This window comes from Triticum dicoccoides, chromosome 3B (assembly GCF_002162155.2).
Source record: "Triticum dicoccoides isolate Atlit2015 ecotype Zavitan chromosome 3B, WEW_v2.0, whole genome shotgun sequence".
NCBI classification, from domain to species: Eukaryota; Viridiplantae; Streptophyta; class Magnoliopsida; order Poales; family Poaceae; genus Triticum; species Triticum dicoccoides.
This window is the reverse complement of record NC_041385.1, coordinates 701,522,720-701,594,808: the sequence shown is the minus strand read 5'-3', so window position 1 is coordinate 701,594,808 and position 72,089 is coordinate 701,522,720. Positions and strand designations below refer to the sequence as shown.

The 72,089-nt window shown below is 43.6% G+C and overlaps 1 protein-coding gene across 3 annotated transcripts; it reads right to left on the bottom strand.

Annotated features, from left to right (window-relative positions):
- Positions 1 to 20,243: 20,243 nt before the first annotated feature.
- Positions 20,244 to 24,974, bottom strand: LOC119281894 (ubiquitin carboxyl-terminal hydrolase 21-like). 3 transcript variants are annotated; one of them, XM_037562299.1, is made up of 13 exons: positions 24,672 to 24,974; positions 24,204 to 24,350; positions 24,002 to 24,073; positions 23,730 to 23,810; positions 23,522 to 23,645; positions 23,316 to 23,420; positions 22,334 to 22,494; positions 21,922 to 22,242; positions 21,726 to 21,845; positions 21,321 to 21,663; positions 21,006 to 21,095; positions 20,728 to 20,764; positions 20,244 to 20,634 (listed from the first exon to the last, which is right to left on the bottom strand). In XM_037562299.1, exons 1-13 carry the CDS (start codon positions 24,930 to 24,932, stop codon positions 20,628 to 20,630), a joined length of 1,869 nt encoding a protein of 622 aa, XP_037418196.1. In that variant the 5' UTR covers positions 24,933 to 24,974; the 3' UTR covers positions 20,244 to 20,627. The 3 variants fall into 3 exon arrangements, with proteins under 3 accessions (XP_037418196.1, XP_037418197.1, XP_037418198.1); XM_037562300.1 differs by lacking the exon at positions 20,728 to 20,764; XM_037562301.1 differs by lacking the exon at positions 20,728 to 20,764 and having other exon boundaries at positions 20,579 to 20,691.
- Between the last annotated feature and the right edge of the window lie 47,115 nt (positions 24,975 to 72,089).

Genomic DNA, 72,089 nt, shown 5'->3' with positions numbered 1-72,089 from the left:
GAGGCTCTTGTAGACTTGTGCTACAACGAGGTTCGCATGCCCACCCATCCAGGTTTCTTCTACTACCCATCTCTGCACGAGAATGGGCGTATCCGCTTTCCTTTGATTAGTCTGGCGTGCGATCGTCCCACTAGTCACCTTTCTTGTTACATCACCGCCAGTTATCTCCTTAACTACGAGTTAGCTCGGGAGCTTTCATGCGCCCGCGCAACTCTCGCGGTTGCTCGTATAAGGAACCCTCTTCCTACTGTCATCTATACTTCTTCAGTTCCTCTAGTCCCCGTTCCACTGGTGACCTCGCAAGGTACAGTTAACCCTCTGATGGTGACCCCTTGCAGTGCTCCTACTGCATGGTCTTCCCTTGTCGCTACTCCTGCCGCTCCTATGCTTAGATCCCATCCCCCGCCTGCCCCTGAGGGAGAGCCCTCGAGGCAGCGCTAGCACGTCTCTCTTAACCCGGAGGTCTCTACCATCAGTTTAGGATCTGGGTCCGCCTCAGGAGACGAGCCTGCAGCAGCACCATCCGAGCAGTAGACCGTTAGAGTATCGTTGTAGTCATGAGTATGATGTATGGGTGTTATCGCACTTGTCATGATGCGTAGTTTCATGTATGAGGGTAGTACACCCGTTGTGATATTTACTTTCATGTTGAGACTATGTATAATTATGTTGGAACCTTTTATTCGCTTTGGTTTTTAGTCGTTGTTTTCTTCCGGGATTTGTCATTGGCTTTCCCCCCATTTTGGAATTTTCTCATCATGGTTGCTATGTATTGGGAAAACGAATAATAGGATGACGCGTGGAGGCAGCAGCAGTCAAGCTGGTGAGGATGTTCCTATCCATCGCTTCGCAAGATAGGCACGACATTACCCTGAGCCATACCAGCCACCTCCGTCTCCACCGCTACAGCTGCCTTCCATTGAACAAATCCTGCGAATGTTTGAAGAAAGAAGGAGCAACGACCTACTGGAAATATTGAAAAGTGTGCAAGTTATGGTTGGGCAGAGTGGAAACCAGAATGGCCACCACTCCAAGCTGTTAGATTTTCAGCGAACCAAGACTCCCAGTTTCAGCCAAGCTATTGATCCATTGGACGTTGACGACTGGCTAAGGACTAACGAGAGGAAACTGGAGATTGCTCACACTGAAGAAGCAGACAAGGCTCCCTTTGCAATGCATTATCTCGAAGGAGCTGTCGCCATATGGTGGGATAATACCAAGGCAACATGGCCTGCGGACGAGGAAATTACTTGGATAAAATTCAAGGACCATTTCCGCAAGTATCATATTCCCACCGGGATTATGAAAATCAAGCAGCGCGAATTCCTTGCCCTCACTCAAGGTAGCATGACAGTCAACGAGTATCTTAATAAATTCAACCATTTGGCTCGTTATTCTCTCCACTATGTGGCCATAGAAGAACGGAAGATCGACAGGTTTCTTGGAGGACTGAATCAGCATCTCAGGTGCACTCTCAGCATGTTTGATTTTCCAGACTTCCCGACTCTGGTGAACAAGGCCCTCATCGCAGAAAGGGAACACAAGCTCCTCCACGACAACAAGCCAGCCGTTAACGACCAAAAGCGCAAATTCGAGCCAAAGAAGGATATGCAACCAGTACAAAAGGCTCATACTTGGCAACAAACTCAAGTTGAGTACAAACCCAACTGGCAGCAGAATGTCAACAAGACTACCACTCAAGTCAAGAATGTCGTGACCAGTCCGGTGCGCGAGGATTGTCAGTGCAACAATTCATGCATCAGCTATGGTCAAATAGGACACTACGCTAGGCAGTGTCCCAAGAACAACAAACAAGCAGCTCCATTCCATCCGCAAGTCAACTACATGGAGCCGTATTCCGCCCCAGATATGGTCCAGGGGCAAATTAATCATATCTCCGCAAACAAAGCCCAAGAGGACCCGGAAGTCGTCATTGGTATGTTTCTTGTTAATGACATACCTGCCATAATTTTATTTGATTCTGGGGCTTCCCACTCTTTTATTTTGTGGAGTTTTGCTTCCCAAAACAATTTTCATTGTTTGATTTTTGGAAAGCACATGCTGGTACAATCCCCGGGATCCCTACTCAAAAGCAATCTCATCTGCCGTAATTTGGAAATTGACATCAAGGGCGTCAAGTTTCCAACCTCCCTGATAATCATCGACTCCAACAAACTGGATGTTATTCTGGGCATGAATTGGTTAACCCAATACCAAGTATGCATCAACTGTGCTACCAGAGAAGTTACCCTGAAAAACATGGAAGGTCGCACCACAAGTTTTTATGCCCGCAAGCGCATACTCAGGAAAGATATGGTTTTCGCAGCAGTGGCAGAAGAAGTGGAATTAATTCCAGTGGTCAGTGAGTATCCAGATGTATTTCCTGAAGAGTTACCAGGCATGCCGCCAGACCGAGAATTGGAGTTTGCAATTGACTTGGTGCCTGGAACCACCCTGATACACAAGAAATATTATCGGATGCCTTCCTCGAAATTGGTGGAATTGAAGAAACAACTGGATGAGATGCTACAGAAAGGATACATCCGTCCAAGCTCTTCACCATGGGGATCACCAGCGATCTTCGTGGACAAAAAGGATGGCAGTCTACGAATGCGTGTAGACTACCGATAGTTGAATGACGTCACCATTAAAAACAAGTATCCACTGCCAAGGATTGACGATCTGTTCGATCAACTTAGCGGGGCCAAAGTATTCTCTAAAATTGATTTGAGGACCGGATATTATCAGCTCAAGATAAAGACGGAGGATATTCCTAAGACCGCGTTCACCACTCGGTACGGTCTTTATGAGTATACCATTATGTCCTTCGGCCTCACCAACGCCCCAGCCTTCTTTATGCATATGATGAACAAGGTGTTTATGGATTTCTTGGATAAATTTGTGGTGGTTTTCATTGACGACATACTCATTTACTCCAAGAGCAAAGATGAACACAAGGAGCATCTCCGAGCAGTTTTGCAAAGGCTTTGCGACCATCAACTTTATGCCAAATTCAGCAAATGTGAGTTTTGGCTCCAGCTAGTGGGATTTCTCGGGCATGTCCTCTCGGCACAAGGAATCTCAGTGGATGCAAGCAAGGTGAAGGATGTACTTGATTGGTCCGCACCCACAATAGTTTCAGAAATCCAGAGTTTCCTTGGATTAGCCGGATATTATCGCCGTTTTATTGAAGGATTCTCCAAGATCGCCAAGCCAATGACTGAGCTCCTAAAGAAGGACCAGAAGTTTGAATGGACTGAGGACTGCGAACGGAGTTTCAATGAGTTAAAAATCAGGCTGACATGAGCACCAGTATTAACTCTCCTAGACATCTACCGTAGTTTTGATGTCTACTGCGACACATCCCGAAAAGGGCTGGGATGTGTACTCATGCAAGATGGCAAAGTGGTGGCTTATGCATCTCGACAACTGCGGCAACACGAAGGAAACTATTCTACTCATGATTTGGAATTGGCCGCGGTGGTGCACGCTTTAAAGATCTGGAGACACTATCTGATTGGAAAGAAGTGCCAGATATTTACCGACCACAGGAGTCTCAAGTATATATTCTTTTAGCCCGATTTGAACCTTCGACAGTGAAGATGGCTCGAGCTGGTTAAGGACTACGATCTCGGAATAAATTATCACCTGCGCAAAGCTAATGTGGTGGCTGACGCCCTCAGCCGCAAACCAGCCAACCTTAATGCTCTAATGGATTCCTTGCCTCCCGAGCTTTATGAAGAAATCATGCAGCTCAATTTGGTAATCGCCGATGCCCGCCTTGCCAACATATTGGAAGTTTCCCCTACTCTCGAAGAAGAAATCCGCAGTGCTCAGGCAGATGATAAAATGTTGAAAATATATGTCCAGAAGATGCACCAAGGGCATGCACCGGATTTCTCTAGGGATCAGCGAGGTTCGCTAAGATTCCGAGGAAGACTTTGCGTACCCAATCAAGAAAGTCTTAAGAAGAAAATATTGGTAGAAGCACATGAAGCACCATACTCAATTCACCCCGGTTTGTACCAAAATGTATGAGGACCTTCGTCAAGTGTTTTGGTGGGATGGAATGAAGAAAGACATCGCATACTTTGTGGCATGTTGCGATATATGCAACAAGGTAAAGGCGGAACACCAAAAACCCGCCAGACTCCTTCAACCCCTGTCAATATCCCAATGGAAATGGGACGACATCTGCATGGATTTCATCACCGGATTACCAAGGTCTCGCCGAGGAAACGATGCGGTCATAGTGGACACCTTAACAAAGGTGGCACACTTCCTCCCTATTCAGACCACATACCGTGCAAATCAACTCGCACAGTTGTATGTGTCAAGAATCGTCAGTCTGCATGGAGTACCCAAGACTATCACCTCCGACAAGGGATCTCTCTTCACCTCCGCATTTTGGTCCCGACTACATCAAGCCTTGGGGACCGCTCTAAAATACAGCACGGCTTATCATCCCCAGACAGATGGACAGACTGAGCGAGTAAATCAAATACTCGAAGATATGCTCCGGGCATGTGTATTGGCCCAAGGAACTAAGTGGGAAGACTGTCTGCCCTACGCCGAGTTTTCCTACAACAATAGTTTCCAGTCCAGCTTAAAGATGTCACCCTATGAAGCTCTGTATGGCCGGAAATGCTGCACTCCATTGAACTAGTCTCAAACCGGAGACAGCCGCATTTTCGGGACTGATTTAATTCTCGAGGCAGAGAAACAAGTTAAGGAAATCCGAGACAGATTGCAGCTGGCCAAATCCCGACAGAAGAGCTACTATGATGTCAAACATCGTCAGATCAGTTTCGAACCCGGAGAACATGTATATCTTCGAGTCACCCCTATGAAAGGAGTCAAGAGGTTCAGACCCACAGAAAATTGGCACCCAGATATATCGGTCCATTCCCCGTCATGGCCAGAGTCGGAACAGTTGCATATCAATTGGAATTGCCACCGGAACTATCAGAAGTACACAATGTGTTCCACGTCTCACAACTAAGGAGATGTATTTCACCACCGGAGAAGAGGACTAATATGGCAGAGATATAATTGGCTAAGGATTTGACTTATGAGGAAAGGCCAATCAGAATATTGTTTCAGACAGAAAGGGTCACTCATAGCAAAGAAATAAGGTTTTACAAGGTTTAGTGGGAGCATCACACCGAAGAGGAAGCGACCTGGGAAAGAGAGGAATTTTTAAGGACTGCATACCCAGGGTGGTTTTCCCAAGCAACCAAATCTCGAGGACGAGATTCATCCTAAGTGGGGAGGTTTGTGACAGCCTGGATTTTGCCTTGTCTCTTTTTCCGGACTTCTCTTCTCTCTTCTTCCGGACTAGGTTTTTGCTGTGATTTTGCCCTGACTTGATTTGGATTTTGGAATCATTTCAAATGGACTTGTCACTTGGGCATATCCTTGACTTTCACCCAAGTGGCCTATCAACTTTATTCCTTTGATAAATCCCTAAAATAATCAAATGAATATTTTTCATAAAAGGAAAATATTCATTTTTCTCCCTGAAATTCAACTCAGAAACTTGTGCTCCAAAGCAACCCCAATTTTTCTTGCCCAGAAAAATCTGAAATAATTCCTGAATATTCTTAGAACCTTGGCACACCTTCCCATGCAAAAATATTGCATCACTTTTTGGAATATTTTTGCTATAGAAAATCATTTCTCTTCTGGCCCAAAATTGGAGTTTGTACAACAAGTACATTTTCCCTTGATCTTTTGGCCCAGATCTTTCTTGGGATTAAACACCCTCCAAAGAAACCCTAAACCCCAGGAGATCATCCCTAATGGCCTTCTAGAAGATTGCTTAACTTGGCGACCAAGTTTCTGGTCAGAAACTTGTCAGCTTAGTTGAGTCCAATCTGGTCGGCCTGGGTATGAGCTATCACCACTCCTAGACTAAACATTGCATGGACGAAAGCGTAGACAAGGTTTGGATGCGCCTGGGCATCATCTTGACCATGCCAGCATGGTGACCGCGTGAAGACACGGCTCCTGGCAACGTCTCGACGCGCTCTGGCTCGCGCTTTCCTCTCTGTTTCACGCGTGCTTGTTCCAGTGCTCGCCGACGCCCGCCGCACTGCACCTACAGTGTAGTCCATCACTCTTAACCTCTCCCTGGCGCTCGCCGACGCTAGAGCCGCCACAGCAAGCACGGGCACGTCGTGGCCAAAAGCCACAGTGTACGCGTGTGCTTGTCCGCTTCCTCCACCGCCTCTTATGCTCGTCCATGAGTGTGGGCAAGCCCCTGCATCGACGCTGAGTGTTTGCCCCCTCGCACTGGAGCTTCTCGTCGCCGTTCGCCGCGTGTCCAGAGAGCTCAGGCGGCGACACGTCCCCCCTCGCTCCGGCTATATATAGCGCTCCCCTCCTAGATTTCTAGCCAAGCACCACTCCACACCACCTCCACGAACAAGTAGACAACCAGAAGCTCGGTCGGGCAGGCCTCTGGCCGTCGCCCCGACCAGAGAACTCCGGCGACCCCCGCAACACGGCCACCGCTCTCCGGTGCCCCTCGAGCTCAAGCAGCTGCTCAGTCGGGGCATTGGGGGTCTGTTGGTGCTTCCTGGACGTCGCTGAGCCCTCGGAGCCGCCCCTAGCCATCGTCTTCAACCTCTCCGGCGAAACCTGTCCGCCACTGAGGCTTGCGAGCTCAACCGCGAGCAGCTCCGCCCACCCCACGCCAAGCCACGGGTATGGGCAGGTGCGCCACGAGCCCAGCTTCAATCCTATCCCTCTAGCCTAGCCCCAAAACCCCTCGTTGTCGGTGTGAGCTCTGGTGAAGCCCCGCCTCTCTCTGATCTCGCGCTCCCCTCTCTCTCCTGACGAGTGGGACCCACCTGTCGGCCTCACCACTCGCGCCCGAAGCGGTACGAGTGGAGGTGTCTTTTCTGTTTACGCCTTCGACGTCACCCCCCAGGATTTCTATTTAATTCAAATATTATTCAGAAATTTGACTAAACTTTGACCAGCCACCATTTCTAAACCATAAGTCCAAATGATTTGGTTCTTTTTTGCATTGTCTTTGTTTCAGAAAGCTCTAGCAGCACACCCAAAAGGTGGATTTTTCCTTGCTGCCTAGAATTTCTGGTAATTTTCAGAATGTGTTTTGATAATTGTTTTTGTGGTTTAAAATTCTTTTCAGAAGGAGAAGCTTGTCTTGAAGCAAACCAAGAGGGGTGTGATCCTCCTCTACACTAAGGCAAGCCGCACCAGCATTTGGATGGTGTTATTTCAATATCTATGATTTTCTAATTGAATATGAATTCTTATTTGCATTTAAAATGTGATGAATAAATTTGGTTAATTATTAGTTATTTTATCATGCTTGATATGCTTGTTTTAGTTACTGGTTGAATGCATGAACTTGTTTGGTCAAGTAGAATAAGATTTTGCACTAGCTATGTTGTTATGGTAAATAATGAAAGTTCTTTTATTAAGTGATACTTTTATTGAATGATGAACTAATAAAAATATTGCTTGATAATAAAAATGTGTTATAACCAGAGAATTTTTTATTCTAAGTACTGCAAGATAATTATATTGTTAAGTTTGATCCATGATTATGAGTTGATTGCTTTGCATGACGAGTAGTTGCATGATTATGGCATTATCTCATATTGTTGATAAAAAGTTTTTTCAAAGTAAAATTTGATTAAGTTCAACTTGAATATGATGTTGATCACATCATGGAGCCACTGAATCGGGTTTTTATTCAGTGCGACCACATTTACCTTGTGGGAAGGTCTTGACTCGGTCTTTTGTTGTGACTCTCACCGGTGCCTCCCGCGAGGGAAGGTTATGGGCGTGCATACCCTGGCCCGGTAGGCAGACATAACCTTGTGTGCTCATTTTTGTTTTTATGGTACCTTGTCCCTGTTTGGGACCGTTTTGCCACGACGGTGGTTGTTGGTGTCTTTGGTAGACATGGGGCCACCCAAGACCTAGCCCTGAGAGGGAGTTGGTCTGAGTGGCCGGGGAGAGTGCATGACAAAGGGAGGGTTTCGTCGTAATGCTTTGGTCCACCCGAATGGGAATGCGAGGCCCAGGTGTTCCGTAGTGTGGGTAAAGTGTGCTACCTCTGCAGGGTGTATTTAATCTATTGATAGCCGCGTCCTCGGTTATGGGCATAACTCATGAGTAAGTCACACCATGGATCAACTTTTATAATTAATCTTGCAACTAAAATGATTGTTGTGATGCATTGTGATTCGTGTGGTTCATGAACTCAGGAGTTGTTCATGAGTGAATGGTTTTAGATGTGACCCTGGTATGGTTATCGTTTGGTTACGAGGTAACCGTCTGGTAAGCGAGTCTGTTGGACTCAGTGCACGTATCGTTTGTATTACATCGGTAGTAGTTTTTGCATTGCATTAACCTGATTAAATATCATGATATTGTATGTCATCGTGCTTATGTTTGTTGTGAGCTTGCAAGTACATTCAATGCACTGACCTGGCGTGTTATGCCAACTTTCAGGCAAGTCGGTTCGCAGCAGAGCGCATCTCGCGTCTAGGCCATGTCCACGTCGGTGTCCCTGTGCTATGGAGTTCCACTTCATCGTCTTTTCGCTGCTGCGTAGTTCATGTGATCGAGGCCCCCGTCATGTTCATTAAATAATGTACATACTATCTAGAAGCACCGTGTGTGCCGCTTGGCCTCGTAGCTCGATGCAACACAGGCAAGAACTCTTTTGACTGTTCCATTTTGAGCTACTTCAAAATCTTGTCAAGGTATATACTCATTGAAAAATCTTATCAAGCGTCTTGATCCATCTCTATAGACGTTGACGCTCAATATGTAAGTAGCTTCACCGAGGTATTTCTTTGAAAAACTCATTTCAAACATCCCTTTATGCTTTCCAGAAAATTCTACATCATTTCTGATCAATAATATGTCATTCACATATACTTATCAGAAAGGTTGTAGTGCTCCCACTCACTGTCTTGTAAATACAGGTTTCTTCGAAAGTCTGTATAAAACCATATGCTTTGATCAACTCATCAAAGTGTATATTCCAACTCCGAGATGCTTGCACCAGTCCATAGATGGATTGCTGGAGTTTGCACACTTTGTTAGCACCTTTAGGATCGACAAAAACTTTCTGGTTGCTTCTTATACAAATCTTCTTTAATATATCCATTAAGGAATGCAGTTTTGACGTCCATTTGCCAGATTTCATAATCATAAAATGCGACAATTGCTAACATGATTCGGATGGACTTAAGCATCGCTACAGGAGAGACAGACTCATCATAGTCAATCCCTTGAACTTGTCGAAAACCTTTCACGACAAGTCGAGTTTTGTAGACGGTAACATTACCATCAGCGTTAGTCTTCTTCTTGAAGATCCATTTATTTTCTATGACTTGCCGATCATCGGGCAAATCCACCAAAGTCCATACTTTGTTTTCATACATGGAGCCTATCTCAAATTTCATGGCCTCAAGCCATCTGTCGGAATCGGGGCTCACAATCGCTTACTCATAGTTTGTAGGTTCATCATGGTCTAGTAACATGACTTCCAGCACAGGATTACTATACCACTCTGGTGCGGATCATGCTCTGGTTGACCTACAAAGTTCTGTAGTTACTTGATCCGAAGTTTCATGATCATCATCATTAACTTCCTCTCTAGTTGGTGTAGCATCACGGGAACAGATTTCTCTAATGAATTACTTTCCAATTCGAGAGAAGGTACAATTACCTCATCAAGTCCTACTTTCCTCCCACTCAGTTCTTTCGATAGAAACTCCTTCTCTAGAAATGTTCCATTTTTAGCAACAAAAATCTTGCCTTCAGATCTATGATAGAAGGTGTACCCAATTGTTTCTTTAGGGTATCCTATGAAGACGCACTTCTCCGATTTGGGTTCGAGCTTATCAGGCTGAAGCCTTTTTACATAAGTGTCGCAACCCCAAACTTTAAGTAACGACAGCTTAGGTTTGTTGCCAAACCAGAGTTCATACGCTATCATTTCAACGGATTTCGATGGTGCCCTTTTTAATGTGAATGCAGCTATCTCTAATGCATAACCCCAAAACAATAGTGGTAAATCAGTAAGAGACATCATAGACCGCACCATATCTAGTAAAGTACGGTTACGACGTTCGGACACACCATTACGCTGTGGTGTTCCAGGTGGCGTGAGTTGCGAAACTATTCCACATTATTTTAAATGAAGGTCAAACTCGTAACTCAAATATTCGCCTCCGCGATCAGATCGTAGAAACTTTATTTTCTTGTTATGATGATTCTTCACTTCACTCTAAAATTCTTTGAACTTTCAAATGTTTCAGACTTGTGTTCAATCAAGTAGATATACCCATATATGCTCAAATCATATGTGAAGGTCAGAAAATAACGATACCCGCCGCGAGCCTCAACACTCATTGGACCGCATACATCAGTATGTATTATTTCCCATAAGTCAGTTGCTCGCTCCATTGTTCCAGAGAACGATGTTCTAGTCATCTTGTCCATGAGGCATGGTTCGCAAGTATCAAGTGATTCAAAAAGTCCATCAGCATGTAGTTTCTTCATGCACTTTAAACCAATATGACCTAAACGGTAGTGCCACAAATATGTTGCTCTATCATTATCAACTTTGCATATTTTGGCATCAATATTATGAATGTGTGTATCATTTTGATCGAGATTCAATAAACCATTTACATTAAGTGTATGACCATAGAAGGTTTTATTCATGTAAACAGAACAACAATTATTCTTTTACTTAAATGAATAACCGTATTGCAATAAACATGATCCAATCATATTCATGCGCAACGCAAACACCAAATAACATTTATTTTGGTCCAACACTAATCTCGAAGGTAGAGAGAGTGTTGCGATGGTGATCTTATCAACCATGGAATCACTTCCAACACACATCGTCACCTTACCCTTAACTAATCTTCGTTCATTTTCCAACTCCTATTTTGAGTTACTAATCTTAGCAACTGAACCGGTATCAAATACACTGGGTTGCTATGAATGCTAGTAAGGTACACATAAATAACATGTAAATCAAATATACCTTTGTTCACTTTGCCATCCTTCTTATCCACCAATTATCTGGGGTAGTTCCGCTTCCAGTGATTACTCCCTTTGCAGTAGAACCACTCGGTTTCAGGCTTAGGTCTAGCTTTGGGCTTCTTCACGGGAGTGGCAACTTGCTTGTCATTCTTCTTGAAGTTTCCTTTCTTTTCCTTTGCCCTTTTTCTTGAAACTAGTGGTCTTGTTAACCATCAACACTTGATGCTCTTTCTTGATTTCTACCTTCGATGATTTTAGCATCGCGAAGAGCTCAGGAATCGTTTCCGTCATCCCTTGCATACTATAGTTCATCACGAAGTTCCAGTAACTTGGTGATAGTGACTAGAGAACTTTGTCACCTCCCACTTGATTCAAGCGATTGTAGTGCCCAGACATTCTGAGCACGTGCTCACTGGTTGAGCTATTCTCCTCCATCTTGTAGGAAAAGTACTTGTCAGAGGTCTCATACCTCCCTACACGGTCATGAGTATGAAATACTAATTTCTGCTTTTGGAACATCTCATATGCTCTGTGGCGTTCAAAACATTTTTGAAGTCCCGGTTCTAAGCTGTCAATCATGGTGCACTTAACTATCAAGTAGTCATCATATTGAGCTTGTCAAACGTTCATAATGTCTGCATCTGCTCCTGCAATAGGTTTGTCACCTAGCGGTGCATCAAGGACATAATTCTTCTATGCAACAATGAGGATAATTCTCAGATCACGGACCCAGTCTGCATCATTGCTACTATCATCTTTCAACTTATTTGTCCCTAGGAACATATCAAAAACAAACGGGGAGCTATATCGCAAGCTATTGATCTACAACATAATTTGCAAATACTATCAAGACTAAGTTCATGATAAATTAAGTTCAATTAATCAAATTACTTAAGAACTCCCACTTAGATAGACATCCCTCGAGTCATCTAAATGATCACGTGATCCAAATCAACTAAACCATGTCCGATCATCACGTGAGATGGAGTAGTCATCAATGGTGAACATCTCTATGTTGATCATATCTACTATATGATACATGTTCGACCTTTCGGTCTCCAGTGTTCTGAGGCCATGTCTGTACATGCTAGGCTCATCAAGTTTAACCCAAGTATTCCGCGTGTGTAAAACTGTCTTACACCCGTTGTATGTGAATGTAGAGCCTATCACACCCGATCATCACATGGTGTCTCAGCACGAAGAACTTTCGCAATGGTGCATACTCAGGGAGAACACTTCTACCTTGAAATTTAAGTAAGGGATCATCTTATAATGCTACCATCAATCTAAGCAAAATAAGACGCATAAAAGATAAACATCACATGCAATCAAAATATGTGACATGATATGGCCATCATCATCTTGTGCTTTTGGTCTCCATCTCCAAAGCATCGTCATGATCTCCATCGTCACCGGCTTGACACCTTGATCTCCATCGTAGCGTCGTGGTCATCTCACCAACTATTGCTTCTACGACTATCGCTAACACATAGTGATAAAGTAAAGCAATTACATGGCGATCGCAATTCATACAATAAGACAACCATATGGCTCCTGCCGATTGCCGATAACTTACAAAACATGATCATCTCATACAACAACGTATATCTCATCATGTCATGACCATATCAAATCACAACATACTCTGCAAAAACAAGATAGACGTCCTCTACTTTGCTGTTGCAAGTTTTACGTGGCTGCTACGGGCTTCTAGCAAGAATAGTTCTTACCTACGCATCAAAACCACAACGGTTTTTCGTCAAGTTTGTTGTTTTAACCTTCAACAAGGACCGGCCATAGTCAAACTCGATTCAACTAAAGTTGGAGAAATAGACACCCGCCAGCCACCTGTGTGCAAAGCACGTTGGTAGAACCAGTCTCATGAACGCGGTCATGTAATGCCGGTCCGGGCCGCTTCATCCAACAATACCGCCGAATCAAAGCAAAACGTCGGTGGTAAGCAGTATGACTATTATCGCCCACAACTTTTTGTGTTAAACTGTTGTCAATACAAATTTTCCTTCATAATAGCTACATTTAAATGTTTATCCAGTCAAAATGCCTGTTGTGATGTCCGTGCATCTACTGATGTGGCACAAAATAATTTTTTTCGGGTCATGTAATAACAGCATTACTTTCCAAACAATAACAGATGAAGCATTGGACATGGTATAGTTCACATGCAAGCCCAACATTCCAAGTTCAACTTCCACATCAAAATCATGTTCACAGATATTTGCACATGCATAGATAATGCCCACAACCATGATTCACTTAAAAGCCAAAAAAAATGAGGAGAGTTATAAATAAAGAAAAACCTCTAGTTCCTGCTACCAGTGCAAGCACAACAAGTCAAGACCATGCGTAATTAATTATATTTTGGTCATTTTTTGTGTTCTAAAATGCCGGCCGGCTCGTGGAAGGACGTGCTGTCGGCACACGCGTTGATTCAATGGAGGTAGGCGGGGCAGTCTGAAGCCGGTTGCATGCGGCGAGGAGGTGTGTTCAATCAGGCCTGCGGCGAGTGAGGCCCTCTTGGCCGGCACGCCAGTTCAATGCTTGCGCTATGAGAGGTCGCGTCCGTGTCAGAGCAATCACTCCCTCCAGTCCTTTTTTGTTTGGGTATAACAAAATCTCGTTTTCCATTCACATTTTACAAGTAAAATTTGTAGACACACTTTGACCCAAAATACGATGGGGACTAGTAAACCAGGACGGAGGTAGTAGTCTTTTTTATAAAAGAAGGGTTTCCCCCTTCCGATTATCATTACTGAAAACGAACATCTAAACCATAGTATTTGCCCTAGAACTATCAGGTTCAACATCTCGCAACATAAACCCATACAACCATACGCCAAGGAGGTAGTAGTTATGAATTCCATTTTCGCTCCATACCAATCGTTCTAAAAACTACTTAGTACTTATAACGCGTCATTGAAAATCAGAACTCTTACCTGCTAAAAAAATGATATTTTAAACGTGGCTACTCGATTTGTGGCAACTAGCGAGCCACCGTCTCCAGGTCGTTCACCTGTGGTCCCGACCATCCACTCCTATGGATCAAATTATCACGCGACCTGACTATTCCTACAAAGGTGCGCTCCACCACGTACCCGGTACCCACGCATGCAGCAATCATGCACCTAGGGTTTTAGGGTTTATTTGTTAGCGGTGCCTTTACGTAACTCTCATGTGTGCGAGGCAGCGAGAGACCGACTGCGTGTGTGCGCTTCTTCTCTTCGTATATGTACTCCACCATTTGTCTGGTGTCCAAAAAATTATAAAGTAGTAATAATTACTAGCAATGTGCCAATGCGTTGCCACACGATCAAAGTAGAATAATAGATATTCACCAATTTGATAGAAAAAAGAGTCTAGTTTTGAAATACGTATATCACTAAAAATATGTTATGTTTCACTCAAAATATATTCCTTTGGCGATTTTGATGAGATAAGGGAGGAATGTTGTTGGTTTCAAGATTCGAGAAGTGGTATATCTCTAATTTCTACTCTTACTAGAAAGATGCTCGTGTGTTGCACGGAACATCAAGATCTTGTGGGAGAAAAGGATGAACGAGGGAAGGCCTTATCTGCAAATGTGGAGAGGAGTGTGGCTAAATTGTCATAGTTTCCTTCCTATCCGTTAGATATAGATTGGACGACCTATATTGTAGGATGGCAGGCACACCATCATCACCGACTATGCTTTTTATAAGAGTAGAGATAAAAAACAGAGTTGGTGATGATGGTGTTCCTGCCATCCTGCAATATAGGTCGTCCGATTTATATCTAACGGATAGGAAGGAAATTATGGAAATTTTGCAAAAAGATACCCACACCCCTCTTCAAATTTGCAAATAAGGCCTTCCCTCGTTCATCCTTTTCTCCCACAAGATAAACTACTCATACAAATGCATCTTGATGTTCCGTGTAACGCATGGGCATCTTGCTAGTTGTTGCAAAAAGCCCATGTGTGTGTGTGTGTGTTGTGTGTGTGAGAGAGAGGGAGAGAGGAGGAGGACGGACTGCATGTGTGACAAAGACACAAAGAGTGTGTGTGTGTGAGAGAGAGAGGTATCAGCTTAAAATGAGGCGGTAGTGTGTGTGTGCATGATCGAGGGCGTGCCTCAAGAAGGGACGAAAAATCTACATAGATACAAGGAGCGCGAGAGAGACATGTACGTGATAGTGGAAGCACGAGTGTGCGGGTGTATAAACCTATCTGGAGGCTAGTCGATCAATGTTTGTGAGAGAAATACGAGTCGGGGGTGCGAAAGTGAGAGTTTTGTGTGTGAGAGGGAGACGGCAGTCAGGAAGGGGAGTGGAAGCAGGAGTTGTGTGTGTGTGTGTGTGTGTGTGCGTGCGTGTGTGTGTGTGTGTGTGTGTGCGTGTGTGTGTGTGTGTGTGAGAGAGAGAGAGAGAGGGAGGGAGAGAGTTTGTCTGATCAGTAAACAAATGAATAATGTCAGTTTTATAACTGGGATGGAGACGAAAAGGAGACCGCAACAAATGTTGTGTCTGCGGAAGAGAGTAATTTTAGTGGTATGAGCCATATCTAGAGACATATAGGGTGTGTGAGAGAACCCCATAGAGAGAAAGACAAAGTGAAAGACGAGTGAGACTGTGTGTGTGGCGGTGAAAAAGAAAGCTTATGTACCTAGTGATACCAGAGAACGGTAGAGACATGAGAGATAATGAAAACCGTGTAATGTATAAAGATAGGGTGAGTGTAACACTTCTCAAGGGAGACGTCGAGAGGCCATGTTTGCGAAGATACGAGAAACATGAAGTGAGCATGCGGGTGAGCTGGAGAAAAGAGAGTGATAGCTACATGAAGGAGCATGCGAGAGAGATGAGCGTGAAAGGAGTCAACGTAAAAGGGATTCAAATATTTGAATTCGAGATGATGATACATGTAATTCATACTCGAACCAAAGTTGATCTATCAAACATGCATACTCATATGAATTCACCGCGCATCTATGTTATTTAATATGTAGATATTACTGATCCATACATTTTAGTAGAACATAATTTGGTTTAAATTTTTCGAATTCAACCTTATGATTTTGAGATCATTGTATTTGTAAATCATATTATACATATAAAGGAGCAGAATTCTTTGTTGTGCTTTTGAAAGTATATAAAAAATGATGTATATACAATTTTATTCCAATCGAATATGGATCCTGCATGAACAAAAATAGAATATAAACTGGATTCGAATTGAGTTGGCACGGTAAACCTGCACTCTTACTCTGCAAAAATTTGAACGAAGCGGGGAAAGTCGCAGTAACCGCCCGAAACCAAAATCTGTGAGATGGAAATTACTGCCTATCCCTGACACGCAAAGCCTATCGACTCAATTTCTATAGGTTTCGATAGGGGTAGGTTTGTAATTTCACTCAAACGTGACATTACCGCCTCTCACTCGGATTCATACACGGTGGGCGCCAAAACACAGTGTCTCCTCGGCCGAAATCGACTCCCTCCCTGATTCATATACGGTGGGCACCAAAAACAAACTCTCGTCGGCAAATATTTGGTGTATGCGAGATTACCGTCCTATCCCCAACTGTGATGTAGGAAATTTTAAACGGGGGCTAAGTTTGTAAATTTCCTTGCATTTAAGACAAGCGCGCCAGTGAAGACATGGTTCCCCCCTTCCTCTCTCCCTCCATTTTCCCATTCACTCCATGGGCGCCAAAACACCCTCTCCACCCCAGCCTCCTCCATTCGCCACCCCATCCACCGCCGTCCTCCTCCACCATGCCAAAGCTGATACCCCAACATTGTCGTCCATTACAAGAGATCAACCTCTCTCATCCACGGCTTCGGACTGGGATCCTTGCATCCCGTCCTCTCGCTTCATCCCCGCCGTCGTCCACCTTGCCGGCGTCGCTCCTATGACCATCTCGTCCACCGCGCCCCGCCGCCACCGTCTACCCTCCTAGATCTGCTTCCACGCCGCCGGCAGCCATCGCTACCGCAGCACCGTCAAATTCTCAGCAGATGCATACACGGCGCCGCACCAGAGGCGGTACTCTTTCGTATCTGCTCAACTTATTTATCGCAGCAAGAAAATAGATCGCTACTGCTTTACTCTGATTTCTTGTCCATGACTTACTTGTTAGTTGAAAGCAAACATTGGTTGCGAAGTTGCCTTTGTCCGGTTTGCACCCTCAGATCCGCCATGGCACGCTCAACACTATACTCGCAATGCTTATGGTTTTCCCCTTTTATATTCCACACTAGTTAAATGATAGTAGACTAAATTTCAAAATTGGATCAGTCAATTTTTTTAGAGCCCGCCGGAGTTCGCCGGTGCGAAGGAAGGGGCTCGGGTGGGGACGGTGGTTGTGGGGGCGATGGTGGGGCCTAGCCGAACGAAGAAAACTCGGCGCGGGTGGGGCGGGGGAGGGGGTGGGGGTGGCGGAGGAACACAGGCAGTAGGGGCGGTTCAGGGGGGGTCGGGGCCGGTGGTTCAGCTGGCGGCCCGTGCGGTGTTCTGTATGGGAAGAATCAGAGACGAGAAAGAAGAAGGGTTAGGAGACGTAGGATCTTCATCCAACCGCCTGAAATGGTCGACTGACCCAAATGACAAAAGTCACGCGACTTGCATGCAGACATGCATTTATATTCAGTACCATCATCGTAGCTACTTAGCACTGCTCCTGAATCCATCAAGCTAAACAACGTGCCACTCATAATTCCAAACTTATTGCTCAAATACGAATCTGATATGATGCTGATATTACTAAAACAGATAACATTTAATTGGTCAGGTAATGTTCCTACTTTACTTTCGAAAAGCACGTGCACCACATATAGAGAGACAATAGGGAGTTGCATTCTTAATGTGCTCTGGTTCATCATGTGTGGGCACTGCGCAACGAACATTTTATTATCCAAAATCTGCTTGTATAGAAAATTTGTTTATCATGTATTAAAAAATAATATTTTTTTTACATCATGTATATAAAAATATTAATCAAGCATTTTGAAAAATGTTACCAAGCATTTGGGAAATGTTAAATGTATGTAGAAAAAATACTGACCATATATTAAAAATGATGAAGAAATTGATCATGTATATACAAATGTTAATTAAGCATTTGAAAAAATGTTGAACAAGTATTTAAAAATGTTAATCAAGAATAGGGAAATTGTTAAATCTGTATATAAAAAATGTTGACCATGTATTAAAAATGATGAATTTTTTTTGTCATGTATATATAAATGTTAATCAAGGATTTAAAAATGTTGGATAAGGGTTTGAAAAATGTTAATCAAGGTTTATAAAATGTTAAACGTGTATAGAAAAAATGTTGACCATGTATTAAAGAATGGTAATCAAGCATTTAAAAACTTTGTAAACATGTATAGAAAAGATGTTGACCATGTGTTGGAAAAAATGTTAATCTTGTATTTGAAAATAGTTAATCAAGCATTTTCAATAATGTGTATGGGGAAAATGTTGACCATGTATTACAAAAATATTTATTTTGTATTGGAAAAATGGTAGATGTGTATTAAAAAAATGTTGTTGACCTATACAAAAAATGTAGAATAATAACCGAAAGAACAAAGAAAACCGAAAAAATAAATCAAATAAAAAATTAAAAAAGAAAGAGAAAACGATGGAACCAAGTAAAAAAATAAAGAATGAATAAATGAAGAAGAACAAAGAAAAATCAAAAGAGAATGAAAAAATAGAAGAAGAAAACTCAAGGAAAACCAGCTTGAATCGCCTCAAGTACGACACGCACCTACTACTTGTCATGAACAGGATATCTCAAAAGAAAAACGTATCGTGAACGGTACTTGGGCGGAGTGGTAACAGCACCCGCGGTCGCCCTAGAGACCAGGGATCAATCCCCATTTCTCCCTTTTCCTCAGCTCTTTTTTTTACTATATGCGTGCATGAATGGGTCGGCCCAATACGACACGGGGAGAGGAAAACCCCTCAGCAAGAGCTGCCACCGTCTCGCGTAATGCGAGACATAGCCCTCGCACTATTCCGCTCCTTCAGCAGCACCGCGGAACAAAACGGGCGCTCGCAGCAGCGTCTGCTAGGCCGGCCCATGAACTCGCATCGCACCGCTAGAAAAGACCCGAGAAAATGGTTTTTCAAGTGGAATCAATCTCGCGCGGTCGCACTCCCGTGCGCGTCCAGCTAACCACTCGAGCTACTACATGCTAGTGACTATTTATATCGCGGGCCTTTTAAGAACAATACTAGACACACTATTTATTGCACAAAACGTGATTTTCTTTTAAATGTGAACCAGAAATTTGATAGCTCATGGGTTTCAAAACAAAGTTCATGAACATGCAAAAAAAAGTTCAAATGTTATGAAAAAACCCACAAATTCGAGAACAATTCATCAATTTGAAAAAAAAAGTTGAAAAAATTCCGTGAGTTTGAAAAAAGATTTTGTTAAAAGTTCATCGATTGTGAAAAAAAGTTCATCAATTCTGAAAAAAGTTCCCAAATTTGAAAAAAGTTCATCGAACTTGAAAAAAAGTTCGTCAATTATGGAAAATGTTCACAAATTTGAAAAAAAAACTCAATTTAGGAAATGTTCATTGAATTTTAGAAAAAGTTCAACGATTATGAAAAAAAATGTTCATCGATTCTGAAAAAAGTTCACAAATTTGGAAAAAGTTCATTGATTTTAGAAAATTTTAAAAAAGAAAAAAAACGAAAATAAAAGACAAGAATAGGAAAAAAGAAAGATTTGCTCGTGATTTGAACCCAACCAACCCTCCATTTGTGATTTTACGTTCTCCTCAGTTTTACGTTGCTGTAGCGATGCTCTGCCATTTGAAGCGTTTATCTGAATTTTATCAACAGAATCTCCTTCCAGATAATACTGGAGTGGCATTATTAGCATAGCACGGCTGGTTTTCTCCATGGACTTGCGTTGATGATCTCATGTCTCTGCAGGACTTGACGTCTCTTAAGAGCAATGGCTGGGCAAACTTGGAAGATCTCTCTCTTCTACCATGCAAAAAAAAAGAGATCTCTCTCTTCTACAGTCAGGCCTTACATGGTAACAGATTAGTATTGGCTTTGCATGCCCGGTGGATCTGTTCAAGAGTCCATAGGAATCTTAAAACTTAAACTCGGTAGAGAAAAAAGAAGCTGCACTGCTAAAGTCGTGCTAGCATTTGCATATATGTTTCGTCTTTCGTGGGACCTGTGCTACCAAAGAAAAGACTTTGCTTTGTGATGACCATTTCATACCAATATGGTTGTCCTTGCAGTATGTAAAGCTGGAAGTTACTAGCAAATACATCAAACCAAACTATGTTGGCAGCAGGGCTCAGGTGGAAATCTTTGCTACAAGTGCCCAAAAATGCACTGTCACTGGTCTATTTCTGCACTACTAAACACCTTGCTTACGGTAATTAGCTACGCACTTAAGCAGATTATATAGATGATTCGCTGTTCCCTTCTGCCTCAGCTTTCTCCTGGCCCTCTCCCTCAGTCTTCTTTGTGCCGCCACTCATCTTCTTTGCACTCATCTGCAGACTAGGTTCTCATCCGTTTCCTTGCTCTGGTCGCCGCTTCACCATCTACAAGCCGTACAAAGGCATCTCATAGTCAGATTGAGACGAAACTAACACCTCAATCTGTTAAGAAAAAAAATATTAATCTCATCATGTTACCCCTTTTCTTGCGCTGAAAGCTTAAGGAACATATTACCTAGTACAAGACATAAATATTTCATCAGCCTTTTCCTTTCACAAATGCTAAAAAACTTTTAAAAATAATGTATTTCCAGTTGATAAAAGGGAGACTGAAGGCTCCTTTCCTCATATGAGCTCATATGACAAAAACAGTTCTCTAAGAACTTGGAAGCCAGATAACAACCCACCCATCCCTAAACGTTGTCGAGAAAATCAAAAAAGGGTTGGAATCTAAATGAACTTAGTACTGTACTCACCATTAACAATGCGGTCGGAGTTGGAGCCTATCAGTCTGATCCTTGAAGTGCCAGCAGGAGAATCACATAAGCCCATCTTCTCGTCTTCTTCTATAAAAAGAGACAAGCCCCATCAAATGTCAGCCAGCCACCAGCACGACGTACAAACTCATAGAAAGTAGTATATTGTTGTTGCTTTTTGACAAAAATAACAGCATTGCATTTCAATGGTTACATGGAAACTTAGTACCACGAAAAACAACAGCATTACATTTCATTAATTAAATGCAGAAAATATTGTGGGGTGGGCCACTTGTGTGAGTAAATCATACTTACCATGCGATGTCAAGTTTTCAGGACAGCAGTAGTCGTCTTCATTTTTATGTGATGATGACTGGAGTAAGTTGCAGCTTCTCCCATTCTCTTGTGATGACCCTCCATGGGAGCCTGCATCATGTTGTTCGATACACTCATTGTCACTCTCACTGCTAGTGTAGCTGCCAGATTTCGAGGCACCATCTTCATCTAATCCTTTGCCCGCCAATTCTCCAAAATAATCTGACAGCAGCATTTCCTTGTTCTGATGTAATGTAGAGAACCATGAGGATTCACCCTTCTTGACGTAGAACAGCATATATGCTTCCATCTGTAGAAGTTTGTCCTGGCTCATTTTCACAACCTGCACTGTGGAAGGTTAGATACAGGTAGGTCAAAATAGGTTACCAAAAGTAAAGAGATTACCTTATCATCGTTTAGAAGAAACCAATCAATTTCAGATGAACGGACATAACACACGTAGTGACCTCTGGCAGTTTCACCAAAATGCTGCACAATTCCGTACAGATCATATGTATGAGGTTCCTGCAACAACAGTGCACATCAGCAAAATACTTGAGTGTTCAGGAAATATGATCAAGTTATGAGAAACTGGACTCACATCATCCGTGCAGCTCATGAAAGGCTTTAAGTCCAGCTCAAACGGGTAATTCACCATGTGATCAATTTTAGATATATCCCCCCCAAAATTTTGAAACCGTTTGAGCTGGATTACAAGAACTTTTGGAGCCCGCTCCACCTTCAGGCACTTTTCCATGTTCACACGAGTTTTGCATCCATCACAAAGATAATCTTCAATCACCTCAATTCTTGTAAAAGCTGATAGTAAGTCTGTGATATTCCCCATCTGATTCACCTCCAGGTTAAGGTCAAGGAAAGACTCCAAACGGTCTGAGAAACGACCGCAATTTGGGCAATTTAACTGACAAAACGAAAAGCATTTGAGTCAATATTAATCACTGACCAAGTCAAAAGATACTGATGTAACTGGTAGCGAGGATCAACAAACACACCTGGCTCTTCTGTTCGCCCCCAAAAAATTCATTGACAATAGAAGAGGGTTCCTTGGATTTAGAACTGGGAGTGACAGTTACCATGTCTAATTTATCAAGCAAGCAGCGGAGGAACTCATGTGCATCTTGGTGTTGTCCCCGCTTGAAACCTCGAAATATTACTGCCAACCATTTTGTGGCAAACTAAGTTCAGTACATAATCACAGGGATGTCTCAAGTTTGCAATAGTAACAAGAAATGAGTTAAATACACACAATATAGCTAAACAAGAGTTGAATCTTTTGATAATATAAGCAGCCAATGAAGTATACATAGAATAGAACTTGAGAATTGGTAGTTAATGGAAGACCTGCTGAACATTTCAAATTTGAGAATTGGTCGTTAATGGAAGATGATTACAAACCCACGGCTCACAAGCATGGGTCCGCTCACTTCCTTTTCCCACCATAACTAGAAGTCTGGCAACAGATTTGAAGGTTTGGTGCAAGAAGAAAAAGCCTCTACATTTTTTTTCGAAAAAGAGGGCATCCCCCGGCCTCTGCATCAGAGAGATGCATGCGGCCAATTTATTAATAAGTAAGCAGTTCAAACATAGTCTCCAAGTCTCCGCAAGCAAAAGGGCTCACGAAGAGCAATATAAAAAAAGGAAAAGAAAACGGGATAGCCACAACCGGCGGAATAAATATAGATAGGAAAAAGCCTCTACATAACCAGCTACATGAGATAGAGAAGCAAATTACAGAGATTCAGTATCAGATCCCTCAAATACAAGATCACAATAAAGAAGAGAAGCTCATCAAACAGTATGAGAGCATTATGTCCAAGTTAACTCAATTTCTCAAGAAAAGGGCACTGGGCAGCACATAGAGATAGAAATACAAAGTTCTTTCATATGGCGGCCATCAAAAGAAGGAAGAACAAGATTGTAAGTATCAAAACTGGTCATCTCAGGAATTTTAAAGGTGAGTTTCAAAAAACATACACTTCAGGCGTTTGATGAACTTTCTGGGATATAGCACATTTCCCGAATGTCTGATAACTTCAGAAGCATGGTGTCGAATGAAACAGTAGCAGCAGAATTCATCAGCTACAGAAAACAAAAATAAAACCATTGAGAACACAATGGTTGAGGATGCTCAGTGGTAGGTAAAATAGAAGAATAACAGTAGGTTGAATTAGATGACTTACAAGGACAGTCACCTAGATGAGGATGCTTCAGAAGTTTCAATACAAACGGCACTAAGTGAACCACGCACTGAAGAACGCAATTGAGGAAACACGTCCAATTCTCAGGATTACTCAGCGAAGCAGCCTATGAAATCAAAGCAAACAATAAAACAGACGCACATTAACTTGATCTGAGAGTAATGAAAGCATCACATGCATGAAAATATACCATGGGGAAGTCGTTCTTCGCACGGATCAGTTTGTACCGCGAACAACACCGAGTTCGTACAAGGTTTTCGTTGAGAGAATCCTACGGCATAAGACAGAAGTGGAAGATACCCAAGTCAAACAGACTAAGGTATCAAAATATCACAAGTGCAAACAATGAAATGTCATGCATGTTTGGATGATAGTGTAAAATGAATTACTTCAATATCTTGTCATTATCAGGAATATTAGTACACAGTCATTATATATACAAAATAAACATAGTGTGCTTACCAAGAGAGTCTGAGTATACGGCACAGATGGTCCAAATGGGTTGCCAGAGTATACATGACTTGGGTAACCATCCTGGTGAACAAGCAGAACAGAAATGTTATCGATGTACTAAATTTCACACAGCATGAACTTGTGAGATAGAGTGTGCATGTGCCACACTACACAAAAATGGTACATCAAAATGGTATTGCCAGATGATCACCTCATATATCTCATTTGCTGGAGCTGGACCCAAAACCTGAAAGGGATTTTGGTCTTGACAGGGCTTGTCCTCATTTGCTGGACCGGGAACCTGGAAGGGATCTTTGTCTTGCGATGTCTCCTCGTGTCCCTTGAATGGAGCCGGGCCCTGCATTTTGAGTACCGCTTAGAATGAAGCTAACATATGCCAAATTGAGAGGTCATATATTAATTAATTTGGGGAAACCAAAACATTGGAATCGCAAAGTATCTATTTTTTATTTTTTATTAGGAGTATATGAGCGGCCAAGCACGCCCAGCTGGCAGCAAGGCGATGAAACAAAAAAAAAAGATATTCATGCGCCTAAGCTGCGGCGGGGAATTACACGAAACTGCACGGGTGATTGTCGAATAGAACAGGATTAAATAAGACGCGAATCAAACATGAACTAAACTAAACGCACGTCAAAACGACCACACAATTACCTACCGATTCGAGCGGATCGGGCAGCGCCGCGGCGGGCACCAGCTGCTCGTCCTCCTCCTTCTCCACCTGCAGCTGCGACGGCAGCATTGGAGCGACGATAGGATTTTCCTCCGGGTCCTCCCCCTCCTTATCCTCCTCCCGCGGCGGCGGCAGCAGCGACAGTGCCGTTGGCTCGAAGAGGACGTCCGCGGACAGGGTAGGCTCCTCCTCCGGGTGCGGCGTTGGCGAGACGACGGTGGTGGGCTCGCCGTCGTCCGCAGCCATGGATGTTAGCTAGGGTTTTGCGGGGGGTTAGGGGTGGTGCGCGCGGTGGGTGGGGGTGGGCGGAGTGCGGAGGGGAGGCAAGTCTGAATGCGCTGGGTCTGTGCGCGCAGGCGTAGTCGCGGAAGAAATCGGACCCGACGCGCGCGGTCGGACCCTTCCCCGGTCCCTGGTGGCCTGGCCGGGTCACTCGGGTTCTCTTTCTCGTCGCGTCGTCTTCGTCCTTGTTGCTCGCGTTTGGGTCGACTCCAGCTTTCCTATTTTTGTTCCAAAAAAATGCAAGAATTTTTAGTTGGGCGTTCGGACTGTGTCTCTTTCACGTGCCGAGCCACGGTTGGCTAGCCACGCACTAGTACTTCCTCCATTTGGAATTACTTGTCTCGGAAATGGATGTATCGAGAAAATAAAAAACAGAGATTTAGTTGTAGCCAGATCAGAGCACCCGGTCGCATTACGAAACGGGACTAATGTCCATCAGTCCCGATTCAAGCAGCTAGGACACTTGTCGCGGCTCGGAATCCATCAGTCCCGGTTTGAATGGGACCTTTAGTCCCGTTTGGTGACACCAACCGGAACTAAAGGGGTTGCGTCAGGAGCGAGACCCTTTTGTCCCAGTTGGTGTCTCCAACCGTAACTAAAGGGCAGTATTCAGTCCCGGTTTTAGACATCAATCGGCACTAAAATGCCTATATATACCCCTGCCCTTGCCCGTCTTCTCCTCTGTTTATTCCTCACAGAAGGTGGGAGATGTGTGCTACTTTGTTTTCCATTCCTATGCACATGAGGTGTGCGAGGAAATGCGTGAGAGCATGATGCCAATTGAGATCACACAAAACATACATGATATGAGGTGCCCGAGCCACATTTAAGATTTCTCCTCTGTTCTTCCTCCAAGCCCATCCCCGTCCCCGTCCTCACTGCCGTCGATCGCTCGCGCCGATCGTCGCCGGCACCACCGTGGTGAGCCTCTTGTTCTTATCTTTTTTTAAAGAAATTTTTTTACTTGTATGATTTAGATAGCTACTTGTATAATTTTCTTACTTGTATTATTGTTTGTTATTATATAGTGACATGGTTTTGATATCCGCTCTCGTCCGGTCTATGATTTAGATGTGGTATATTATCTTTTATAACTATTTGTTTCATTTAGTGTTTATGACAATTATGCCTACCAATTTAACATAGATGTTTTATCTAGGAGGTATGTGAACCGGAAATTCCAACCGACCCTATTGTCGAGAGGTTATATTTAGTTGAAAAGGAAATAATTATTTGAAAGCAAAATTTACAAATATTGAATTAGAGAAGATGAAATTGGAGTTGCATGTTGCCAATGTCGTCGATCTATACAAGATCCAGATGGATGCAATGCGCTTGAAGATTAGAAAATATGCCATTGATAAAGAGGTTTGATATCATTACGTTGTTGGATCAATTGTTACCTTAGTTGCGATTTTGATCGCATTTGTTGTTGCATTTAAATGTTTCACATAATTGTATATTGTTTTATGAGAACTATGTATGAACTTTATGTATTTATTTTTGCAGTAATAACATTTGATCACTACTGTACTTTGGTTTTAATGTGATAATGAACTTGTATTAATTTGGCCATTTCTCTATTCATGATGTTTTGTAATGGTTTTTAATATACTTAATTATATAACGCAGATGAACCGGCAATGGATGTACGGTGACCGACGCACTTCCGAGTACATTACGGGCCTGCATAATTTTATCGATGTGGCTAAGGCAAACGGTATGAATGGTTTTATGTGTTGTCCATGTGTTATCTGTGAGAATGGCAAGGATTACTCTTTCTCGAAAATCCTTCACTTCCACCTGCTTAAGTCCGGTTTCATGCCCCACTATAATTGTTGGACCAAGCACGGAGAAAGAGGGGTTATGATGAAAGACAACGAAGAAGAAGAGGATGATGACAACTATGCTATGTTCCCTAAATACGGTGATACTGCAATGGGGGGAGCTAAAGATCAAGAGGCACCAGATGTGCCCGCTGATGATCTTCGCCGGGTAATTGCTGATGCACAGAGAGAATGCAAAAGTGAAAAGGAGAAGTTGAAGTTCGATCCCATGTAAGAAGATAAAAAACGGTTGTACGCAAATTGCGAAGATGGCAACGCAAAGCTCGGTACCACACTGGAATTGCTGCAATGGAAGGCAGAGAATGGTTTATCTGATAAGGGATTTGAGAAGCTACTGAAAATAATGAAGAAGAAGCTTTCAAAGGATAACGAATTGCCTGACAGTACGTACGAAGCAAAGAAGGTTCTCTGCCCTCTAGGAATAGAGGTGTAGAAGATACATGCATGCCCTAATTGTTGGAAATATGCCCTAGAGGCAATAATAAAATTGTTATTATTATATTTCCTTATTCATGATAATTGTCTATTGTTCATGCTATAATTGTATTAATCGAAAACCGTAATACATGTGTGAATACATAGACCACAATATGTCTCTAGTGAGCCTCTAGTTGACTAGCCTGTTGATCAATAGATGGTTGTGGTTTCCTGACCATGGACATTAGATGTCGTTGGTAATGGGATCACATCATTAGGAGAATGATGTAATGGACAAGACCCAATCCTAAGCATAGCACAAGATCATGTAGTTTGTTCGCTAGGGATTTTCTAATGTCAAGTGTCATTTCCTTAGACCATGAGATTGTGCAACTCCCGGATACCGTAGGAATGCTTTGGGTGTATCAAACGTCACAACGTAACTGGATGACTATAAAGGTGCACTACAGGTATCTCTGAAAGTGTCTGTTGGGCTGGCACGAATCGAGACTGGGATTTGTCACTCCGTATGACGAAGAGGTATCTCTAGGCCCACTCGGTAATGCATAATCATGATGAGCTCAATGTGACTAAGGAGTTAGTCACGGGATCATGTGTTACGAAACGAGTAAAGAGACTTGTCGGTAACGAGATTGAACAAGGTATGGGGATACCGACGATCGAATCTCGGGCAAGTAACATACCGATAGACAAAGGGAATTGTATACGGGATTGATTGAATCCCCGACATCGTGGTTCATTCGATGAGATCATTGTGGAACATGTGGGAGACAATATGGGTATCCAGATCCCGCTATTGGTTATTGGCCAGAGAGGTGTCTCGGTCATGTCTGCATGGTTCCCGAACCCATAGGGTCTACACACTTAAGGTTCAGTGACACTAGAGTTGTAATGGGAATAGTATGTGGTTACCGAAGGTTGTTCGGAGTCCCAAATGAGATCTCGGACGTGACGAGGAACTCCGGAATGGTCCGGAGGTGAAGATCGATATATTGGACGAAGGGTATTGAAGTCCGGAATTGTTCCGGGAGTACCGGGTGACGACCAGCGTGACGGAAAGGAGTTTCGGAGGCCCCAACAAGCATTGGGGGGCCTTATGGACCAAGGGGAGGGTGCACATCAGCCCACTAAGTGGTTGTGTGCCCCTCCCACCCCATATCACGTAACCTAGAGAGGTGGGGGCGCCTCCCCTAGGGCAGCCGCCCCTCCCGGCTTGGGGGGCAAGTTTCCTAGGGGTGGGGGTGATGTCTACTACACAACCTTCGTATTGTAGACGTTGTTGGGCCTCCAAGTGCAGATGTTTGTAGGACAGCAGCAAATTTCCCTCAAGTGGATGACCTAAGGTTTATCAATCCGTGGGAGGCATAGGATGAGAATGGTCTCTCTCAAACAACCCTGCAACCAAATAATAAAGACTCTCTTGTGTCCCCAACACACCCAATACAATGGTAAATTGTATAGGTGCACTAGTTCGGTGAAGAGATGGTGATACAAGTGCAATATGGATGGTAGATATAGGTTTTTGTAATCTGAAATTATAAAAATAGCAAGGTAACAAGTAATAAAAGTGAGCGAAAACGGTATTGCAATGCTTGGAAACAAGGCCTAAGGTTCATACCTTCACTAGTGCAAATTCTCTCAACAATAATAACATAATTGGATCATATAACTATCCCTCAACATTCAACAAAGAGTCACTCCAAAGTCACTAATAGCGGAGAACAAACGAAGAGATTATTGTAGGGTATGAAACCACCTCAAAGTTATCCTTTCTATTCGATCTATTCAAGAGTCCGTAGTAAAATAACACGAAGCTATTCTTTTCGTTCGATCTATCATAGAGTTCGTACTAGAATAATACCTTAAGACACAAATCAACCAAACCCTAATGTCACCTAGATACTATTGGAAATATGCCCTAGAGGCAATAATAAAATGATTATTATTATATTTCCTTGTTCATGATAATTGTCTATTATTCATGCTATAATTGTGTTATCCAGAAATCGTAATACATGTGTGAATACATAGACCACAACATGTCCCTAGTGAGCCTCTAGTTGAATAGCTCGTTGATCAACAGATAGTCATGGTCTCCTGACTATGGACATTGGATGTCATTGATAACGGGATCACATCATTAGGAGAATGATGTGATGGACAAGACCCAATCCTAAGCATAGCACAAGATCGTGTAATTCGTTTGCTAGAGCTTTTCCAATGTCAAGTATCATTTCCTTAGACCATGAGATCGTGTAACTTCCGAATACCGTAGGAGTACTTTGGGTGTACCAAACATCACAACGTAACTGGGTGACTATAAAGGTATGCTACATGTATCCCCAAAAGCGTCTGTTGGGTTGACACGGATCAAGACTGGGATTTTTCACTCCGTATGACGGAGAGGTATCTCTGGGCCCACTCGGTAATGCATCATAATAATGAGCTCAATGTGACTAAGTGGTTAGTAACGGGATCATGCATTACGTTACGAGTAAAGTGACTTGCCGGTAACGAGATTGAATGAGGTATTGGGATACCGATGATCGGATCTCGGGCAAGTAACGTACCGATTGGCAAAGGGAATTTGTATACGGGATTGCTTGAATCCTTGACATTGTGGTTCATCCGATGAGATCATCGTGGAACATGTGGGAGCCAACATGGGTATCCAGATCCCGCTGTTGGTTATTGACCCGAGAGTCGTCTCGGTCATGTCTGCGTGATTCCCGAACCCGTAGGGTCTACACAATTAAGGTTCGGTGATGGTAGGGTTGTAGAGATATTAGTATGCGGTAACCCGAAAGTTGTTCGGAGTCCCGGATGAGATCCCGGACGTCACGAGGAGTTCCGAATGGTCCGGAGGTGAAGATTTGTATATAGGAAGTCCAGTTTCGGCCACCGGGAAAGTTTCGGGGGTCACCGGTATTGTATCGGGACCACCGGAAGGGTCCTGGGGGTCCACCGGGTGGGGCCACCTATCCCGGAGGGCCCCATGGGCTGAAGTGGGAAGGGAACCAGCCCCTGGTGGGCTGGTGCGCCCCTCCTTGGGCCTCCCCGTGCGCCTAGGGTTGGAAACCCTGGGGGTGGGGGGCGCCCCACCTGACTTGGGGGGCAAGTCCCCCCTTTGGCCCCCGCCCCCCTTGAGATTGGATCTCTAGGGGGCCGACGCCCCCCAGGGCCCCTATATAAAGAGGGGGAGGGAGGGCTGTGCACCCCAAGCCCCTGGCACCTCCCTCTCCCCCCGTACCACCTCTCCCTCTCGCTGAGCTTGGCGAAGCCCTGCCGAGATCCCCGCTACTTCCACCACCACGCCGTCATGCTGCTGGATCTCCATCAACCTCTCCTTCCCCCTTGCTGGATCAAGAAGGAGGAGACGTCTCTCCCAACCGTACATGTGTTGAACACGGAGGTGCCGTCCGTTCGGCACTAGGATCTTCGGTGATTTGGATCACGACGAGTACGACTCCATCAACCCCGTTCTCTTGAACGCTTCCGCTCGCGATCTACAAGGGTATGTAGATGCACTCCTCTCTTTTGTTGCTAGATGACTCCATAGATTGATCTTGGTGAAGCGTAGAATTTTTTTATTTTCTGCAACATTCCCCAACAGTGGTATCAGAGCCAGGTTTATACGTAGTTTCTATGCACGAGTAGAACACAATTTTGTTGTGTGCGTAGATGTTGTCAATTTACTTGCCACTACTAGTATTATCTTGTTTCGGCGGCATCGTGGGATGAAGCGGTCCGGACCAACCTTACACGTACGCTTACGTGAGACAGGTTCCACCGACTGACATGCACTAGTTGCATAAGGTGGCTAGCGGGTGTCTGTCTCTCCCACTTTAGTCGGATCGAATTCGATGAAAAGGGTTCTTATGAAGGGTAATAGAAATTGGCATATCATGTTGTGGTTTTGACGTAGGTAAGAAACGTTCTTGCTAGAACCCTATTGCAGCCACGTAAAAAACATGCAACAACAATTAGAGGACGTCTAACTTGTTTTTGCAGCATATGCCGTGTGATGTGATATGGCCAAAAAGGATGTGATGAATGATATATATTTGATGTATGAGATTGATCATGTTCTTGTAATAGGAATCACGACTTACATGTCGATGAGTATGACAACCGGCAGGAGCCATAGGAGTTGTCTTAATTATTGTATGACCTGCGTGTCATTGAATAACTCCATGTAATTACTTTACTTTATTGCTAAACCGTTAGCCATAGTAGTAGAAGTAATCGTTGGCGTGACAACTTCCTGAAGACACGATGATGGAGATCATGATGATGGAGATCATGGTGTCATGCCGGTGACGATGATGATCATGGCACCCCGAAGATGGAGATCAAAAGGAGCAAAATGATATTGGCCATATCATGTCACTATTTGATTGCATGTGATGTTTATCGTGTTTTTTGCGTCTTATTTGCTTAGAACGACGGTAGTAAATAAGATGATCCCTCATAATAATTTCAAGAAAGTGTTCCCCCTAACTGTGCGCCGTTGTGAAAGTTCGTTGTTTCGAAGCACCACGTGATGATCGGGTGTGATAGATTCTAACATTCACATACAACGGGTGTAAGACAGATTTACACCTGCAAAAACACTTAGGTTGACTTGACGAGCCTAGCATGTACAGACATGGCCTCGGAACACAAGAGACCGAAAGGTCGAACATGATTCGTATAGAAGATACGATCAACATGAAGATGTTCACCGATGATGACTAGTCCGTCTCATGTGATGATCGGACACGGCCTAGTTGACTCGGATCATGGATCGCTTAGATGACTAGAGGGATGTCTATCTATGGGAGTTCATTAAATAATTTGATTAGATGAACTTAATTATCATGAACTTAGTCTAAAACTTTTGCAATATGTCTTGTAGATCAAATGGCCCATGCTAATGTTGCCCTCAACTTCAACGCGTTCCTAGAGAAAACCAAGCTGAAAGACGATGGCAGCAACTATACGGACTAGGTCCGGAACTTGAGGATCATCCTCATAGCAGCCAAAAGAGCATATGTCCTAGATGCACCGCTAGGTGAAGCACCCGTTTTCCCCGGAACTCAAGATGTTATGAACGCCTGGCAGTCGCGTGTTGATGACTACTCCCTCATTCAGTGCGGCATGCTTTACAGCTTAAAACCGGGGCTGCAAAAGCGTTTTGAGCAACACAGAGCATATGAGATGTTCGAAGAGCTGAAAATGGTTTTCCAAGCTCATGCCCGGGTCGAGAGATATGAAGTCTCCGACAAGTTCTACAATTGTAAGATGGAGGAAAATAGTTCTGTCAGTGAGCACATACTCAAAATGTCTGGGTTGCACAACCGCTTGTCCCAGCTCGACATTAACCTCCCGGATGAGGCGGTCATTGACAGAATCCTTCAGTCGCTCCCACCTAGCTACAAGAGCTTTGTGATGAACTAAAATATGCAGGGGATGGTGAAAACTATTCCTGAGGTATTTTCAATGCTGAAATCAGCGGAGGTAGAAATCAAAAAGGAACATCAAGTGTTGATGGTCAATAAAACCACTAGTTTCAAGAAAGGCAAGGGTAAGAAGAACTTCAAGAAGGACGGCAAGGGAGTTTCCGCGCCCGGTAAGCCAGTTGCCGGGAAGAAGCCAAAGCATGGACCCAAACCTGAGACTGAGTGCTTTTATTGCAAGGGAAGCGTACACTGGAAGCGGAACTGCCCCAAGTACTTAGCGGACAAGAAGGCCGACAACACCAAAGGTATATGTGATATACATGTAATTGATGTGTACCTTACCAGTACTCGTAGTAGCTCCCGGGTATTTGATACCGGTGCCGTTGCTCATATTTGTAACTCAAAACAGGAGCTGTGGAATAAACGGAGACTGGCGAAGGACGAGGTGACGATGCGCGTCGGGAATGGTTCCAAGGTCGATGTGATCGCCGTCGGCACACTACCTCTACATTTACCTATGGGATTAGTTTTAAACCTCAATAATTGTTATTTAGTGCCAGCTTTGAGCATGAACATTGTATCTGGATCTTGTTTAATACGAGATGGCTACTCATTTAAATCCGAGAATAATGGTTGTTCTATTTATATGAGAGATATGTTTTATGGTCATGCCCCGCTGGTCAATGGTTTATTCTTAATGAATCTCAAACGTGATGTTACACATATTCATAGTGTGAATACCAAAAGATGTAAGATTGATAATGATATTCCCACATATCTGTGGCACTGCCGCCTTGGTCACATTGGTGTCAAACGCATGAAGAAGCTCCATGTTGATGGACTTTTGGAGTCTCTAGATTACGAATCATTTGACACATGCGAACCGTGCCTGATGGGCAAGATGACCAAGACTCCATTCTCCGGAACAATAGAGCGGGCAACCAACTTATTGGAAATCATACATACTGATGTGTGCGGTCCAATGAGCGCTGAGGCTCGCGGAGGCTATCGTTATGTTCTCACTCTCACTGATGACTTAAGTAGATATGGGAATGTCTACTTGATGAAACACAAGTCTTGAGACCTTTGAAAAGTTCAAGGAATTTCAGAATGAGGTAGAGAATCAACGTGACCGAAAAATAAAATTCTTACGATCAGATCGTGGAGGAGAATATTTAAGTCACGAATTTGGTACACACTTAAGGAAATATGGAATCGTTTCACAACTCACGCCGCCTGGAACACCTCAGCGCAACGGTGTGTCCGAACGTCGTAATCGCACTCTATTGGATATGGTGCGATCTATGATGTCACTCACCGATTTACTGCTATCATTTTGGGGATACACTCTAGAGACAACTACATTCACTTTAAATAGGGCACCGTCTAAATCCGTTGATACGACACCGTATGAATTATGGTTTGGGAAGAAACCTAAGCTGTCGTTTCTAAAAGTTTGGGGATGCGATGCTTATGTCAAGAAACTTCAACTTGAAAAGCTCGAACCCAAGTCGGAAAAATGCGTCTTCATAGGATACCCTAAGGAAACCATTGGGTATACCTTCTACCTTAGATCCGAAGGCAAGATCTTTGTTGCCAAGAACGGGTCCTTTCTAGAGAAAGAGTTTCTCTCGAAAGAAATAAGTGGGAGGAAAGTAGAACTCAATGAAGTACTGCCTCTTGAACCGGAAAGTAGCGCAGCTCAGGAAGATGTTCCTGTGGTGCCTACACCGACTAGAGAGGAAGTTAATGATGGTGATCAAGGTACTTCGGATCAAGTTGCTACTGAACTTCGAAGGTCCACAAGGACACGTTCCACACCAGAATGGTATGGCAACCCTGTCTTGGAAATCATGTTGTTAGACAATAGTGAACCTTCGAACTATGAAGAAGCGATGGCAGGCCCAGATTCCAACAAATGGCTAGAAGCCATGCAATCCGAGATAGGATCCATGTATGAAAACAAAGTATGGACTTTGACAGACTTGCCCGATGATCGGCGGGCGATAGAGAATAAATGGATCTTTAAGAAGAAGACGGACGTGGATGGCAATGTTACCATCTATAAAGCTCGACTTGTCGCTAAGGGTTATCGGCAAGTTCAAGGAGTTGACTACGATGAGACTTTCTCTCCCGTAGCGAAGCTGAAGTCCATCTGAATCATGTTAGCAATTGCCACATACTATGATTATGAGATATGGCAGATGGACGTCAAAATGGCATTCCTTAACGGCTATCTTAAGGAAGAATTGTATATGATGCAGCGGGAAGGTTTTGTCGATCCTAAGAATGCGAACAAGGTATGCAAGCTCCAGCTCTCCATCTATGGGCTGGTGCAAGCATCTCGGAGTTGGAACATTCGCTTTGACGAAATGATCAAAGCGTTTGGGTTTATGCAGACTTATGGAGAAGCCTGTGTTTACAAGAAAGTGAGTGGGAGATCTGTAGCATTTCTCATATTATATATAGATGACATACTTTTGATGGGAAATGATATAGAACTTTTGGACAGCATTAAGGCCTACTTGAATAAGTGTTTTTCAATGAAGGACCTTTGAGAAGCTGCTTACATATTAGGCATCAAGATCTATAGAGATAGATCGAGACGCCTCATAGGTCTTTCACAACGAACATACCTTGATAAGATATTGAAAAAGTTCAATATGGATCAGTCCAAGAAGGGGTTCTTGCCTGTGTTGCAAGGTGTGAAATTGAGCTCGGCTCAATGCCCGGCCACGGCAGAAGATAGAGAAAAGATGAGTGTCATCCCCTATGCCTCGGCTATAGGGTCTATTATGTATGCCATGATGTGTACCAGACCTGATGTAAACCTTGCCGTAAGTTTTGTAGGAAGGTACCAAAGTAATCCCGGCATGGAACACTGGACAGCGGTCAAGAATATCCTGAAGTACCTGAAAAGGACTAAGGATATGTTTCTCGTTTATGGAGGTGACGAAGAGCTTGTCGTGAGGGGTTACGTCGACGCTAGCTTCGACACAGATCTGGATGACTCTAAGTCACAAATAGGATACGTGTATATTTTGAATGGTGGGGCAGTAAGCTGGTGCAGTTGCAAGCAAAGCGTCGTGGCGGGATCTACATGTGAAGCGGAATACATGGCAGCCTCGGAGGCAACGCATGAAGCAATCTGGATGAAGGAGTTCATCACCGACCTAGGAGTCATACCCAATGCGTCGGGGCCGATCACTCTCTTCTGTGACAACACTGGAGCTATTGCCCTTGCCAAGGAGCCCAGGTTTCACAAGAAGACTAGGCACATCAAGCGTCGCTTCAACTCCATTCGTGAAAATGTTCAAGATGGAGACATAGATATTTGCAAAGTGCATACGGATCTGAATGTCGCAGATCCACTGACTAAACCTCTTTCGCGAGCAAAACATGATCAACACCAAAACTCTATGGGTTATTGACTCTAGTGCAAGTGGGAGACTGTTGGAAATATGCCCTAGAGGCAATAATAAAATGATTATTATTATATTTCCTTGTTCATGATAATTGTCTATTATTCATGCTATAATTGTGTTATCCGGAAATCGTAATACACGTGTGAATACATAGACCACAACATGTCCCTAGTGAGACTCTAGTTGACTAGCTCGTTGATCAATAGATAGTCATGGTTTCCTGACTATGGACATTGGTTGTCATTGATAACGGGAACACATCATTAGGAAAATGATGTGATGGACAAGACCCAATCCTAAGCATAGCACAAGATCGTGTAATTCGTTTGCTAGAGCTTTTCCAATGTCAAGTATCATTTAATTAGACCATGAGGTCATGTAACTTCTGGATACCGTAGGAGTACTTTGGGTGTACCAAACGTCACAACGTAACTGGGTGACTATAAAGGTATACTACAGGTATCCCCGAAAGCGTCTGTTGGGTTGACACGGATCAAGACTGGGATTTGTCACTCTGTATGACGGAGAGGTATCTCTGGGCCCACTCGGTAATGCATCATCATAATGAGCTCAATGTGACTAAGTGGTTAGTTACAGGATCATGCATTATGGTACGAGTAAAGTGACTTGCTGGTAACGAGATTGAACGAGGTATTGGGATACCGACGATCGAATCTCGGGCAAGTAACGTACCGATTGACAAAGGGAATTTGTATACGGGATTGCTTGAATCCTTGACATCGTGGTTCATCCGATGAGATCATCGTGGAACATGTGGGAGCCAACATGGGTATCTAGATCCCGCTGCTGGTTATTGGCCGGAGAGCTCTCTCGGTCATGTCTGCGTGATTCCCGAACCCGTAGGGTCTACACACTTAAGGTTCGGTGACGCTAGGGTTGTAGAGATATTAGTATGCGGTAACCCAAAAGTTGTTCGGAGTCCCGGATGAGATCCCGGACGTCACGAGGAGTTCCAGAATGGTCCAGAGGTGAAGATTTGTATATAGGAAGTCCAGTTTCGGCCACCGGGAAAGTTTTGGGGGTCACCGGTATTGTACCGGGACCACCGGAAGGGTCCCGGGGGTCCATCGGGTGGGGCCACCTATCCCGGAGGGCCCCATGGGCTGAAGTGGGAAGGGAACCAGCCCCTGGTGGGCTGGCGCACCCCCCTTGGGCCTCCCCCTGCGCCTAGGGTTGGAAACCCTGGGGGTGGGGGGCGCCCCACCTGACTTGGGGGGCAAGTGCCCCCTTTGCCCCCCTTGAGATTGGATCTCTAGGGGGGCGGCACCCCCCAGGGCCCCTATATAAAGAGGGGGGAGGGAGGGCTGCGCACCCCAAGCCCCTGGCGCCTCCCTCTCCCCCCGTACCACCTCTCCCTCTCGCCGAGCTTGGTGAAGCCCTGCCGAGATCCCCGCTACTTCCACCACCACGCCGCCGTGCTGCTGGATGTCCATCAACCTCTCCTTCCCCCTTGCTGGATCAAGAAGGAGGAGAGGTCTCTCCCAACCATATGTGTGTCAAACGCGGAGGTGCCGTCCGTTCAGCACTAGGATCTTCGGTGATTTGGATCACGACGAGTACGACTCAATCAACCCCGTTCTCTTGAACACTTCCGCTCGCGATCTACAAGGGTATGTAGATGCACTCCTCTCTCTCGTTCCTAGATGACTCCATAGATTGATCTTGGTGAAGCGTAGAATTTTTTTATTTTCTGCAATGTTCCCCAACAGATACTCCAATGTCACCCCAAGTATCCATGGGCCTGATTATACGATATGCATTACACAATCTCAAATTCATCTATTCAACCAACACAAAGAACTTCAAAGAGTGCCCCAAAGTTTCTACCAGAGAGTCAAGACGAAAATGTGTGCCAACCCCTATGCATAAGTTCACGAGGTCATGAAACCCGCAAGTTGATCACCAAAACGTACATCAAGTAGACCACGTGATGTCCCATTGTCACCACAGATAAGCACATGCAAGACATACATCAAGTGTTCTAAAAAATTCTTAAAGACTCAATCCGATAAGATAACTTCAAAGGGAAAACTCAATCCATTACAAGAGAGTAGAGGGGGAGAATCATCATAAGATCCAACTATAATAGCAAAGCTCGCGATACGTCAAGATCGTGCCGAATCAAGAACACGAGAGAGAGAGAGAGAGAGAGAGAGAGAGAGAGAGATCAAACACATAGCTACTGGTACATGCCCTCAGCCCCGAGGGTGAACTACTCCCTCCTCGTCATGGAGAGCGCCGGGATGATGAAGATGGCCACTGGAGATGGATTCCTCCCACCGGTAGGGTGCTGGAACGGGTCTAGATTGGTTTTCGGTGGCTACAGAGGTTTGCGGTGGCGGAACACCCGATCTAGGTTTCTTTTTGGAAGTTAGGGGTTATATAATAGGTGTTGGAGTCGGGAATAAGTTAGGGGGGTCCCCGAGGCGGCCACGAGGTAGGGGGCACACCCAGGGGGGTAGGGCGTGCCCCCCACCCTCGTGGTGGCCTCGGGACTCTTCTGGCCCACCTCCGGCACTCCGTGGGCTTCTTATGGTCCAAAAAAGATCTCCGTGAAATTTCAGGTCAATTGGACTCCGTTTGGTTTTCCTTTTTTGCGATACTCAAAAACAAGGAAAAAACAGAAACTGGCACTGGGCTCTGGGTTAATAGGTTAGTCCCAAAAATCATATAAAATAGCATATAAATTCATATAAAACATCCTAGATGGATAATATAATAGCATGGAACAATCAAAAATTATATATACGTTGGAGACGTATCAAGCATCCCCAAGCTTAATTCCTACTCGTCCTCGAGTAGGTAAATGATAAAAACATAATTTTTGATGTGGAATGCTACCTAACATAATTTTATTTTTTATTGTGGCAAGAATATTCAGATCCATAAGATTCAAGACAAAAGTTTAATATTGACATAAAAATAATAATACTTCTAGCATACTAACCAAGCAATTATGTCTTATCAAAATAACATGGCCAAAGAAAGCTCATCCCTACAAAATCATATAGTTTGGCCATGCTTCATTTTCATCACACAAAATGCTCCCATCATGCACAACCCCGGTGACAAGCCAAGCAATTGTTTCATACTTTAGTATTCTCAAACTTTTTCAACTTTCACGCAATACATGAGCGTGAGCCATGGACATAGCACTATGGGTGGAATAGAATATAATGACGGGGGTTGTGTGGAGAAGACAAAAAAGGAGAAAGTCTCACATTGATGCGGCTAATCAACGGGCTATGAAGATGCCCATCAATTGATATCAATGCGAGGAGTAGGGATTGCCATGCAACGGATGCACTAGAGCTATAAATGCATGAAAGCTCAACAAAAGAAACTAAGTGGGTGTGCATCCAACTTGCTTGCTTACGAAGACCTAGGGCATTTGAGGAAGCCCATTGTTGGAATATACCAACCAAGTTATATAATGAAAAAATTCCCACTAGTATATGAAAGTGACAAAATAAGAGACTCTCTATCATAAAGATCATGGTGCTACTATGAAGCACAAGTGTGGAAAAAGGATAGTAGCATTGTTCTTTCTTTTTTTGGGCCTTCCTTTTTTTTATTTGGCCTTTCCTTTTTTTGGCCTTTCACTTTTTTTGGGACAATGCTCAATTAATGATGATCATCACACTTCTATTTATTTACAACTCAATGATTACAACTCGATACTAGAACAAAATATGACTCTATATGAGTACCTCCGGTGGTGTACCGGGAAGGGCAATGAATCAAGAGTGACATGTATGAAAAATTATGAATGGTGGCTTTGCCACAAATACGATGTCAACTACATGATCATGCAAGGCAATATGACAATGATGAAGCGTGTCATAATAAACGGAACGGTGGAAAGTTGCATGGCAATATATCTCGGAATGACTATGGAAATGCCATAATAGGTAGGTATGGTGGCTGTTTTGAGGAAGATATAAGGAGGTTTATGTGTGATAGAGCGTATCATATCACGGGGTTTGGATGTACCCGCGAAGTTTGCACCAACTCTCAAGGTGAGAAAGGGCAATGCACGGTACCGAAGAGGCTAGCAATGATGGAAGGTGAGAGTGCGTATAATCCATGGACTCAACATTAGTCATAAAGAACTCACATACTTCTTGCAAAAATCTACAATTCATCAAAACCAAGAACTACGTGCATGCTCCTAGGGGGATAGATTGGTAGGAAAAGACCATCGCTCGTCCCCGACCGCCACTCATAAGGAGGACAATCAAAGAACACCTCATGCTTCAAATTTGTCACACAACGGTTACCATACGTGCATGCTATGGGACTTGCAAACCTCAACACAAGTATTTCTCAAATTCACAAATACTCAACTAGCATGACTCTGATATCACCATCTTCATATCTCAAAACAATCATCAAGTATCAAACTTCTCATAGTATTCAATGCACTTATATGAAAGTTCTTATTATATCCCTCTTGGATGCCCATCATATTAGGACTAATTTTATAACCAAAGAAAATTACCATGCTGTTCTATAAGACTCTCAAAATAATATAAGTGAAGCATGAGAGATCAACAATTTCTTCAAAATAAAACTACCGCCATGCTCTAGAAAGATATAAGTGAAGCACTAGAGCAAATGACAAACTACTCCAAAAGATATAAGTGAAGATCAATGAGTAGTTGAATAATTATGTAACTATGTGAAGACTCTCTAACATTTAAGAATTTCAGATCTTGGTATTTTATTCAAACAGAAAGTAAAACAAAATAAAATAAAATGACGCTCCAAGCAAAACACATATCATGTGGTGAATAAAAATATAGCTCCAAGTAAAGTTACGGATGAATGAAGACGAAAGAGGGGATGCCATCCGGGGCATCCCCAAGCTTAGGATCTTGGTTGTCCTTGAATATTACCTTGGGGTGCCTTGGGAATTCCCAAGCTTAGGCTCTTTCCACTCCTTATTCCATAGTCCATCGAATCTTTACCCAAAACTTGAAAACTCCACAACACAAAACTTAACAGAAAACTCGTAAGCTCCGTTAGTATAAGAAAACAAATCACCACTTAGGTACTGTTGTGAACTCATTCTAAATTCATATTGGTGTAATATCTACTGTATTCCTATTTCTCTATGGTTCCCTCCGATACTACTCATAGATTCATCAAAATAAGCAAACAACACAATGAAAACAGAATCTGTCAAAAACAGAACAGCCTGTGGTAATCTGACTTAAAGAAATACTTCTGGAACTACAAAAATTCTGAAATAAGTTGGTTGACGTGAGTAATTTGTCTATTAATCATCTGCAAAAAGAATCAACCTAAAAGCACTCTCCAGTAAAAAATGGCATCTAATCTCGTGAGCGCTAAAGTTTCTATTTTTTACAGCAAGATCATAAGGACTTCACCCAAGTCTTTCCAAAGGTTCTACTTGGCACAAACACTAATTAAAACATAAAACCACATCTAAACATATTCTAGATGAATTATTTATTACTAAACAGGAGCAAAAAGCAAAGAACAAAAATAAAATTGGGTTGCCTCCCAACAAGCGCTAATGTTTAACGCCCCTAGCTAGGCATGATGATTTCAATGATGCTCACATAAAAGATAAGAATTGAAACATAAAGAGAGCATCATGAAGAATATGACTAGCACATTTAATTCTAACCCACTTCCTATGCATAGGGATTTTGTGAGCAAACAACTTAAGGGAACAATAATCAACTAGCATAGGAAGGCAAAACAAGCATAACTTTAAAACTTTAAGCACATAGAGAGGAAACTTGATATTATTGCAATTCCTACAAGCATATGTTCCTCCCTCATAATAATTTTCAGTAGCATCATGAATGAATTCAAAAATATAACTATCACATAAAGCATTCTTTTCATGATCTACAAGCATAGAATTTTTATTACTCTCCACATAAGCAAATTTCCTCTCATGAATAGTAGTGGGAGCAAACTCAACAAAATAACTATCATGTGAGGCATAATCCAATTGAAAATTAAAATCATGATGACAAGTTTCATGGTTATCATTATTATTTATAGCATATATGTCATCACAATATTCATCATAGATAGCAACTTTGTTCTCATAATCAATTGGAACCTCTTCCGAAATAGTGGATTCATCACTAAATAAAGTCATGACCTCTCCAAATCCACTTTCATAATTATCACAATAAGATTCAACACCCTCCAAAATAGTTGGATCATTACTTCGTAAAGTTTACACTCTTCCAAACCCACTTTCATCAATATAATCATCATAAATAGGAGGCATGCTATCATCATAATAAATTGCTCATCAGAACTTGGGGGACAAAACATAACATCTTCATCAAACATAGAATCCCCAAGCTTGTGGCTTTGCATATCATTATCATCATGGATATTCGTAGAATTCATACAAACAACATTGCAATCATGCTCATCATTCACATATTTTATGCCAAGCATTCTATGTAATTCTTCTTCTAGTACTTGAGCACAATTTTCCTTCCCATCATTTTCACGAAAGACATTAAAAAGATGAAGCATATGAGGCAACCTTAATTACATTTTTTGGTAGTTTTCTTTTATAGACTAAACTAGTGATAAAACAAGAAACAAAAATATTCGATTGCAAGATCTAAAGATATACCTTCAAGCGCTAACCTCCCCGGCAACGGCGCTAGGAACTGCTTTATGTCTACTACACAACCTTCTTCTTGTAGACGTTGTTGGGCCTCCAAGAGCAGAGGTTTGTAGGACAGTAGCAAATTTCCCTCAAATGGATGACCTAAGGTTTATCAATCCGTGGGAGGCGTAGGATGAAGATGGTCTCTCTCAAACAACCCTGCAACCAAATAACAAAGAGCAGGGGCGGAGCCAGAAAATTTAGCCATTGGGTTCACTCATTGACTCAATGCGAGGATTTGGGATGAATGGATTAATTGTAATGTCTAGTTTCGGACCATATCACTCAAAGATACATAGAAAACAGAAACATGATATCAATCATAACATATAGCTGTTACACTAAAACTAGAAGAGTGCAAGACATACCAGTTGGAAAAAATTAAGAAACCACTTTACATATTGTAAGTAGAGTGATGCCAAAAATAAACTTCATAGCTTCAGCTGCAAGTTCTCATCCTCCTAAAATCACTGGAACGAATGGCAAATTAGTTGGCAAGTTTAAAATAAGTCATATCAAATGAAAGAAGCATACAAAGACAATCACATTTCATAGTCCCCCTTTTTTGAGTTCTTCATCATAAAATGAGCAGATACATAATCATACTGATGATATAGAAATATATTTCTCCACAAAGCAAATTAAGCAACCAATCATGAACACTGATCACATAATTTATTGCGCAACATTTTGTTGAGAACATTCATAGATGAAAAAGCATCTCGTCATTACTGTTGTGGTAAACTACTAGCTTTAAAGTTGACGGACTAAAGGATAGATGTTCTAGATAAAATAAATCTTTGTGGGGCATCTCGAATAACCCTATATGCATAGCCAAAAACAGGTGGAGGCATATAAGGTTCTTGATTTGTTGTTGCTTCTTATGATTTTCTTTTTGTACTCCAAATATTCTCTTCCGGTCTGCTGGACTAAAAGCGGATCATCTAAATCAATTCTCTTTGAATAGAAGGCTTTGGGAAACTGCTTGTACTTTGCCTACATTGGGTGGCTTGAACTGCTAGCCTCATTATCTCAATATGATGATTTATTTCCTTTTGAGAAATACTCCCTCCGTTCCAAAATAGATGACCCAACTTTGCACTAAAGTTAGTACAAAGTTGAGTACAATTCTATAGCCTAGATAGGTCAAAGTTGAGTGGGGAAAGCAACTAGAAAATAATTAGGGCAAATGACACTAGCGTACTAGGATACTACTAGGATTGAGGGAGAAAGATGTAGCGATGTGATACCTTGAATTTGGACTGTCATTGCCTGTAGTTTCCGCTTGCTGTTGGAGATCGAGACATGGGAGATCGGAACGGCGGAACTGGAGAAACGAGAGACGAGAGTCCCCGATGGGAAATAAGCGATCGAGTCAATCCAGGCGCGAGTCAGTCCAAATCCTGGGCCTTTTTATGGGCTAATCACGTTGACAAAATTAATCGACTCAAAGGCCATTGTTTGTGCTTTTCTAATTTGCATTGGGTTCAACCGTAATATTCTATTGGGTTCATTCAATTGACCAGGCTATATATAGTACGTGGCAGCAAAAATCCATTGGGTTCACCTGAACCCAACGGTCATACGTTGGCTCCGCCCCTGACAAAGAGTCTCTTGTGTCCCCAACACACCCAATACAATGGTAAACTGTATAGGTGCACTAGTTCGGCAAAGAGATGGTGATACAAGTGCAATATGGATGGTAGATATAGGTTTTTGTAATCTGAAATTATAAAAACAACAAGGTAACAAGTAATAAAAGTGAGCGAAAACGGTATTGCAATGCTTGGAAACAAGGCCTAAGGTTCATACTTTCACTAGTGCAACTTCTCTCAATAATAATAACATAATTGGATCATATAACTATCCCTCAACATGCAACAAAGATTCACTCCAAAGTCACTAATAGCGGAGAACAAATGAAGAGATTATTGTAGGGTACGAAACCACCTCAAAGTTATCCTTTCTGATCGATCTATTCAAGAGTCCGTAGTAAAATAACACGAAGCTATTCTTTCCGTTCGATCTATCATAGAGTTCGTACTAGAATAACACCTTAAGACACAAATCAACCAAAACCCTAATGTCACCTAGATACTCCAATGTCACCTCAAGTGTCCATGGGTATGATTATACGATATGCATCACACATTCTCAGATTCATCTATTCAACCAACACAAAGAACTTCAAAGAGTGCCCCAAAGTTTCTACCAGAGAGTCAAGACGAAAACGTGTGCCAACCCCTATGCATAAGTTCACGAGGTCACGAAACCCGCAAGTTGATCACCGAAACATAAATCAAGTAGACCACGTGATATCCCATTGTCACCACAGATAAGCACATGCAAGACATACATCAAGTGTTCTCAAATCCTTGACTCAATCCGATAAGATAACTTCAAAGGGAAAACTCAATCCATTACAAGAGAGTGGAGGGGGAGAAACATCATAAGATCCAACTATAATAGCAAAGCTTGCGCTACATCAAGATCGTGCCGAATCATGAACACGAGAGAGAGAGATCAAACACATAGATACTAGTACATACCCTCATCCCCGAGAGTGAACTACTCCCTCCTTGTCATGGAGAGCGCCGGGATGATGAAGATGGCCACCGGAGAGGGATTCCCCCCTCGGACAGGGTGCCGGAATGGGTCTAGATTGGTTTTCGGTGGCTACAGAGGCTTGCGGCGGTGAAACTCCCGATCTAGGTTTCTTTCTGGAAGTTTGGGGGTTATATAAGAGGTGTTGGAGTCGGGAACAAGTCAGGGGGGTCCCTGAGGCAGCCACGAGGCAGGGGGGCACGCCCAGGGGGTAGGGCGCGCCCCCACCCTCGTGGTGGCCTCGGGACTCTTCTGGCCCACCTTTGGCACTCCGTGGGCTTCTTTTGGTCCAAAATGATCTCGGTGAAATTTCAAGTCAATTGGACTCCGTTTGGTTTTCCTTTTCTGCGATACTCAAAAACAAGGAAAAAACAGAAACTGGCACTGGGCTCTAGGTTAATAGGTTAGTCACAAAAATCATATAAAATAGCATATAAATGCATATAAAACATCCTAGATGGATAATATAATAGCATGGAACAATCAAAAATTATAGATACGTTGGAGACGTATCAGGGGGCGCCCAAACCCATCTAGGGTTTCCCCTGTGGCCGCCTTCCCTCCCCTAGGGAAACCCTAGGGCGCCTCCTCCTCCCCCTTCCCCCTATATATAGCTAGGGAGAGAGAGGGCAGCCGCACCCCTTCCCCTGTTGCAGCCCTCCCCCTCTCCAACGCCTCCTCCTCATCCATAGTGCTTGGCGAAGCCCTGCCGGAGAACCGCAAGCTCCACCACCACACCGTTATGCTGCCGGAGCTCTCCTTCAACTTCTCCTCTCCCCTTGCTGGATAAAGAAGGAGGAGACGTCCTTATGCTGTACGTGTGTTGAACACGGAGGCACCGTTCGTTCAGCGCTAGATCGGATCTTCCGTGATTTGAATCACCGCGAGTACGACTCCATAAACCGCGTTCTTGTAACGTTTCCACTTGGCGATCTTCAAGGGTATGAAGATGCACTCCCTATCTCTTGTTGCTAGCATCTCCTAGATTGATGTTGGTGACACGTAGTAAATTTTCGAATTATTAGTACGTTCCCCAATAGTGGTATCAGAGCTAGGTCTATGCGTAGATTCTATGCATGAGTAGAACACAAGTAGTTGTGGGTGATGAGTTGTTCAATTTGCTTACCGTTACTAGTATTATCTTGATTCGGCGGCATTCTGGGATGAAGCGGCCCAGACCAACCTTACAATACGCTTACGTGAGACAGGTTCCACCGATTGACATGCACTTGTTGCATAAGGTGGCTAGCGGGTGTTATTCTCTCCCACTTTAGTCAGATCGGATTCGATGAAGAGGGTCCTTATTAAGGGTAAATAGCAATTGGCATATCACCGTTGTGGCTTTTGCGTAGGTAAGAAGCGTTCTTGCTAGAAACCCATAGCAGCCACGTAAAACATGCAACAACAATTAGAGGACGTCTAACTTGTTTTTGCAGGGTACGCTATGTGATGTGATATGGCCAAAAGGATGTGATGAATTATATATATGTGATGTATGAGATTGATCATGTTCTTGTAATAGGAATCATGACTTGCATGTCGATGAGTATGATAACCGGCAAGAGCCATAGGAGTTGTCTTAATTTATTGTCTGACCTGTGTGTCAATGAAAACGCCATGTAATTACTTTACTTTATTGCTAATTGTTAGCCATAGTAGTAGAAGTAATAGTTGACGGGACAACTTCATGAAGACATGATGATGGAGATCATGGTGTCATGCCGGTGACGATGGTGATCATGCCGCGCCTCAAAGATGGAGATCGAAAGCGCAAGATGATATTGGCCATATCATGTCACTTTATGATTTACATGTGATGTTTATCATGTTTACATCTTATTTTCTTAGAACGACGATAGCATAATTAAGATGATCCCTCACTAAAATATCAAGAAATGTGTTCCCCTAAGTGTGCACTGTTGCGAAGGTTCGTTGTTTTGAAGCACCACGTGATGATCAGGTGTGATAGATTCTAACGTTCGCATACAACGGGAGTAAGACAGATTTACACATGCAAAACACTTAGGTTGACTTGATGAGCCTAGCATGTACAGACATGGCCTCGGAACACGAGAGACCGAAAGGTCGAACATGAGTCGTATAGTTGATGCGATCAACATGGAGATGTTCACCATTGATGACTAGTCCGTCTCACGTGATGATCGGACACGGTCTAGTCGATTCGGATCATGTATCACTTAGATGACTAGAGGGATGTCTATCTGAGTGGGAGTTCATTAAATAATTTGATTAGATGAACTTAATTATCATGAACTTAGTCTAAATTGTCTTTGCAAATTATGTTGTAGATTAATGGCTCGCGCTTTAGCTCCCTGTTTTAATACGTTCCTAGAGAAAGACTAAGTTGAAAGATATTGTGAGCAATTGTGCAGACTAGGGCCATAGTCTGAGGTTGTCCTCACTGCTACAATGAAGGCTTCTGTCTTTGATGCACCGCTCGGTGTTCCAACCCCTCTAGTGTCATCTATGGATGTTGTGAACATCTGGCAGACACGTTCTGATGACTACTTGATAGTTTAGTGTGCCATGCTTTACAGCTTAGAATCGGGGCTCCAAAGGCGTTTTGAACTCCATGGAACATATGAGATGTTCCAGGAGCTGAATTTGGTATTTCAGGCTCATGCCCATGTTGAGAGGTTTGAGACCTCTGACAAGATCTTTGCCTACAAGATGGAGGAGAATAGCTCAACCAGTGAGCTTGTGCTCAGAATGTCTGGGTGCTACGTCTCGAGCTTGCGTTGGATTTCCCCGAAGAGGAGAGGATGATGAAGCACAGTAGCGTAAGTATTTCCCTCAGTTTGTGAGAACCAAGGTATCAATCCAGTAGGAGACCACGGGCAAGTCCCTCGTACCTGCACAAAACGATAACTACTCGCAACAAACGCTTAGGGGTTGTCAATCCCTTCACGGTCACTTACGAGGGTGAGATCTGATAGATATAATATTTTTGGTATTTTTGGTATAAAGATGCAAAGTAAAAAGTAAAAGCAAAAGCAAGTAAATAAAGTGATGGAGATTGATATGATGAGAATAGACCCGGGGGCCATAGGTTTCACTAGTGGCTTCTCTCAAGAGCATAAGTATTCTACGGTGGGTGAACAAATTACTGTTGAGCAATTGACAGAATTGAGCATAGTTATGAGGTTATCCAGGCAATGATCATGTATATAGGCATCACGTCCGTGACAAGTAGACCGAAACGATTCTGCATCTACTACTATTACTCCACTCATCGACCGCTATCTAGCATGCATCTAGATTCTGGAGTATTAAGTGAAAAACAGAGTAACGCCTTAAGCAAGATGACATGATGTTACTGGGTAAGGTCACCGCAAGATGATAAATACCCCATCTTGTTATCCTCGATGGCAACAATACAATACATGCCTTGCAACCCTTTCTGTCACTGGGTAAGGTCACCGCAAGATTGAACCCAAAGCTAAGCACTTCTCTCATCGCAAGAACTACCAATCTAGTTGGCCAAACCAAACGGATAATTCGAAGAGACTTGCAAAGATAACTTAATCATACATAAAAGAATTCAGAGAAGAATCAAATATTTTCCATAGATAAGCTGGATCATAAACCCACAATTCATCGTTCTCAACAAACACACCGCAAAAAGAAGATTACATCGAATAGATCTCCACGAGAGAGGGGGAGAACATTGTATTGAGATCCAAAAAGAGAGAAGAAGCCATCTAGCTACTAACTATGGACCCGAAGGTCTAAAGTAAACTACTCACACTTCATCGGAGGGGCTATGGTGATGATGTAGAAGTCCTCCGTGGTGGATGCCCTCTCCGACAGAGCTCCGGAATAGGCCCCAAGATGGGATCTCGCGGATACAGAAAGTTATGGCGGTGGAATTAGGTTTTTGGCTCCGTCCCCGATCTGTTGGGGGTACGTAGGTATATATAGGAGGAAGGAGTACATCGGTGGAGCGTCAGGGGGCCCACGAGGTAGGGGGGCGCGCCCAGGGGGAGGGCGCGCCCCCCACCCTTGTGACCGCCTCTGGCACTTCTTGGAGTAGGGTCCAAGTCTCCTGGATCACGTTCGGTGAGAAGATCACATTCCCGAAGGTTTCATTCCGTTTGGACTTTGTTTGATATTGCGTTTCTTCGAAACACTGAAATAGGCAAAAAACAGCAATTCTGGGCTGGGCCTCCGGTTAATAGGTTAGTCCAAAAAATAATATAAAAGTGGAAAATAAAGCCCATTATAGTCCAAAACAATAGATAAAGTAGCATGGAGCAATAAAAAATTATAGATACGTTGGAGACGTTGTTGGGGAACGTTGCATAAAATAAAAAATTTCCTACGTTCACCAAGATTAATCTATGAGTTCATCTAGCAACGAGAGAGAGAGAGAGAGAGATGCATCTACATACCCTTGTAGATCGCGTGCGGAAGCGTTCAAGAGAACGGGGTTGAGGGAGTCGTTCTCGTCGTGACCCAAATCACCGGAGATCCTAGCGCCGAACAGACGGCACCTCCACGTTCAACACACGTACGGTCAGCGTGATGTCTCCTCCTTCTTAATCCAGCAAGGGGGAAGGAGAGGTTGATGAAGATCCAGCAGCACGACAGCGTGGTGGTGGATGCAGCAGGGCTCGGGCAGGGCTTCGCCGAGCAACTACGGGAGGGAGAGGTGTAGCAGGGAGGGGAGGGAGGCGCCAGGGTGTTGGGTGCGGCTGCCCTCCCATCCCCCTCTTTATATAGGGACCCCAGGGGGGGCGCCGGCCCTAGAGATGGGATCTCTAGGGGGGGGCAGCGGCCAAGGGGGGGAAACTTGCCCCCCAAGGCAAGTGGAGGCGCCCCCTCCCCTAGGGTTCCCAACCCTAGGCGCAGAGGGGGGCCCAGGGGGGGTGCACCAGCCCACCAGGGGATGGTTCCCCTCCCATGTCAGCCCATGGGGCCCTCCAGGATAGGTGGCCCCACCCGGTGGACCCCCGGGACCCTTCCGGTGGTCCCGGTACAATACCGGGTGACCCCGAAACTTTCCCGATGGCCGAAACTCGACTTCCCATATATAATTCTTTACCTCCGGACCATTCCGCAACTCCTCGTGACGTCCGGTATCACATCCGGGACTCTGAACAACTTTCGTTTTGCTGCATACTCATATTCATACAACCCTAGCGTCACCGAACCTTAAGTGTGTAGACCCTACGGGTTCGGGAGACACGTAGACATGACCGAGACGACTCTCTGGTCAATAACCAATAGCGGGATCTGGATACCCATGTTGGCTCCCACATGCTCCTCGATGATCTCATCGAATGAACCATGATGTCGAGGATTCAAGTAACCCCGTATACAATTCCCTTTGTCAAACGGTATTTTACTTGCCCGAGATTCGATCGTCGGTATCCCAATACCTCGTTCAATCTCGTTACCGGCATGTCACTTTACTCGTACCATAATGCATGATCCCGTGACCAGACACTTGGTCACTTTGAGCTCATTATGATGATGCATTACCGAGTGGGCCCAGTGATACCTCTCCGTCATACGGAGTGACAAATCCCAGTCTCGATCCGTGTCAACCCAACAGACACTTTCGGAGATGCCCGTAGCATACCTTTATAGTCACCCAGTTACGTTGTGACGTTTAGTACACCGAAAGCACTCCTACGGTATCCGGGAGTTACATGATCTCATGGTCTAAGGAAGAGATACTTGACATTGGAAAAGCTCTAGCAAAATGAACTACACGATCTTGTGCTATGCTTAGGATTGGGTCTTGTCCATCACATCATTCTCCTAATGATGTGATCCCGTTATCAACGACATCCAATGTCCATAGTCAGGAAACCATGACTATTTGTTGATCAACGAGCTAGTCAACTAGAGGCTCACTAGGGACATGTTGTGGTCTAAGTATTCACACGTGTATTATGATTTCCGGATAATACAATTATAGCATGAATAAAAGACAATTATCATGAACAAGGAAATATAATAATAAGCCTTTTATTATTGCCTCTAGGGCATATTTCCATCAGTCTCCCACTTGCACTAGAGTCAATAATCTAGTTACATTGTGATGAATCAAACACCCATAGAGTTCTGGTGTTGATCATGTTTTGCTCGCGGAAGAGGTTTAGTCAACGAATCTGCGACATTCAGATCCGTATGTACTTTGCAAATATCTATGTCTCCATCTTGAACATTTTCACGGATGGAGTTGAAACGACGCTTGATGTGCCTGGTCTTCTTGTGAAACCTGGGCTCCTTGGCAAGGGCAATAGCTCCAGTGTTGTCACAGAAGAGAGTGATCGGCCCCGACGCATTGGGTATGACTCCTAGGTTGGTGATGAACTCCTTCATCCATATTGCTTCATGCGCTGCCTCTGAGGCTGCCATGTACTCCGCTTCACATGTAGATCCCGCCATGACACTCTACTTGCAACTGCACCAGCTTACTGCTCCACGATTCAACATATACACGTATCCGGTTTTTGACTTAGAGTCATCCAGATTTGTGTCGAAGCTAGCATCGACGTAACCCTTTATGACGAGCTCTTCGTCACCTCCATAGACGAGAAACATGTCCTTTGTCCTTTTCAGGTACTTCAGGATATTCTTGACCGCTGTCCAGTGTTCCTTGCCGGGATTACTTTGGTACCTTCCTACCAAACTTACGGCAAGGTTTACATCAGGTCTTGTACACAGCATGGCATACATAATAGATCCTATGGCTGAGGCATAGGGGATGACACTCATCTCTTCTTTATCTTCTGCCGTGGTCGGGCATTGAGCCGAGCCCAATCTCACACCTTGCAATACAGGCAAGAACCCTTTCTTGAACTGATCCATATTGAACTTCTTCAATATCTTATCAAGGTATGTGCTTTGTGAAAGACCTATGAGGCGTCTCGATCTATCCCTATAGATCTTGATGCCTAATATGTAAGCAGCTTCTCCAAGGTCCTTCATTGAAAAACACTTATTCAAGTAGGCCTTAATGCTGTCCAAAAGTTCTATATCATTTCCCATCAAAAGTATGTCATCTACATATAATATGAGAAATGCTACAGAGCTCCCACTCACTTTCTTGTAAACGCAGGCTTCTCCATAAGTTTGCATAAACCCAAACGCTTTGATCATCTCATCAAAGCGAATGTTCCAACTCCGAGATGCTTGCACTAGCCCATAAATGGAGCTGGAGCTTGCATACCTTGTTAGCATTCTTAGGATCGACAAAACCTTCCGGCTGCATCATATACAGTTCTTCCTTAAGATAGCCGTTAAGGAATGCCATTTTGACGTCCATCTGCCATATCTCATAATCATAGTATGCGGCAATTGCTAACATGATTCGGACGGACTTCAGCTTCGCTACGGGAGAGAAAGTCTCATCGTAGTCAACCCCTTGAACTTGTCGATAACCCTTAGCAACAAGGCGAGCTTTATAGATGGTAACATTACCATCCGCGTCCGTCTTCTTCTTAAAGATCCATTTGTTTTCTATCGCTCGCCGATCATCGAGCAAGTCTGTCAAAGTCCATACTTTGTTTTCATACATGGATTCTATCTCGGATTGCATGGCTTCAAGCCATTTGTTGGAATCTGGGCCCGCCATTGCTTCTTCATAGTTCGAAGGTTCACCGTTGTCTAACAACATGATTTCCAGGACAGGGTTACCATACCACTCTGGTGTGGAACATGTCCTTGTGGACCTACGAAGTTCAGTAACAACTTGATCCGAAGTACCTTGATCATCATCATTAGTTTCCTCTCCAGTTGGTGTAGGCACCACATGAACATCTTCCTGAGCTGCACCTACTTTCCGGTTCAAGAGGTAGTACTTCATCGAGTTCTACTTTCCTCCCACTTACTCCTTTCGAGAGAAACTCTTTTTCCAGAAAGGATCCGTTCTTGGCAACAAAGATCTTGCCTTCGGATCTAAGGTAGAAGGTATACCCAATGGTTTCCTTGGGGTATCCTATGAAGACGCATTTTTCCGACTTGGGTTCGAGCTTTTCAGGTTGAAGTTTCTTGACATAAGCATCGCATCCCCAAACTTTTAGAAACAACAGCTTAGGTTTCTTCGCAAACCATAATTCATACGGTGTCATCTCAACAGATTTAGACGGTGCCCTATTTAGAGTGAATGTAGCTGTCTCTAGAGCGTATCCCCAAAATGATAGCGGTAAATCGGTAAGAGACATCATAGATCGCACCATATCCAATAGAGTGCGATTATGATGTTCGGACACACCGTTACGCTGAGGTGTTCCAGGCGGCGTGAGTTGTGAAACGATTCCACATTTCCTTAAGTGTGTACCAAATTCGTGACTTAAATATTCTCCTCCACGATCTGATCGTAAGAACTTTATCTTTTGGTCACGTTGATTCTCTACCTCATTCTGAAATTCCTTGAACCTTTCAAAGGTCTCAGACTTGTGTTTCATCAAGTAGATATACCCATATCTACTTAAGTCATCTGTGAGAGTGAGAACATAACGATATCCTCCGCGAGCCTCAACGCTCATTGGACCACACACATCAGTATGTATGATTTCCAATAAGTTGGTTGCTCGCTCCATTGTTCCGGAGAACGGAGTCTTGGTCATTTTGCCCATGAGGCATGGTTCGCATGTGTCAAATGATTCATAATCGAGAGACTCTAAAAGTCCATCAGCATGGAGCTTCTTCATGCGCTTGACACCAATGTGACCAAGGCGGCAGTGCCACAAGTATGCGGGACTATCGTTATCAACTTTACATCTTTTGGTATTCACACTATGAATATGTGTAACATTACGTTCGAGATTCATTAAGAATAAACCATTGATCATCGGGGCATGACCATAAAACATATCTCTCATATAAATAGAACAACCATTATTCTTGGATTTAAATGAGTAGCCATCTCGTACTAAACGAGACCCAGATACAATGTTCATGATCAAACTTGGCACTAAATAACAATTATTGAGGTTTAAAACTAATCCCGTAGGTAAATGTAGAGGTAGCGTGCCGACGGCGATCACATCGACCTTGGAACCATTCCCGACGCGCATCGTCACCTCGTCCTTCGCCAGTCTCCGTTTATTCCACAGTTCCTGCTGTGAGTTACAAATATGAGCAACGGCACCGGTATCAAATACCCAGGAGTTACTACGAGTATTGGTAAGGTACACATCAATTACGTGTATATCACATATACCTTTAGTGTTGCCGGCCTTCTTGTCCGCTAAGTATTTGGGGCAGTTCCGCTTCCAGTGACCCTTCCCTTTGCAATAAAAGCACTCTGTCTTAGGCTTGGGTCCATTCTTTGACTTCTTCCCGGCAACTGGCTTACCGGGCGCGGCAACATCTTTGCCGTCCTTCTTGAAGTTCTTCTTACCCTTGCCCTTCTTGAACTTAGTGGTCTTATTGACCATCAACACTTGATGTTCTTTCTTGATTTCAACCTCTGCTGACTTCAGCATTGAAAATACTTCAGGAATGGTCTTTACCATCCCCTGCATATCGTAGTTCATCACAAAGCTCTTGTAGCTCAGTGGGAGCGACTGAAGGATTCTATCAATGACCACCTCGTCCGGGAGGTTAATGTCCAGCTGGGACAGGCGGTTGTGCAACCTAGACATTTTGAGTATGTGCTCACTGACAGAACTATTTTCCTCCATCTTACAACTATAGAACTTGTCAGAGACTTCATATCTCTCGACCCGGGCGTGAGATTGAAAAACCATTTTCAGCTCCTCGAACATCTCATATGCTCCGTGTTGCTCAAAACACTTTTGGAGCCCCGGTTCTAAGCTGTAAAGCATGCCGCACTGAACGAGGGAGTAATCATCAGCACGTGACTGCCAAGCGTTCATAACGTCTTGGTTCTCTGGGATGGGTGCTTCACCTAGCGGTCCTTCTAGGAAATATGCTTTCTTGGTAGCTATGAGGATGATCCTCAGGTTCCGGACCCAGTCCGTATAGTTGCTGCCATCATCTTTCAGCTTGGTTTTCTCTAGGAACGCGTTGAAGTTCATGTTGACATGAGCGTTGGCCATTTGATCTACAAGACATATTTTGCAAAGATTTTAGACTAAGTTCATGATAATTAAGTTCATCTAATCAAATTATTTAATGAACTCCCACTCAGATTTGACATCCCTCTAGTCATCTAAGTGTTACACGATCCGAGTCGACTAGGCCGTGTCCGATCATCACGTGAGATGAACTAGTCATCATCGGTGAACATCTCCATGTTGATCGTATCTTCCATACGACTCATGTTCGACCTTTCGGTCTCTGTGTTCCGAGGCCATGTATGTACATGCTAGGCTCGTCAAGTTAACCTAAGTGTTTTTGATGTGTAAAACTGTCTTACACCCATTGTATGTGAACATAGGAATCTATCACACCCGATCATCATGTGGTGCTTCGAAACGACAAACTTTAGCAACGGCGCACAGTTAGGGGGAACACCTTCTTGAAATTATTATGAGGGATCATCTTATTTACTACCGCCGTTCTAAGTAAACAAGATGCATAAAACATAATAAACATCACATGCAATTATATAGTAGTGACATGATATGGCCAATATCATATAGCTCCTTCGATCTCCATCTTCGGGGCTCCATGATCATCTTCGTCACCGGCATGACACCATGATCTCCATCATCGTGTCTTCATGAAGTTGCTCGCCAACTATTACTTCTACTACTATGGCTAACGGTTTAGAAATAAAGTAAAGTAATTACATGGCATTAAATCATTGACACGCAGGTCGTACGATAATTAAGACAACTCCTATGGCTCCTGCCGGTTGTCATACTCATCGACATGCAAGTCGTGATTCCTATTACAAGAACATGATCTCATACATCACAATATATCATTCATCATTCATCACAACTTTTGGCCATATCACATCACATAGCAATTGCTGCAAAAACAAGTTAGACGTCCTCTAATTGTTGTTGCATCTTTTACGTGGCTGCAATTGGGTTCTAGCAAGAACGTTTTCTTACCTACGAATAACCACAACGTGATTTTGTCAACTTCTATTTACCCTTCATAAGGACCCTTTTCATCGAATCCGCTCCAACTAAAGTGGGAGAGACAGACACCCGCTAGCCACATTATGCAACTAGTGCATGTCAGTCGGTGGAACCTGTCTCACGTAAGCGTACGTGTAAGGTCGGCCTGGGCCGCTTCATCCCACATTACCGCTGAAGCAAAATAAGACTAGTAGTGGCAAGCAAGTTGACAAGATCTACGCCCACAACAGATTTGTGTTCTACTTGTGCAATAGAGAACTACGCATAGACCTAGCTCATGATGCCACTGTTGGGAAACGTTGCATAAAATTAAATTTTTCCTACGTTCACCAAGACCAATCTATGAGTTCATCTAGCAACAAGAGAGAGAGATGCATCTACATACCCTTGTAGATCGCGTGCGGAAGCGTTCAAGAGAACGATGTTGAGGGAGTCATTCTCGTCGTGATCCAAATCACCGGAGATCCTAGCGCCGAATGGACGGCACCTCCGCGTTCAACACACGTACGGTCAGCATGACGTCTCCTCCTTCTTGATCCAGCAAGGGGGAAGGAGAGGTTGATGAAGATCTAGCTGCACAACGGCGTGGTGGTGGATGCAGCAGGGCTCCGGCAGGGCTTCGCCAAGCAACTACGGGAGGGAGAGGTGTAGCAGGGAGGGGAGGGAGGCGCCAGGGTGTTGGGTGCGGCTGCCCTCCCACCCCTCCTATTTATATAAGGACCCCAAGGGGGGGCGCCAGCCCTAGAGATGGGATCTCTAGGGGGTGGGGCGGCGGCCAAGGGGGGGAAACTTGCCCCCCAAGGCAAGTGGAGGCGCCCCTCCCCTAGGGTTCCCAACCCTAGGCGTAGAGGAGGGCCCGGGGGGGGGGGCGCACCACCCCACCAGGGGCTGGTTCCCCTCCCATGTCAGCCCATGGGGCCCTCCGGGATAGGTGGCCCCACCTGGTGGACCCCCGGGACCCTTCCGGTGGTCCCTGTACAATACTGGGTGACCCCGAAACTTTCCCGATGGCCGAAACTCGACTTCCCATATATAATTCTTTACCTCCGGACCATTCCGCAACTCCTCGTGACGTCCGGGATCTCATCCGGGACTCCGAACAACTTTCGGTTTGCTGCATACTCATATTCATACAACCCCAGCGTCACTGAACCTTAAGTGTGTAGACCCTACGGGTTCGGGAGACACGTAGAGATGACCGAGACGGATCTCTGGTCAATAACCAACAGCAGGATCTGGATACCCATGTTGGCTCCCACATGCTCCTCGATGATCTCATCGGATGAACCACGACGTCGAGGATTCAAGTAACCCCGTATACAATTCCCTTTGTCAGACGGTATTTTACTTGCCCGAGATTCGATCGTTGTTATCCCAATACCTCGTTCAATCTCGTTACCGGCAAGTCACTTTACTCGTACCATAATGCATGATCTCGTGACCAGACACTTGGTCACTTTGAGCTCATTATGATGATGCATTACCGAGTGGGCCCAGTGATACCTCTCCGTCATACGGAGTGACAAATCCCAGTCTCGATCCGTGTCAACCCAACAGACACTTTTGGAGATGCCCGTAGCATACCTTTATAGTCACCCAGTTACGTTGTGACGTTTAGTACACCCAAAGCACTCCTATGGTATCCGGGAGTTACACGATCTCATGGTCTAAGGAAGAGATACTTGACATTGGAAAAGCTCTAGCAAAACGAACTACACGATCTTGTGCTATGCTTAGGATTGGGTCTTGTCCATCACATCATTCTCCTAATGATATGATCCCATTATCAACGACATCCAATGTCCATAGTCATGAAACCATGACTATCTATTGATCAACGAGCTAGTCAACTAGAGGCTCACTAGGGACATGTGTGGTCTAAGTATTCACACGTGTATTACGATTTTCGGATAATACAATTATAGCATGAATAAAAGACAATTATCATGAACAAGGAAATATAATAATAATCCTTTTATTATTGCCTCTAGGGCATATTTCCAACAGACGTATCAGGCATCCCCAAGCTTAATTCCTGCTCGTCCTCGAGTAGGTAAATGATAAAAAGAGAATTTTTGATGCGGAGTGATACTTTGGCATAATTTCAATGTAAATCTTCTTAATTGTGATATGAATATTCAGATCCGAAAGATTCAAGACAAAAGTTCATATGGACATAAAAATAATAATACTTCAAGCACACTAATCAAAATAATTATGTCATCTCAAAATAACATGGCCAAAGAAAGTTCATCCCTACAAAATCATATAGTTAGGCTATGCTTCATTTTCGTCACACAAAGATGTTCCCAACTTCTATACCCCCGATGACAAGCCAAGCAATTGTTTCATACTTGAATAATCTCAAACTTTTTCAACCTTCACGTAATACATGAGCGTGAGCCATGGATATAGCACTATGGGTGGAATAGAATATGATGATGGGGATTGTGTGGAGAAGACAAAAAAGAGAAAGTCTCACATTGACGATGATAATCAACGGGCTATGGATATGCCCATCAATTGATGTCAACATGAGGAGTAGGGATTGCCATGCAACGGATGCACAAGAGCTATGCATGCTCAACAAAAGAAAACTAGTGGGTGTGCATCCAACTTGCTTGCTCATGAAGACCTAGGGCATTTGAGGAAGCCCATCGTAGGAATATACAAGCCAAGTTCTATAATGAAAAATTCCCACTAGTATGAAAAAGACAACTTATGAGACTCATTATATGAAAAACATGGTGCTACTTTGAAGCACAATATATGAGACTCACTACATGAAGAACATGGTGCTGCTTTGAAGCACAAGTGTGGAAAAAGAGATAGTAGCATTGCCCTTTTCTTTTCTTTTTTTTGGGCCTTCCCTTTTTTTATTTTGGCCTTTCTATTTTTTTATTTGGGCAATGCTCTAATAATGACGATCATCACACTTCTATTGATTACAACATGAGGATTACAACTCGAAACTAGAACAAGGTATGACTCTATATGAATGCCTCCGGCGGTGTATCGGGATGGTGCAATGAATCAAGAGTGACATGTATGAAAAATAATGCATGGTGGCTTTGCCACAAATACGATGTGAACTACATGATCATGCAATGGAAATATGACAAAAGTAATGTATGTCATAATAATGATGAACGGAACGGTGGAAAGTTGCATGGCAATATATCTCGGAATGGCTATGGAAATGCCATAATAGGTAGGTATGGTGGCTGTTTTGAGGAAGATATAGGGAGGTTTATGTGTGATAGAGTGTGTCGTATCATGGAGTTTGGATGCACCGGCGAAGTTTGCGCCAACTTTCAATGTGAGAAAGGGCAATGCACGGTACCGAAGAGGCTAGCAATAGCGGAAAGGTAAAAGTGCGTATAATCCATGGACTCAACATTAGTCAAAAGAACTCATATATTTATTGCAAAAAATTAGAAGTCATCAAAAATCAAGTGCTACGCAAATGCTCCTAGGGGGATAGATTGATAGGAAAAGACCATCGCTCGTCCCCGACCGCCACTCATAAGGATGCACAAGCCAGGTACACTTCATGTTTCAAATTTGTTACACAACTTTAACCATACGTGCATGCTACGGGATTTACCAACTTCAACACAAGTATTTCTCAAATTCACAACTACTCAACTAGCATGACTTTTATATTATTACCTCCATATCTCAAAACATTATCAAGCATCAAACTTATCTTAGTATTCAACGCACTCAAAAGAAAGTTTCACATATCTTGAACACCAAGTATATTAACATTAAGCAAATTACCATGCTATTAACGACTTTCAAAATAATCTAAGTGAAGCATTAGAGATCAAGTTTATTTAAAACAAATCCACCACCATGCTCTAAAATATCTAAGTGAAGCACTAGAGCAAAAATTATCACGCTCAAAAAGATATAAGTGAAGCACTATGAGCAAATTATCAAGCTCAAAAGATATAAGTGAAGCACATAGAGTATTCTATCAAATTCCAATTCATATATGGCTGTCTCAAAAGGTGTGTACAGCAAGGATGATTGTGGTAAACTAACAAGCAAAGACTCAAATAATACAAGACGCTCCAAGCAAACCACATATCATGTTGGTGAATAAAAATATAGCTCCAAGTAAATTACCGATGGAAGTGGACGAAAGAGGGGATGCCTTCCGGGGCATACCCAAGCTTTGACTTTTTGGTGTCCTTGGATTATCTTGGGGGTGCCATGGGCATCCCCAAGCTTAGGCTCTTGTCACTCCTTGTTCCATAATCCATCAAAAGAATTCACCCAAAACTTGAAAACTTCACAACACAAAACTCAATAGAAATCTCGTGAGCTCCGTTAGAGAAAGAAAACAAAAGAATACTTTAAGGTGCTGTAATGAACTCATTCTTTATTTATATTGGTGTTAAAGCTACTGTATTCCAACTTCTCTATGGATCATAAACTATTTTACTAACCATAGATTCATCAAAATAAGCAAACAACACACGCAAAACAGAATCTGTCAAAAACAGAACAGTCTGTAGTAATCTGTAACTAACGCAAACTTTTGGAACCCAAAAAATTCTACCAAAATAGGAAGTACTGGAAAATTTGTGTATTGATCAGAATCACAAAGAATCAATGCAAAATCACGTTCCTGTGATTTATTGAATTTTTTCTCGTGAGCGCAAAGTTTCTGTTTTTCAGCAGAATCAAATCAACTATCATCATAGCTTATCCTATAGGTTCTACTTGGCACAAACACTAATTAAAACACAAAACCACATCTAAACAGAAAGTAGAAACAAAATTTAGCACTAAACAGGAGCAAAAACAAAGAACACAAAATAAAATTGGGTTGCCTCCCAACAAGCGCTATTGTTTAACGCCCCTAGCTAGGCATTGAGATTTCAATGATGCTCACATGAAAGACAAGAATTGAAGCATAAAGAGAGCATCATAAAACATGTGACAAACACATCTAAGTATGACATACTTCCTATGCATAGGCATCTTGTAAGAAAACAAATTATTAAGGCAAGCAAAAACTAGCATATGCAAGGAAGAACAAAGAGATGATAGCAATCTCAACATCAAGAGAGGTAATTTAGTAACATGAAAATTTCTACAACCATATTTTCCTCTCTCATAATAATTACATGTGGGATCATAAGCAAATTCAACAAAATAGCTATCACATAACATATTCTCAACACGATCCACATGCATGCAAAGTTGACACTCTTCCAAGATAGTGGGATTAACATTGACTAAAGTCGTGACCTCTCCAAACCCACTTTTTTCAAAAATTTCATAAGATTGAACATTCTCCAAATATGTGGGATCTAAAGTTGACACTCTTCCAAACCCACTTTCAATATTATTGCAAACACTATTATCAATCTCATATTCATCATGGGGCTTAAATAAATTTTCAAGATCATAAAAAGAATCACCCCAATCATGATCATTGCAACAAGTAGTAGACATAGCAAAACTAGCATCCCCAAGCTTAGGGTTTTGCATATTATTAGCACAATTGACATCAAGAGAATTTATAGTAAAATTATTGCAATCATGCTTTTTATTCAAGGACCCATCGTGAATCTCTTCATAAATTACTTCATCACAATTTTCAGATTCACGAATTTCAAGCAAAACTTCATAAAGATAATCTAGTGAACAAAACTCACTAGCAATTGGTTCAACATAATTGGATCTCTTAAAGAGATTAGCAAGTGGATGAGGATCCATAAACTTTTAGCAAGCGAAGATGCAAGCACATAGAAGGCACATGGAGACACAAGCAAACAAAAACGCAAGCGAAAGAGAGAGGAGATTGGGAAAGAGAGGGCGAATAAAACGGCAAGGGTGAAGTGGGGGAGAGGAAAACGAGAGGCAAATAATGTAATGCGAGAGATAGGGATTGTGATGGGTACTTGGTATGTTGACTTTTGCGTAAGCCTCCCCGGCAACGGTGCCAGAAATTCTTCTTGCTACGTCTCGAGCTTGTGTTGGATTTCCCTGAAGAGGAGAGGATGATGCAGCACAGTAGCGTAAGTATTTCCCTCAGTTTTTGAGAACCAAGGTATCAATCCAGTAGGAGACCACGCGCAAGTCCCTCGTACCTACACAAAACGATAGCTACTCGCAACCAACGCTTAGGGGTTGTCAATCCCTTCACGGTCACTTATGAGGGTGAGATCTGATAGAGATAATATTTTTGGTATTTTTGGTATAAAGATGCAAAGTAAAAAGTAAAAGCAAAAGCAAGTGAATAAAGTGATGGAGATTGATATGATGAGAATAGACCCGGGGGCCATAGGTTTCACTAGTGGCTTCTCTCAAGAGCATAAGTATTCTACGGTGGGCGAACAAATTACTATTGAGCAATTGACAGAATTGAGCATAGTTATGAGGTTATCCAGGCAATGATCATGTATATAGGCATCACGTCTGTGACAAGTAGACCGAAACGATTCTGCATCTACTACTATTACTCCACTCATCGACCGCTATCCAGCATGCATCTAGAGTATTAAGTTAAAAACAGAGTAACGCCTTAAGCAAGATGACATGATGTAGAGGAATAAATTCATGCAATATGATAAATACCCCATCTTGTTATCCTCAATGGCAACAATACAATACGTGCCTTGCAACCCTTTCTGTCACTGGGTAAGGTCACCGCAAGATTGAACCCAAAGCTAAGCACTTATCCCATTGCAAGAACTACCAATCTAGTTGGCCAAACCAAACGGATAATTCGAAGAGACTTGCAAAGATAACTTAATCATACATAAAAGAATTTAGAGAAGAATCAAATATTTTCCATAGATAAGCTGGATCATAAACCCACAATTCATCGATCTCAAGAAACACACCGCAAAAAGAAGATTACATCGAATAGATCTCCACGAGAGAGGGGGAGAACATTGTATTGAGATCCAAAAAGAGAGAAGAAGCCATCTAGCTACTAACTATGGACCCGAAGGTCTGAAGTAAAATACTCACACTTCATCGGAGGGGCTATGGTGATGATGTAGAAGCCCTCCGTGGTGGATGCCCTCTCCGGCGGAGCTCCGGAACAGGCCCCAAGATGGGATCTCGCGGATACAGAAAGTTACGGCGGTTGAATTAGGTTTTTGGATCCGTCCCCGATCTGTTGGGGGTACGTAGGTATATATAGGAGGAAGGAGTACATCGGTGGAGCGTCAGGGGGCCCACGAGGTAGGGGGGCGCGCCCAGGGGAGGGGGGGGGGGAGGGCGCGCCCCCCACCCTCATGACCGCCTATGGCACTTCTTGGAGTAGGGTCCAAGTCTCCTGGATCACGTTCGGTGAGAAGATCATGTTCCCGAAGGTTTCATTCCGTTTGGACTCCGTTTGATATTCCGTTTCTTCGAAACACTGAAATAGGCAAAAAACAACAATTCTGGGCTGGGCCTCTGGTTAATAGGTTAGTCCCAAAAATAATATAAAAGTGGAAAATAAAGCCCATTATAGTCCAAAACAATAGATAAAGTAGCATGGAGCAATCAAAAATTATAGATACGTTGGAGACGTATCACTGGGTACTTCAATCGCTTGAACCAAGTGGGAGTTAATCTTCCATATAAGAGAGTGATTGACAAAGTTCTCCAGTCACTATCACCAAGCTACTAGAGTTTCGTGATGAACTATAACATGCAAGGGAAGATGATCCCAGAGCTGTTCGTCGTGCTTAAGGCCGTGAAGGTAGAAATCAAGAAGGAGCATCAAGGGTTGATGGTTAACAAGACCACTGGTTTCCAGAAGGGGCAAGGGAAAGAAGGGAAACTTTATGAATGGCAAGCCAGTTGTCGCTCCAGTGAAGAAACCCAGGAACCCAAACCCAAGACGAAGTGCTTCTATTTGGGGAACGGTCACTGGTAGCGGAACCGCCTCAAATACTTGGTAGATAAAAAGGCTGGCAACTTCAACAAAAGTATATTTGATACATGTGTTATTGATGTGTACCTTACTAGTACTCCTAGTAGCACCTGGGTATTAGATATTGGTTCAGTTGCTAATATTGATAACTCGAAACAAAATCTACGGAATAAACGAGGACTAGCTAAGGGAGAGGTGATGATGTGTGTTGGAAGTGTTTCCAAGGTTGATTTGATCACCATCACACGCTCCCTCTACCTTCGGGATTAGTGTTGAACCTAGATAAATGTTGTTTGCATTGGTGTGTGCGTTGATCATGAACATGATTAGATCATGTTTATTGCAATACGGTTATTCATTTAAGTCAGAGAATAATGGTTATTCTGTTTACATGAATAACACTTTCTATGGTCATGCACCCAATGTGAATGGTCTATTGAATCTCGGTCGTAGTGATACACATGTTCATAACATTGATGCCAAAAGATGTAGAGTTGATAATGATAATACCGCTTTCTTGTGGCACTGCCGCTTAGGTCGTATTGGTGTAAAGCGCATGAAGAACCTCCATGCCGATGGACCTTTGAAGTCACTTGATTTCCAATCACTTAACACATGCGAACCATGCCTCGTTGGCAAGATGACTAAATCCCCTTTTTTTGGAACAATGGAACGAGCAAGTGACTTCACTACTAGGGAAAAGCCTATACACAAAATCTTACCAGTAGCATGCTTTAAAATAAGGCGTTGATGCTAATTAGCAGTAGCGCGCGCACAAAGCACGCTGCTAAAACAAATGTATCAGTAGCGCGCCCGCTCTAAGACGCGCTACTGCTATAATTGCCACGACGCTGGCACGAGGCTAGTTCTAGCAGTAGTGCATTAACATAAAGAGCGGTACTACTATGGATCATAGCTGTAGCGCATTTACACAATAATCACTACTGCTAAGTTTACTACAAAAATTTAGTCCCACCTTGCTCCGTGAAGAGATTTGTACCACCTTAAATATGTTACTTCTAAAACTTTCACAAGCACTTGGTCTTCATTGAACTCTATGTGTAGGATCTATCGCCGCAATAGGAATCTTCACCAGTTCTTAAACCAACCGGTGAGGATTCCTATTGACAAATCAGATTGTACACAAAAAGAACATTGATGATCAATGTATTTTTTATGTCTATTTTTACATGCTGACACATAGCAGTAGTGCATTCTTTGTGAAAGGCGCTACTGATAGGTCGTTTAGGAGTAGCACCTTATGCTATAGCATGCTACTGCTAAGCCATTCCATCTCCCACCCCCACTCTCCTCTAACCGATCCAGATCACACTCACACTCACTCGATCTCCCCCTCAACCCCCCGCGCCGGTCCTCCCCCGTCGCCCTCCTCCGATCTGCGCCGCCATCACCTCCTCCTCCTCGCGGGACTCGGTACCAGCTTCCTCCTCCATCCTCCCTCCACTCGCCACTGGCCGGCCCCTCCTCGCTCCGCGTTACTCCTCCGTCCTCCCTCCACTCGCCGCTGGCCGGCCCCTCCTCGCTCTGCCTTCCTCCTCCATCCTACTCTCTTCTCCCTCCTCGAGTCGCCCCTCCTTCTCCCTCCTCCCTGCTACATTTTTATTTAGTAGGCTAGTTCATATGCAACATTTTGATTTAGTTGATATGATTTAGTTGATTTAGTAGGCTAGTTGATTTAGTTGATTTAGAACATTTTGATTTAGTTGATTTAGTAGGCTAGTTGATTTAGTTGATTTAGAACATTTTGATTAGTTGATTTAGTAGCCTAGTTGATTTAGTAGGCAAGTTGATTTAGTTGATTTAGAACATTTTGATTTAGTTGATTTAGTATGCCAGTGGATTTAGTATGCTAGTTGATTTAGTTGATTTAGTATGCACCATTTGGTAGATATTTGTGAAAAGTTTTTTCGGCAATAGGTGCCACCGAAATGCTTTGGTAGGTGGTACCTTGTCATCTAATATGTTACTAGATCTTAGGATTATAATTGTCCATAAAATTGCTTCTCGCGGAAGAACCAAAAATATCACATGCTACTGTTTTTCTTTCCTGCGAAGTGAATCGTTAATCCTTTGCTCATATTGCTTTAGGAAAATAGCGCCACCACCACCACCACTATGTCGACTGTGCAAGTCAAGGTGCGCCCGCAGCCTTGCAACTGGCAAGCTGTTCGGCATCTACTTCCAGCCGAGTTTTCGTCATGAGGGGGTAAGAAATTAGATGAAATGTAACAACTATTTTATTTTTAGTGTTGGCATTACTGCACTGTGTCATTTTGCTTTTTTACATAGATCGTCCCATGCAATGTGAGGTTGAAATTCAACAAGCTGACAGGAGACACTGTGACATTTGAGGCTCCTGGGGGGCCGTACACTATGGAGGTCAACAAAGGACGCAATATGTCGTAGATTGGAGGAGAAGGATGGGCCCGTTTCCTTGCCCACATGCGTCTTACTAGTGGTGAGTTGATCAGCTTCTCCTTCAGATCAGAAAGACCCAAGCTGGCTGTCATTTATCTCAACCTGGTCGAAGATGATGAAGATGACGAAGATGATGAAGATGATGAAGATAATGAGGACCCACTCGATGTAGATGATGAGAACCCACTTCTTGAAGCCATCGTAGCTCAAAGAATGAGGCTGTGCGAGGAGGAGGTGTGCAACCTATGGGACATAATTCCGCCATGTGATGACTGTCAGGGTGCCATTCGTGACCCGCCTGATAAGTACCATGGTCGATCGGCATGAAATGGTATGTTATACGTACTGACTATAGTAATTTGATGATATATATATGCTTTATTGTTATACTTACAAATGCAAATTATTCGATGATACGCTTAGTGAATCCGATGATATGCTTAGTGTAGAGTCCAATGATATGCTTTGTGGAATCTAGTCGATGATATGCTTTAGTGTAGAGTCTGATCACATGCTTATTGGTGTAGAATCCAAGGAACTATTAATAGTGTAGATAATCCATATATACTTATTAGTAGAATTCATGATTAATTAGTACAAATGCGTAGTACTGTGTCTATTGATAGTGTAGAAATCTATACCTCCTCCTCCTCCTCCTCCTTGCGGGACTCGGTACCGGCTTCCTCCTCCGTCCTCCCTCCACTCGCCACTGGCCGGCCCCTCCTCACTCCGCGTTCCTCCTCCGTCCTCCCTCCACCCGCCGCTGGCCGGCCCCTCCTCTCTCTGCCTTCCTCCTCCGTCCTACTCTCTTCTCCCTCCTCGAGTCGCCCCTCCTTCTCCCTCCGCCCTGCTACATTTTTATTTAGTAGGCTAGTTCATATGCAACATTTTGATTTAGTTGATATGATTTAGTTGATTTAGTAGGCTAGTTGATTTAGTTGATTTAGAACATTTTGATTTAGTTGATTTAGTAGGCTAGTTGATTTAGTTGATTTAGAACATTTTGATTAGTTGATTTAGTAGGCTAGTTGATTTAGTAGGCAAGTTGATTTAGAACATTTTGATTTAGTTGATTTAGTATGCTAGTGGATTTAGTATGCTAGTTGATTTAGTTGATTTAGTATGCACCATTTGGTAGATATTTGTGAAAAGTTTTTTCGGCAATAGGTGCCACCGAAATGCATTGGTAGGTGGTACCTTGTCATCTAATATGTTACTAGATCTTAGGATTATAATTGTCCATAAAATTGCTTCTCGCGGAAGAACCAAAAATATCACATGCTACTGTTTTTCTTTCCTGCGAAGCGAATCGTTAATCCTTTGCTCATATTGCTTTAGGAAAATGGCGCCACCACCACCACCACTATGTCGACTATGCAAGTCAAGGTGCGCCCGCAGCCTTGCAACTGGCAAGCTGTTCGGCATCTACTTCCAGCTGAGTTTTCGTCATGCGGGGGTAAGAAATTAGATGAAATGTAACAACTATTTTATTTTTAGTGTTGGCATTACTGCACTGTGTCATTTTGCTTTTTTACATAGATCGTCCCATGCAATGTGAGGTTGAAATTCAACAAGCTGACAGGAGACACTGTGACATTTGAGGCTCCTGGGGGCCGTACACTATGGAGGTCAACAAAGGACGCAATATGTCGTAGATTGGAGGAGATGGATGGGCCCGTTTCCTTGCCCACATGCGTCTTACTGGTGGTGAGTTGATCAGCTTCTCCTTCAGATCAGAAAGACCCAATCTGGCTGTCATTTATCTCAACCTGGTCGAAGATGATGAAGATGACGAAGATGATGAAGATGATGAAGATAATGAGGACCCACTCGATGAAGATGATGAGAACCCACTTCTTGAAGCCATCGTAGCTCAAAGAATGAGGCTGTGCGAGGAGGAGGTGTGCAACCTATGGGACATAATTCCGCCATGTGATGACTGTCAGGGTGCCATTCGTGACCCGCCTGATAAGTACCATGGTCGATCGGCATGAAATGGTATGTTATACATACTGACTATAGTAATTTGATGATATATATATATATATATATGCTTTATTGTTATACTTACAAATGCAAATTATTCGATGATACGCTTAGTGAATCCGATGATATGCTTAGTGTAGAGTCCAATGATATGCTTTGTGGAATCTAGTCGATGATATGCTTTAGTGTAGAGTCTGATCACATGCTTATTAGTGTAGAATCCAAGGAACTATTAATAGTGTAGATAATCCATATATACTTATTAGTAGAATTCATGATTAATCAGTACAAATGCGTAGTACTGTGTCTATTGATAGTGTAGAAATCTAGACTTAATAGAAATATATTTGCAAGAGTATGTGCGAGGCTATTTATTAATTGATATGTTTTTCTTAGTCAGAAATTGCCAAAGAACCTATCTGTGAGTTGTGGTATCGAGCCTGATGAAGAAGGCTCAGCTGGACTACGCCTTACCGCAAGGGGATCCGTCACCACCTGTACTTACCGCATGGACATAGACGGTCGCACACACTTAAACTCGGTTGGGTGGAAGAGATTCCTCGTTGGCAAGAATCTTCGTGTTGGACAGGCCATCCTAATTACTATCAGGAACACCCACCGCCCAGGCTTGAGGATGATGATCGTCGTCGATATCATCTAGTACTACATCTGTGTGTGTGGCTATATCATCTAGAACTACATATGATGATCATCATCGATATCATGTAGAACTACATATGATGATCGTCGTCGGTATCATCTAGAACTACATATGATGATCGTCGTTGATATCACCTAGTACTGCTTGAGGATGCATGTTGAGTATATATGAAATTATTATCTAGTACTCCCTCCGTTCCAAATTACTCATTGTGGTTTTAGTTCAAATTTGAACTAAACCCATGACGAGTAATTTGGAACTAAGGGAGTACTACCTAGTACCTATAATGCTTTATGAAATTGATATCTAGTAGTACCTAGTATCTGGAAATTGCAGTTTATTGAAGCTGAAACAGGGTAGGAAGCCGGAGGGAAATGATGAAAGATATAGACATAGCGCCGGGCCAGGAAATCGCTACAGCTAATTAATAGTAGCGCGTTCCGGAAACACGCTGCTGATATAGTCAATAGTAGTAGCGCGGGTATAGACCGCGCTACTACTAACAGTTAGCTGTAGCGCCTTATTGGTAGCGCGGCTGCCCGCGCTTCTGATAGCCTCAAAACCCGCCCTACTACTAGGGTTTTCCCTAGTAGTGCTTGCACTACAAAAAAAGACACATCCGTGACATTTTGGGTCGAACGAAAATCTTTTCTGTCATACTTATGACACTTCTATCACGATAATTGTGACAAAACCCGGTATCATCATAGATGTGGTGGGGTCCTACTTCTATGACAAAAAATCATGACAGAAAATGGGCTTTTCGTCCTGGGCGGGCCGGAGATGCAGCTGCATGACATTCTTTGGGCCATCCATGACAGAAAAAACCGTGGTAGAAGCGAGGACGAGGAAAATATCGGGGTGTTCCCGTTTACGGTGGGTGGTCGGGGCCGAGCGATGCACGTTTCTCTCGTACACGCACGCGCGTGGGTGCGAGGCGTTGGGCTCTAACTGAACCCGAGCGAGGCGTTGGGCTCTAACTGAACCCAAGCGATTGCACTGCAGGGTACGCGTTACTGAACCCGAGCGATTGATTGATGGCTGTTAACTGAATCCGATCGAGCGATTCCTTTGCTACTGCTGCTAACTAAAGCCGATCGATGCTGCCTCTGGATGAATAGTGAGTGTTGCTGGGGGGTTGGATGAATAGTTCCTGGTGGGGTTGGATGAACAGGACCCCGTGGCGTTGCCTCTGGATGAATAGTGAGCGTTGCTGGGGGGTTTAGATGAACAGTTCCCGGTGGGCGTGGATGAACAGGACCCCGATCGCTCTAGCCGGTTGGGGCTGGATGAACAGGACCCCGTGGAGGGCAGGATGAATAGGACAACCCCGTGGAGGGCAGGGTGAACAGTAGATAGTGGAGGGCTGGATGAACAGTAGCCTGTGGAGGGGTGGTTGAACATGAGCCCGTGGAGAGGGCTGGTTGAACAGTAGCTGGTAGAGTAGTGCGCGGTGGAGGCTGGATGAACAAGAGCCCGTGATGAACAGTCGCAGGTGGAGGCTGGAGGAGGTCGACGGTGGATGAACAGTTGCCCGTGGAGGCTGGAGGAGGTCGACGGTGGAGATGAACAGTATCCCGTGGAGTCCCGTTTTGCTGTACGCCACACCCCTCCCGATGAACAGGACCCCCGTTTTGACCGTAGCGCTCCAACACAAGTCTATTTCCTTTGTTTTGCGGTATGCCACACCCCTCCCAATCAACATGACCCCCGTTTCGACCGTAGGAGGTCTGTTTCCTCCGTTTTGCGATACGCCAGACCCCTCCCGATGAACAGGATCCCGTTTCGATCGTGGCCGGTTGAACACAAGGCCGTTTCCTCCATTCTGCGGTACGCCAGGCCTCATTTTCATCGGGTGTTCCGTCCAAGCCGGTTGGCTCCCACGCGTTCCATTGCCTCCCGATGAACATGACACATTTTGTTGCCTCCCCATGAACATGACGACGACGCAGTTTCTCCATTCCGACCCAGCTAGCCATGTACATGAGCCCTGGCCGTACATACGCGCGAGTAGGCGTTCGAGACCTCACCCGTATGTACATACGTGGCTGTATTTACTTTCTTGCACCCTAGCCGCTGTAGGTACGTGTACATGCTACGTGCGCGCCTCTACTACGACATGTGCACGCCTCTACATCGACCATTATGTACGTACACGTTCACGACCAGAATGACAACGCTACGTCCGCTTTGACCAGGTGGGTCCCGACTGTCAGGCACTTCCTTGCATGCGAAGATGTAGCTGGTGGGTCCCAGCAGTCAGGGGGGCGAATCATTTTTTTGCCCGGACGCACTTCCTTGCATGCGAAGATGTCACTGGTAGGTCCCAGCAGTCAGGGGGAAACGTTTTTTCGCAAAATATGGTTGCCCGTCCGGTGGGTCCTTGCTGTCAGGTTGAGGAATCATTATTTTCCGCGTAGTAAGGAGGCACTTCCTTGCTGCGGCCGTGGACCCAACTGTCAGCCTCTCGACGTACAGTCCACGTCCGATGGAAGTCGTTCCTTGACCATGTTGACCATGCCGCGCCGAGAGCACCAGGGCGGTGGAGGATGACGAGGCCTAGGAAGGGGACGACGTGGAGCCAGGGAAGACGCGACAGTGGATGCCCACGCATAGAGGAGTATGAGGGTTCACTGGTTCGCTGCGGTGTGAGGCTGCC

What these genes read in the sequence shown, in the direction of transcription:
- LOC119281894 (XM_037562299.1), bottom strand. Translation starts at nt 24,932, where the DNA reads ATGGCTGCGGACGACGGCGAGCCCACCACCGTCGTCTCGCCAACGCCG. An exon ending in TGCCCGATCCGCTCGAATCG is followed by an intron (nt 24,351 to 24,671) that starts GTAGGTAATTGT and finishes CTCAAAATGCAG; the next exon opens with GGCCCGGCTCCATTCAAGGG. An exon ending in TCATGAGCTGCACGGATGAT is followed by an intron (nt 21,846 to 21,921) that starts GTGAGTCCAGTT and finishes CTGTTGTTGCAG; the next exon opens with GAACCTCATACATATGATCT.